This window comes from Anolis sagrei, chromosome 1 (genome assembly GCF_037176765.1).
Source record: "Anolis sagrei isolate rAnoSag1 chromosome 1, rAnoSag1.mat, whole genome shotgun sequence".
NCBI classification, from domain to species: Eukaryota; Metazoa; Chordata; class Lepidosauria; order Squamata; family Dactyloidae; genus Anolis; species Anolis sagrei.
This window is the reverse complement of record NC_090021.1, coordinates 168,117,792-168,188,496: the sequence shown is the minus strand read 5'-3', so window position 1 is coordinate 168,188,496 and position 70,705 is coordinate 168,117,792. Positions and strand designations below refer to the sequence as shown.

Below are 70,705 nucleotides of genomic sequence, written 5' to 3'. Positions count from 1 at the left end.
TCTCCTGACGTTTTGCCTGCATCTATGGCAAGCATCCTCAGAGGTAGTGAGGTCTGTTGGAACTAGGAAATGGGTTTATATATCTGTGGAATGACCAGGGTGGGACAAAGGACTCTTGTCTGTTGGAGCTAGGTGTGAATGTTTCAACTGACCACCTTGATTAGCATTTGAGGATGCTTGCCATAGATGCAGGCGAAATGTCAGGAGAGAATGCCTCTAGAACATGGCCATATAGTCCGAAAAAACCTACAATAAGTAGGTTATTTATTGTTTTCTACAAGAAAGGCTGGAATCCAAAGTTTTTATGTTTTATGCTTCTAAACATTAATGTCACCCTTCCTACCAAGCTGTCCTTTATGCTACAAATGCCATTTCAGATAGCTTTGCAGCAGCAACTTGAAGAATGACAGGCAATGAGCTGGTATTCCAACTTGGTAAATCTGCTGAGTTAATTTTTAATAAGATGTCCCCATTACTTCAACTTTTTTCGAATTTGCAAAAATGTTGTGATATGGGAACCCCGGCATCAAATTTCCAGTGTCTGAGGGGGAAACTGATAGTTCCAAGTTTTGACACTGCAATATTATATTTGCATTTTCAAATGGTAAAGAAAAGGGACTGGAAATTTAGTATCTGTTACATTGCAATAAGGGAAGCCAGCCTTCTCTACTCTGATTAGTTATTTTGCTTCTGACACAACTCCTATAAGTCTATCTAGAGTTGACATTTGATAGAAACATGTTTTCCTGAAAAAAGCCAGAAACAAGAGAGAGAACGAGTTGTTTTATGTACTATTCATATTCTGTTCAAAACATACCAAACAGCTGCACAGTTCCGATACTGTCGACCTATATTTGCCATATCACTGCCTCATGTCATGTGGCGGCAAAAAAAACCAATGGGATTTTGACCTACATAAATAGGAGTCAAGTGCCTAGATCCAGGGAAGTCATGCTACCCATCTATGCTGCCTTGGTAAGACCACAGCTGAAATATTGTGTCCAATTCTGGCCACAACAATTCAAGAGAGATATTGACAAGCTGAAATGTGTCTGGGGGGGGGGGGGGGGTGACTAAAATTATCAAAGGTTTGGAGAACAAGTCCTATGAGGAGCAGATAAAAGAGCTGGGCACGTTTAGCCTGCAGAAGAGAAGGCTGAGAGGAGACTTGATGAGGGCCATGTATAAATATATGAGGGGAAGTCATAGGGAGGAGGGAGCAAGCTTGTTTTCTGCTGCCCTGGAGGCTAGGGCATGGAACAATGGCTTCAAACGACAAGAAAGGAGATTCCACGTGACCATGAGGAAGAACTTCCTAACTATGAGAGCTGTTCAGCAGTGGAACTCTCTGCCCTTGAGTGTGGTGGAGGCTCCTTAGGAGTCTTTTAAACAGAGGCTGGATGCCCATCTGTTGGGGTGCTTTAAATGTGATTTTCCTTCTTCTTGGCAGGGGGTTGGACTGGATAGCCCACTAGGTCTCTTCCAACTCTGATTCTATTATTTATGTAACAATGGTTGGTTGCTAACTGCAGTTAAGTTGTCTTCAAACTTCTCAGCATGTCCATTGAACATCCAGTCACCAACAATCTTACTCAGGTCTCCTTGAGTATCCCCTGTAAGTATCTCTTTTCCTACTGTTTAATCTTCCCAAAGATCATTGTCTTTAATAGTTAATCATATCTTCTCGTGATATCGCAAGAGTATCACAGTTTGATTATCTTGGCTTCAAAGGAGAGTTTATGTTTGATTTGACTTTTTATTTGCAATTCCAGGTTCTGTCTCCTTTTGCTTTTTATGTGTCCCTTAGAGCAGGGGTCCCCAAACTACGGCCCGCGGGCCACTTCCGGCCCGCCAAGGGCCCTTATCCGGCCCGCGGAGGAGGAGCGCCCCCCTCCCCCTCACAGTGCCCCTCTGTTGGCTGGCTCAAGCTATCAGTCAGGCCCAATGGGCAGTGTGAGCCAGCCAAGGGCAGCTGCTCTGTATGGCCTACTTGCGCATAAAGCACCTCGCGAGATGCTTTACTCGCAAGTAGGCCGCGCGGGGCTGCTCCTCCCTTGGCAGGCTCATGCTATCCGTCAGGCCCGATGGGCAGCGTGAGCCAGCCAAGGGAGGCTGCCCCGGCGCTCCATGCAGTCATGCCGGCCACATGACCTTGGAGGTGTCTACGGACAAAGCCGGCTCTTCAACTTAGCAATTCAGATGAGCACCACACCCCAGAGTCAGACACGACTGGACTTCATGTCAGAGGAAAACCTTTAACCAGGAAAATTGTGGAAGATCCAGGGTGGGAGAAAGAACTTTTGTCTGTTGGAGGTAGGTATGAATGTTTCAATTGGCCACCTTGATTACCATTTCATAGCCTGACGGTTTTTAGGGAGAATCCTTTGTTGAGAGGTGATTAGTTGGCCCTGATTGTTTCTTGTCTGGAGTTCCCCTGTGTTTGAGTGTTGTTCTTTATTTACAGTTATAATTTTAGAGTTTTTTTTAATACTGGTAGCCAGATTTTGTTCAGACTAGAAATAGGAAGATTTCCCATTCTCTGCTCCTGGAATTACTGCCTAAAGAGGGCTAGAAAGAACCCCCTCTAAGGGCCCTTCCACACAGCAAAATAAGATATGTGCAATGTGCATAGGAATTTCTTTATTGATTTTTAAAAAAAAAAACTATAGTCTGGCCCTCCATTGGTCTGAGGGACAGTAAACTGGCCCCCGGTTTAAAAAGTTTGAGGACCCCTGCCTTAGAGCCTAGATTTTGATCTGTCACTTGGGGTGCATCTACACTGGAGAATTAATGCAGTTTGATATTAGTTGAATTGCCATGGCTCAATGCTATGGAATCATTGGAGTTGTAGTTTTATAAAGCTTTCCTGTCCAAAGAGTGCTGATGACTCATCAAACTACAAATCGCAGTATTCCATAGCATTAAGCCAGAGCAATTAAAGCCAGATGTCAAATAACATTAATTCCACAATGCAAATGAACCCATAATGGGGGTTTTCTTTCTTAATATATGAAAGTGGCTCTATACATTATAATGAAGTGTTTCCTCCACCTTCCTAATAACACAACCATTTAATCTTTTCTCAGTGTAGAAAATGGATGCTTCCCTTCTGTTCTCCGTTTCCATTATGAGAATTCTTCTGATCCATGCTATAATTCTGAACAAAGCCCTCCTTCAATACAAATTGCATATAGAAGTCACGTGCACAGGGATTACAATGAATCCCATCTGTAGTTCGTGTGTGTGTCTATGTGTGTGTGTGTATGTTGAGAAATAGAAAAAGTTATAAAACAGCATTTTTTTATTTCATCATTATACCTATATATAAAGTATGTAGGCCTAAGAGTAGGGCCATTTCTACCAATCTACAATTAAGACCTACAACATTGGAATGAATATGTTGGCAATAAGGTAGCTAGACCTTGGGCAGTAACTTTTAAACTGTACAAAGTAAACCATTAGAATATGTAGTATTAGGAGAGCAGAACTCCATAAGCCTAGAAGGAATTCCATGCATCAAGTTTAGAAAATGCTTTAGATTCAGTTCAGTCTCTAAGATAAGGGCTTCTAACAATTCTGCAGAAACTTTCTTGGGAAAAACTCTCATTGAACTAATTGGGAATTCTGCCATTGAATATTTACGGGAAGATTTTTTTTAGATGTCTGCTGAGAAATAAGTCCCAATGAGTTCAATGGGAGAATCTACAGAAGATAAAATACCTTTATTCCTAACCATTTGGTCATGGTAATCTATGAAAAATATGTTCTGACAGTGGATACCATATTTCAAAAGGATTAATTTTGTAAATGTATGTGTAGGTATATATATAAAAAAATGTGAGTGCATGACAATCATGCAGGCAACATTCCCCATGCTTTAAAGCACATGTGTCAAATGCAAGGCCTGTGGGCTGAATCCTGCCAGCCATGTCATTTTATGTAGAAAGGCTTTCAACGTCATGTATACATGTATACATGTATACAGTCTTATAATCACAAATGGCCCTTTGAAGGCAACCAGAGGCTGATGTGGTCCTTGGTGAAAATGAGTTTGAAACCCCTGCTCTAAAGCAACCTATATGATTGCACTTTTCCTTTTTATAAGCAAATCCAGCCTTTCCTCCACTTTTGCAGATTTCATTATTTGATTAATATCTCTAGGTCCTCCAGGGCAGTTTTGTGGTCAGCTTCTGGTTGCATCATTTAAAGCATTGGAATTTTTTCTGGTGGATTTTTTAGTTCAACTTTTTCTGGAAAATTCTCACCACTTGATAGTAAGCATGTTTATCAACAAGAATGAACAAGGTTTTATTTCAGGTGATTATGTACAATGGAAATATCTTAAGATCTCATAGCCAAAATGGATAGGAAACTACTGGGTTTCAGGCTTGTCTCCCATAGTCGTTCACTCTTGCCATGGCTCCTCCCTTCACTAGCTCTAGCACTGTCCACACACGATACTATTTTCAACATGTTTTCTTTCAAAAACTGTTAACTCAAGGGAGCTACAAATCAAAACATATATAAATAAAACACAATGCAATTAATCTATAGAATAAAACCATTTAAAACACATACCGTACATTTGCACAGCTGTGACCTGGCAACAACAAGCCATGCTTTGAGTGGACTATTGGACTATTTCACTACATGCTATGCATACAATCAGTTCTTGCAACAAGCTAGAATTCTAAAAAATGCTGGTTTGTGGATCAGCTAATGTTTTGGTACATGCCTGATGATTTAATTAAGTAGGGAAGCAAATAGCTAAACCACAAAGGAATAGTCTGTGACTTATTTACATGCTTCAGCTACATGTAAGAATGAGTGGCTGGGTAACATTCACCAAGATGATGCTTTTGCTGGATAAGCCAGAGTAACTCCATAACACTGGCTTATCATGATGTGTAAATACAGCAGGCACCGAGCATCAAATAAACAATGTTGCCCAGTTATTGTTGTTTTTGTCATTATTTGTACCTAGCCAGGAGCTTGAACAGGAATTTCTTCCAGGAAGTAACAGAGCCATTATATTATTGTATTGTTAAAGGCTTTCATGGCTGGAATCACTGGGTTGTTGTAGTTTTTTTCAGCCTATATGGCCATGTTCTAGAGGCATTCTCTCCTGACGTTTTGCCTGCATCTATGGCAAGCATCCTCAGAGGTTGTGGGGTCTGTTGCCATAGATGCAGGCCAAATGTTGGGACAGAATGCCTCTAGAACATAGCCATATAGCCTGAAAAAAATCCTACAGCAACCCATTATACGTATTATTATTGCTTCCAATAAGCAATGATCCATCTCTGAGAGGCAGAGCTTACAGGTATTTCTTATCCAAAAAACTAAAATCCCAAATGCTCCGAAATCGGGTACATTGGTGGCTGAAATAATGACACCTTTGCTTTCTGATGATTCAACTGACACAAAGTTTGTATCATACACAAACACAATGGAGATAAAACTACCTTCTGTTTATTAACATATATATAAGGTGCATATGAAACATAAATGAATCCCATTTTTAGACTTGAGTCCCATCTCCAAGATACTTCATTATGTATAGGCAAATATTCCAAAATCTTGGGGGGGGGGGGAGGGTATTTATTTATTATTTATTTATTTACCTTACTTATATACCGCTGTTCTCAGCCCAAAGGCGACTCACAGCGGTTCACAACAAATACGAACAGCAAAAATTCAGTGCTACAGTATAAAAACAGTTAACAACCTAACACATTACACAATTAATAAACAGTTACTACAATACCCATTCACTACCCATTCAATACCCAAAATCCAAAGTATTCCTTGTCTCAAGCATTTTAACCTGTATTTTCTAATTTTATTTGCATCTGAGCTCCTGCATTTGTATAGAACAAACCTTTAAAAACAAAACCACACTGCATAAAAATACATTGTATTTTTCTTCTCCTGTCCCCTTTGTATATTATCAAATAAAGTAGTCAAGTACAAGCTATCCCGGTAATTTTACTCCCGCATCTCTATTGGTTGCTAATTATTCTCTAGCTTCAATTCTCTGGCATTGGTTTTAGTCTTTATACATTAAATGGTCTTCGGTCTGGCAATCTTAATGCTCACCTCATTAAAAAGGTACCTGACTGGTTGTGATGTTCAACAGGAGAGACCATCCTGCAGCTACATCACTTTTGCAGAGGCTTGTCTACAAACTCTCAACTCTATTTCTTCTGGATTTATGCCTCATACCCACTTTCCTTACAGTGAGGAATGTCGGTCAAGACACAGATTTTCATTGTTTTACTAGTTTTTAACATTGTCTTTCTTGTTTTTTAACACTGGTTTTGCTGTTATTGTTGCTTAGTACCCTGGTGGGATCCGGAAAAGCAGGGGATGGATGGATGGATGGATGGATGGATGGATATATATATCAGATTTAAAATAAAAGGTGGTGCAAGGCTAAAAAAAATACATAGAAAAGGATGAAGGGTAAGAGGCAACAACATTTTGTATGTGTGTGAGAGAATGAGTGAAAGAGGTACAGTGGTATGGTGATGATAATAAGCAATGATTACTATACTACATTTTTTTATAAAAAGAGCGCAGGGTATTTCAGCCCTGGGTGAACAGTGTGTGGTCCCCAAATATTGAAGATTCCTCAGTCATGCTGTTTCTCTAAATTATCTAAATTCTATGACTGTGGATATGACATTTGAATATGATCCCAAAAAGGGATATACTGTGCTCAGCAAGTTCCAGCAAGAACACGTGACTTCATTCACACAGAAAACTTTTACTCACTTCTAGGAATGACAGATAGGACTGCAGTTCAGTCTGTTTCCAGCATCAATATAACAGATAAAGCATTCAGTGGCTAGTGGATTGCTCCTACTACAATCCAAGAATCGCCAACATTTCATTTTGCAGACCACTTTTTACTTCCCCTGGTGGAAATATGAGTGTGTTTGGATTCATACAACAGCCACAGATTAGTACAAATGGAGTGCTGACTTCTGCCTGGCTCTAGCTAAGAGCCAGAGAAGCTTAGTGGTATTTACTGTATTTATTTACTGTATTTATTTATACCCCGTCCTTCTCACCACGAAGGGGACTCAGAGCGGCTAACAAATTTTGTCTAAAATTCAATGCCACATCATATACACCATAATAAACATACCATAACAAATTATAAACAGTTAAGGAACATATAAATAGCACCAGGAGAGCTCCAGCACCACACTAATGGAGGCTGGGTAAGTTCTTTCATTTTTAAAAGGGATTTTGGGGGGGAGTCGGTTGGGGAGGGGGTTATAGCCCTCTCATGTTTCCTGAGTCAGATTCAGCCTGAAAAACAAGACAGTTGTATGAATGACCCCTTCAGATGTCCCAGGACTTCTGGTTGGCCAGTCCAGATAGCGGCCATAGTGGGTTTGCCCCACGCTTTCCAAGAAGGCACAGAACAAACCCAAGGTTTTTCCTGCTTTGTGGCAAATTCATTCATTTTTCTGTGGGATGTCATCTGAATACCCCACTTTAAAACACGGGAGCTCCCACTTTTAAAGAGCTGTCTGTTTGCATCCTGTGATAAACAATGCTTGCAGTGCTTCCTGTTCCCAAAACACTGTCTGAACGTGACCCTCTTTTTTTCAAACAAAGCATGGGTCAACATAGGCGCCTTCTACATTGCCATATATAATCAAGATACTCCAGTCTCTGGATAATGTTAGTCTACACTGCCATATAATCCGGTTCACTGTGGATAATCTGGATTTTATATGGCAGTCTAGAAGGGATCTTTCTTACTTTCAGATGGGCCAGAAAGAGTCAGCCTTACCAAGGTCATCTGATCCATTTTGTGAAATAAGAGCTTACCTTGAAATTGTCAGAAGTTCTGAAGGGGGTGACGAAAGTAAATGGAGTTGACCATATGGCAGATATCTCGCAGTGGAACATTCCTCATGAAGGAGGTCGAAGCAACCACAGCCCTGGTGGAATGGGCTTTGATGTGTTGAGGCAGGACCTGACCCTCAATTTTGTAGGCTAGTTGAATGGCTGACACAATCCAAGAGGGTAGCCATGGTTGAGAATCAGGGAAGCCACTAGCATCCTTCCTATATTTCAGGAAGAGTCCGGGTAATTTCCTGAACTCCGCCATCCTATGAATTTAAACTGCAAGAGCCTGCCTCACATCTAAGAGATGGAGGGGGCACTCCAGAGGCGTGTCAGGATTTGGAAAAAAGGTTGGTAAAATTATGTCCTGAGACATATGGAACTAAGATGCCACTTTGGGCAGGAAGGCAATATCTGTATGCAGCACTACTTTGTCCTTATGGAACAGAAGGTATGATGCGTCGACTTGAAGAGCACACAACTCACTGGCCCTTCTAGCTGAAGCAAGTGTCACCAAAAAAGCCATCTTCCAAAAGATTTAAGATCTTATCCACTGATGCCATAGGCTCAAGATGAGTGTGACTCAGTGCCTTGAGAAGGAGATCAAGGCATCAAGCTGACAGTTATGGAGTCACAGGAGGGTGAAAGTTCTTACATCTCAGTTGAGTCAAAGACTTTTTGGTAATCAACGTAACTAAGACAAAGCAGAACTCTATGTTCTTGCATATATACACGAAGGTTATCTGGAAAGTAAGGTTACAAGATTTTTTTAAAATACCAAGAATGAATATATTTTAATAAAACTTACATGGATTGTAGCATACGTATTACATTATTTTTCCACATAATCATCATTCAGTTCAATACATTATGTCATCTGTAGGATGTGTCATAGAAGTTTCCCTCCACCTTTTTCAGCCAGTTCATCACTTCAATTTTCACCTCGTCGTTGTTGAAAAAGTGTTTTCCATCAAAGTGTTTCTTCAATTTAGTCACTGGGTACAAGAACAGGATAGCACTGAATATCCGTCGTGAGAGGGGTGACTTAAAAAATCCTAACAAAACGAAGTCAACAACTCTTGTGTTGCATGAGCAGTGAGCACACTGTCACGAAGGAGACAGAATCCTGCTGCCAGCATCCCACTACGTTTGTTTTGGATGGCTCTGCAAAATTTCTTCATGGTCTCACAATATATTCCGTACCCATTTTGTCACATGCTGTCTTGACATTACATCATCTCCATAAAATGAAATGATTTTGCCATGAATTGCAGCGGCGTTCATGCACTTAGCATTAAGGCAGCGTATTAGAATCATATACTCATTGAGTTGGGAGAGACCTCGAGGGCCATCCGGGCCAATCCCCTGCCAAGAAGCAGGAAAATCGCATTTAAAGCACCCCCGACAGATGGCCATCCAGCCTCTGTTTAAAAGCCTCCAAAGAAGGAGCCTCCACCACACTCAGGGGCAGAGAGTTCCACTGCTGAATGGCTCTCACAGTCAGGAAGTTCTTATTTATTTATTTATTTGTTTGTTTATTTAAAACACTGATATTCTGCCCTTCTCACCCCGAAGGGGACTCAGAGCGGAGCACAACATATACATGGCAAACATTCAGTGCCCGGATACAATACATAAACATTAAAAACATTTATCTAAATATTAAAATACACCATTTAAAATAGCACAGTTTAAAACTGTCCTAGTCATCCGCATCAAATCCAATTGGCCCTGTCATCTTTCCCACTGTTGCTTCATTGCCCTGTCCCGAAAGCTTGGTCCCACAGCCAAGTTTTTACCATCCTTCTAAAGGACAGGAGAGAGGGGGCCGACCTGATCTCACCAGGAAGGGAGTTCCATAGCCGGGGAGCAATCACCGAGAAGGCCCTGTCTCTCGTCCCCACCAATTGCGCCTGTGACAATGGTGGGACAGAAAGCAGGGCCTCCCCAGGGGATCTTAATCTCCGCAATGGTAGAGGGAGATGCGTTTGGACAGGTAATTTGGGATGGGGCCGTTTAGGGCTTTAAAGGCCAAAGCCAGTACTTTGAATTGTGCCCGGTAGCAAACTGGCAGCCAGTGGAGCTGGCGTAACATGGGAGTTGTATGTTCCCTGTATGCCGCCCCAGTTATTAACCTGGCTGCCTCTCGTTCGACTATTTGAAGCTTCCAAGCAGTCTTCAAAGGCAATCCCATGTAGAGTGCGTTGCAGTAGTCTATTCTAGATGTAATCAGAGTGTGGACCACTGTGGCCAAGTCTGACTTCCCAAGGTACGGGTGCAGCTGGCGCACGTTTTAATTGTGCGAACGCTCCCCTGGCCACCACTGCAACCTGGGATTCCAGTTTTTCCTCCTGTTCAGGTGGAATCTCCATTCTTGTAGTTTGAAGCCATTGTTCCATTGCGTCTTAGTCTCTATTACAATGCACTTGGCGGGAAACGGAATGAGGACACCCATCTCTAACCTTCACAACACCAGTGGATGAGCTACTGACGGTTGGCACTGCTCATTCGCTTCCTGCTACATGGCAGTGATTCCAACTTCCCCTGAGAAAATTCCCGCTGAGAGCTGTATAAGTTTGTAACCTTATTTTCCAGATAACCCTCATATATATATATATATATATATATATATATATATATATGAAGGTTATCTGGAAAATAAGGTTAGAAAGTATACAGCTATATATAGAGAGAGAGAGGACAACTTATTCAAGCCCTCTGCACCTGAACTTCAAAGGATAGTTTTTTGAGGGGAGTCCAAGCATTGCTTCCCCTCTTCCTTCTTCCCTCAGGCCCATTTCAATACAAGTAGGAAGCCCTCCTGAGCCTAGCCCTGCTTCCTTCCTTGTGCCTCATCAGTGTCCTCCTCCTCCTCCTCCTGCTCCTCTCCCTCCAAGATGGTAGGGAAGTTGTCTTTCCCTGGCCCTCCTCTCTGGCAGGCGCTGCTATGTCCTCTCGGTGCCTGTAGTGGTGCTGTGGGAGGCGGCGGGCAGGCGGGCGGCGGCGGCGGCTCAGCCTCTCTGCTCTCCTTCTTCTCCTTCTCCTCCGCGCGCGGCCCCAGCCAGCCCTGCCTTCTTGGCTGCCGAATGCACACATTCAGGGATCCCCTCCATAATCACCTTCCCGCCCAGCACTTTGTAGTTCTCCAAGAGGAAGGCGCGCGCCTCCTCGGAAGCCTCCAAGCCGGGCTCCTCTTCTCCCCTTCCTCCTCCTCCTGCTCCTCAGAGCCAGCGCTGCAGCGACTCCCGCCGCCTCTCCTCCGCACTGAAGCCCATTCCCGGGGAGGAGGAAGCTCTACTCCGCCAGCCCAGCAGAGGGAAAGGAAGGGGGAGAGGAGAGAGAGCAGAGTGGGGGGAAAAAAGCAGCCGGAAAGGTAAGCCAGGCCCGACCTCCATCCCCGGACTCGCGTAGAGCGGCGGGCGGGGCCTCGGGGGCAGGGCGGGCCGCACGGCAGCCTACGCGAGGCCGGGGATTCCGAGCCGCGCACTAGGCCTCGACGATCTGAAAGCGGGGTTTGGGTCCTGTGGAGACGGGGGGACTTATTTCTTGTAAAACGGGGGAGTGGAGGGGAAAGAGCGCCCAGGCCGGGCTCTATATCGACGGAGCGGGAAGCAGGCCTCTTGGGCTGAGCACGGGCCTGGCGCTTCCCGCCCCCCGGCCTTTTCTCCGGGCTCCGTCCCGCCTTGGGGGTCCGAAATGGGGCCCTCCGCCGCCCAAGGAAGAGGAGGGACGGGAGAAGAGGCTCCGGGACGGGCCGGCAGGGCCTAGAAGGGGAGAGGGAAAGCCGAATATATACATATATGTGTGTTAATAGAAATGTTTCATTGTATTCAAAATTGTGAACAGTTTCCCCCCATATTCGTGGGGGAGGGGGCACCTCGGCTTGGGGAGTGCACTTGGCATATATAATATGTGTGTGTATTATATACAGTATATTATATATAATATATACAGATATATGTATTATATATATATGTATTATGTATAACTATATGTATATACATAAATTGTATTATATGTATATATATAAATTATATACTATATAATATATGTATTATATGTATTTATATTATACTATATATATTATACTATATATAATATAGTATAATATGTATATATATTATAGTATAATATATATATATTATAATATATATATTATAGTATAATATATATATATTTGTGTATAATATATATATATAACAATTATACTATATTATAGTATTATATATATATATATATATATATATATATATATATATATATATAATACTATATATGTGCATATACATACACACACACACACACACATATATTTATATATACACGTGTGTGTGTAGCCTTGCCCCCTCCCCTACACACACACACTTTTTCATCCTTCCCCTCATCTTTCACATTAGTGGCTCGGCATAGGACTTGGCCTAAAATAAGTTTCTCCCTAAACTGTAAATGGGGAAGGGGGGATAGGGTCCCCCTCTGCTTCCTCGGCCTCCTCTCCTTCAGCCCTTTCCTTCCTCAAACACCACGAAGGGAATGTGGCTTTCAACTTCTTAACTTGCAAACTTTTCAAGATGATGCCCTTCATGTTATAGAGTTAACCTAATATTATAGAGTTAACCAAATGTTATAGAGTTAGCCTTGAGTTGCCTGTTGTTGTTGTCGTCATCATCATCATCATTATAACCCAGGTGGGTTTTCAGGATATTTAGGCAGGTTAGGATTGCAAGGTGCCAGCCACCTCTCCTCGGACCTTGTGCCCTTCTGTGTCCCTTTTTGCCTGACTGCTCCGTTTTCCCACTTTCACCATTTCTAGGTGCTGTCACTTGGTGTTTAAGCCATACTGACATGCTGGTTTTAGGCATTTGCTTTGGTAAATGAGGTATATTGCAAAAGAAAGGATGGTTTCTTTGGTTATTATAATTATATTTGTTTATACCCTGCTTTATCTCCCCTGTGGGGCTCAAAGTGGATGAACATAAAAGCATCAGCATAAGAATTAAAAATATACAAATATATGAGCATTAGAACAGGATTAAATATAACCAGTATCTTTTAAAAATTGCAGTTAAAATCCATTAAAACAAATTCAAAGTTAAAAATCACAGCACCCTCTTAATTGATTTTAAACACTTCTCATTGAATCTGCAAAAAGAAATAATTATCCCCAACCTTGAACTACAATTGTCAACTGTCAGTATGCGCTGGCCCATAAAGAAAGAAAGAATATTAAAAACCATGCATAGCATACGTTGAGCATCCCTTATCCAAAACCCAAAATATTCCAAAATTGTTCACCTTGGTGGCTGAGATACTGACACCTTTGCTTTCTGATGGCTCACTGTACACAAACTTTGTTTCATGCACGGATTTTTAAAAAGTGTATAAAATTATTCAGGCTATTTGTGTAAATGAATTTGTTATTTAGACTCAGATCCCACCTCCAAAATATATTTCATTTTCTATAGGAAAGTATTCCAAAGTCTGAAATAGTCCTGAGCATTTCAGATAAGGGATACTCCACTTGTCTTGTGTTTCGGTGATTATTTTATTAGACGAGCAGTCAGTATTTGTGTGTAAACCCCCAGGAGTAAGTTGTCATAGATTCTGCAAACAAATAAATGAAAAAGATACATTAGGATGGATCTACACAGCTATATAATGCAGTTTGAACTGCATTGAGCTGCATTCTATGGGTCTATACCAGGGATCCTCAAACTTTTTAAACAGAGGGCCAGGTCACAGTCCCTCAGACTGTTGGAGGGCCGGATTATAATTAAAAAAAACATGAATGAGTTCCTATACACACTGCACATAACTTATTTGTAGTGCATTTTTTTAAAGAAACAATACAATAATTAAAATGCAGAACAATTTTAACAAATATAAACTTATTAGTGTTTCAATGGGAAGTGTGGCCCTGCTTTTGTCTGATGAGTTTGGATTGTTGTTGTTGCTGTCTGCTTTCAAGTCATTTCAGACTTAGGTTGACCCTGAGTTAGGGCCGGGTAAATGACCTTGGAGGGCTGTATTCGGCCCTCGGCCCTTAGTTTGAGGACCCCTGGTCTATACAGACATGGACAAACTTCGGCTCTCCAAGTGTTTTGGACTTCACCTTGTACAATTCCTAATTGTGGGAGTTGAAGTCCAAAACACCTGAAGAGCTGATGTTTGCTCATGCCTGGTCTATACTGACCATATAATGCCGTTCAAAGTGCATTATATTGCAGTGTAGATTCAGCATTAGTTTCAACACTGAACCTGTTTTTTCCTTGGACAGATCGGTGGTATTATGTAGACTCAATGAAGTCCTTGAAACTGCATTGTATCAACTCATGGACAGGGAAGAACCAGATCGCTGGACATTTTTAAGAAAGGTTGCTTAAGTTCTAGCGGTCAAAATGTGTTCATGAACTTCCCCCTTGAGGTAAACTTTTGGCTACGGTTCAAAGAACAGGGGGTGAGTCCTGTGAAACCTTTTAAGCCACATGTCAGACAGTTTCTTAAACAGAAGTTGGGACCTGCTGTTCATCGCAAAAGAAACTCTAAGGCCTGGATGTACTCAGAGCAGATCTTTTGAATGCAAGCTCATTTGGAGATGCAGGTCTCAGATGTATGAGAGGAACTTTTGTAAGATGGTCAGTGAATGACCTATATGGTCCAATTCATATGACTATTTTTGTCCTGTCAGAGACCTGGAATTCAAGGGTGTTTGTGCATTGCATTTATACAACCATTCCTTGTGAGGATAATTCAGAGATATAATTCACACTCATATCCATTCTTAAATCTATGCATGGCGTTTCATTGAAGCAGTGGTGGGGATCACTCTTGCCCAAGAACTCCCAGCATGCCTCAGCATTGGCTATGCTGGTTAGACCTGCTGGGATTTGCAGTCCAAGAACACATGGGGAGCTGTTTTTCCCTCACTCCTGCATTCAAGCCAGTTTGGTTATAGTTGAGTAAATCGAGGCTAAGGCCTAATCTTAATTTTGTAATGTTTCAGATAGGTGTTCTTGTGTGGTAAACAAAGAAGTCAACTCTGTGTTTTAATATGTACTATTTATGTAGTGCCATTGCTTTGCATGGTATTTACCAGAATACTAAAGTAGAGGATTCCTGCTACCAGAAACTTGCCATTTCTGAAATATTTCAGTATTCAGTAGCTTGCTATGTTACAATAATTGAATAAAGCACAGAAATTCCCTTATTGGGAACCTGGTTCTGTTAAATTATGTGAGCTGTATTTAAATCAGCATATTAGAATATGCCCCCACCTCCAAATTAATAGTGGAATGTTCTGAACAACCTCCAGTAAGGATGTACTTGCTGTTTCTTTCTTGAATATAAACACATCCTAGGATTAATGTTATATTTTCTTTCAAATATTATTCCAGTTATGGAACAGTGAATTTTGAACAGGACTTCTGCTCCAGGTTAGGAAAATTGCTTTCAGTCAAGATGTATCAGTAAACTTTTTATCCAGCAGACCAGTCAGCAACCTTAATGGGCTGACATATTGGTATTTAGGCCAGTCTATAGTTCTATGGTCTTGCTTTCTGGAATGGTGAGAAGGGAATAGGAATGCTGAGAGGGAAGTATTTATAAAATCAGGTACAGCCCCTTTTGATTCAAGTAGTGATGTAAATTGTGGTATTTTCACCAGTACTGAAATATTCAGAATCTTGCAGCGATTTGTGAAACTATATTGTTCAGTGGCAGTTCTGAACACAATCTCACTTTGCCAGAATCCTCGATCTTGCATGTTTAAGGCTATGAACAAAATATTACTATCAAAACACTGATATCTAGGGACACTGCTCTTTATAGAACATTGGGGTGCAGACTAGTGTCCTCAGTGACAGGACTAGCACTTTGCTGGCCTCCATAGGACTTCTCTGCTAGCTCAACTTACTTTATTAGAATTGACTCTGTTCTGTCACAAATACTATAAAATTAATTTCCTTAACTTGATATTCTCTAAACATGTTATAAACTCCAGGGATTCTTGAATGAGACCAATTATCTTGATCTGTTGCAGTCTGGTTTTAGTCTGGTTTTAAACCTGGTTACGAAACAGAGGCAGCTTTGGTTGCCTTGGTGGATGACCTTCGCAGAGAGCTTGACAGGTCCCTGTTGGTTCTCTTGGATCTCTCAGTGGTTTTCGATGCCATTGACCATGGTATTCTTCTGGGCTGGCTCTCTGGGATAGGTCTTGGGGGCACTGCATTGCAGTGGCTCCACTCCTCTACCTGGAGGGTTGGGCCCATATAGTGGTGCAAGAGGATGCCTGCTCGTACCCCTGGCCTTTGGCCTCTGGTGTCCCACAAGGCTCAGTTTTATCCCCTATGCTTTTTAACATCCACATGAAACTGCTCGGTGAGGTCATCTGGAGTTTTGGAATTTGGTGTCATCTGTACGCAAATGATACACAAATCTACTACTCTTTCCCACCTCAAGTCAAGGAAACCTCCTGAGTCCTGAACCAGTGTCTGACAGCTGTGACGAGCTGGAAAAGGCTAACAAATTGAAGCTTAGTTCAGACAAGACAGAGGTCCTCCTGGTTAGTCATGAAGCTAATCAGGGTATAGGGTGGCAACCTGTGATTGATGGGGTCACACTCCCCCCTGACACAGGTCTGAAGTTTGGGGGTCCTCCTGGACTCAGCGCTGATGCTTGAAGCTCAGGTGTCAGCAGTGGCCAGGAGGGCATTCGCACAGTTAAAATTTGTTGCCAGCTGCAACCGTACCTTGAAAAGCCTGACTGGGTCACGGTGGTCCATGCCTTAGTTATATCTTGTGTGGATTATTGCAATGTACTCTTTGTGGTGCTGTCTTTGAAGATGGTCTGGAAGCTCCAGTTAGTACAAAGATCTGCAGCTAGACTGCTTAGAGGGGCGGGTTGTAGGAAACATACAACCCCCGTCTTATAGCAGCTTCATCTGCTTCCGGGCCTAATTCAAAATGCAAGCCCTATATGGCTTGGGTCCTTCCTATTTACATGACTGCATAACTCCCTATGAACCTGTTCAGACCTTAAGCTCTACTGGGGAGGCCCTCCTCTTGAACCCATCTTCCTGACAAATGAGGTTGGTGGGGACGAGGGAGAGGGCCTTCTCAATAGTGACCCCCTGACTCTGTTATGTTCTCCCCAAGGAAATAAGACAAGCATCCACTTTGTTTATTTTAAGAAGGAGATAAAAACATGGCTATTTAAGCAAGCCTTTGAGAATGGTTAGATTGTATCTATTGGACAGGATTTGAATGACCATGAGACTGTAATCGTAACTGCTGAATAGTTCAATAATAAGAATGACTGGTTTAAACAGTGATATATGACTAGATTGCTTTAAAGGGAAAATAGTTTTTAATTGTTATTTATTAATACCTATTCTATTTTAAATTGTGTTAAGTTGATAACTGTTTATTGTTTATTATTTTTGCTATACTATTTTTGTATCAGTTATTTGTTGTAAGCTGCTCCCAGTCCCTTCAGGGAGAAGGGGCGGGGTGTAAATAACAATAATAATAATAATAATTATTATAGTACAATGTCAGTCATTCAAAGCTATCACAGACAACCGCTGAGAGTAAAGTTATACTCCAATAAATGTAGTGGGTACCACATGGGGAAAGTTGTGGTACACACTAAATGTGCTAGATGTAACAGTTGCCTTTAGTATTTGTAAACCTGAGTTACTTATTGGGAAGAGGGGAGTATGGCTCTTTAAATATTGTTGGACTGCAGGTCCCAACAGCCCTATCTTTATATAGCCAGTGATAAGGAATCATGGGAGTTGAAGTCCAACACCTAAAGGGCCACATATTTCCCATCCTTATGTTATATGGTAGAATATTATCAAGAAAATTCCTACTCTATAGAATTCAGCATTTCCACATACAACCTACAGAGCCACCTTCCATTAGCATCTGTCCAAATGGAGAGAAGAAATGTAGCAGTGATCAACATCTAATCAAGAATCCAGGGAGCCAGGAAATGTTGAAAATCTCCCTTACTGCGGCTGAATCTGGCTCTCAACTTGATGTCTTCCACTGGGGAAAGTTGTGGCTGTAAATGGTAATTATTCTTCCAAATCAAGGAGAACTACAATTTACACATTAGAGGCAATTTAAAACTGAAGATTTTGTTCTGGAAAGAAGTAAGCAAGCCGAATAATCTAAAACAAAGAGTACCATTTCAATTTGGGGAGGGGGAGGAATTCCCAAAACAGGGATATCTAACAGCTATCAATGAGGTAGCATATGCCTTTTTTTGGTTCTGAATATTTTGGTTCCACCAGCCTACCCTGTCTGCATATTCTAAAACTATATCAGTTATAGAAAGACAGAATGGGGGCAGTTTTGTCACATTTAGCTTCTGTAGATTTTTTTTAAAGTGGCTTGAAGTGTTCAAATATAGAATTACAGATGATAATGAGAAAAATGCTGCTGGGACTAAATTAACATCTTTCTGATATGTGGGAGTTAGTACCGAGAGCAAGATGATATGAGTCACTTTCACTCTGATGTTAAATATATGTGGAAACCTCCTATTAGTTTCAGTGGAAATGACTTTCATATTGGGGCTACATTCCTGTTCACACATCTGGGAACAAACCCCAGCAACCACTCAGGGATTAATGTAAGAAACCTGAGGTGAACTTGCATTGGGTTGTGTCATAAATGTACATAAGATCCAGTCATGATCTGAAGATCATAGGAGTAACCATGTTCCCAGTGTTCATGCATGGTTGCACTTAGGCTTTGTCCATCAACTTCACTGGTATCTGCTCCTATGTGTTTCACTTTGTAAACCAACAAACCAGGAAATGGCTGTTCATATAAATGATCTGCTGTTGAACAATCTGAAATAAAAATGTCAGAGCCGTGCACTATTTTTGTCTAATTCCATCATATTTCCATAGCACAGGGTGGCTTTATGAAGAGAAGAAAGTCTTCTGCTTGTAGGCTCTGCTTGTAATGAGGAATGCTAGCATTCTTGATGATCTGGAGAGCTTCTGAAAGAGGATTGAAACAGGAATGGTAGAAACAGGGCTAGTGGACTCCCTATCCTCACAATCTTTGCCCTGTTGAAGTCTTAGACCATTTTATAGGGTTAATGGAATGGGAAGAGCAATGGGTTCACGCTGCAACTCCTAGCAGCTAATCTTGCTAAAACACAAATGATTAAGATCTATCAGTCTGATGTGATTTCAACACTAATCCTTAGAATTTGAGGTATAAGAGATTTTTGCCATGGTGACTTTAGCACCGCAAAATCGCTAGGTCTATTTTATTTATGTCTTGCCTTTCTTCTCAACATACCACAGACAGATTATACATAAATCAAAATAAGGTGCATGGTTGTTGCTGGCAGTGGCATCACTAGAGCTGCTGCCACCAAAAGTGGCAAATCATGGTGTCACTTCCATGGACTTTCTCCTTTACAAGACACTACAGAATCTTTAGTAATGTTTTTGTACAAATATAACTTGTAAATAATAATTCCCATGCATCACATCATATAATAACACAATCAGCAACTTTTAAAAAAACCAACATAATGAAAACAGGTCTTATTGGTGTGATTCGAGTGACACACTGGTTACGGAAAAGGAACGAAATCGTACCAAAGGCAGATTGACATGATATCAAAGCTCTGGTTGGAGTATGTATGCATTAGAAGATTCATAAAGTAAATAGACATTGAGTTTTAACCTTTAGTTTTAGCAATACATGTACTGTATTGCTACAGTACATGTAATCTGGATTTATGAAAAAAGTGGTTATATCTAACTACAATTTTTTAAATTAAAAATATTTAATTTATGCTGAAACATGCATCAATTTGTTTTATACAGAGTCATTTGTATGTCACCCCCTCTGAAGCTGTTATCTCATGCAATTCACAATTTAAACTCTCTTCACTTCACTGATTGAGCATCCCTTATCTAAAATATTTGAGGGCAGAACTTTCTGGGATTTCAGATCCACCCCTCCTTAAATGTTGGTATATTTGAATACATATAATGAGGTATCTTGGAGATGGGACCCAAACCTAAACATAACATTCACAACATTTTGTTTCATTTGCATCTCATACCTATAGCTTGAAAGTAATTTTATACACAATATTTATAACTTTGTGCATTTTAATAAGGTTTTTATACATTGGGGAGGCATCCCTTGATGAGAATTCCAAAATATGAAATACCTCAAAATTGTCCTCATAGGTGGCTGAGATAGTGACATCTTTGCTTTTTGGTGGTTCAGTATTTAGAAGCCCCTCCAAAGCCACAAATTGGAGTATCTGCGGATTCAGCTATTACATTGGGGTTAACTTAGCTAGGATTTCTACCTCAAAGTGATGTGCTAATATGGCTATTGTTACATATAATGAGTCTTGACAAAGCAACTTTGGTGACTAAGCAATTGGTCCCATAAAATGGGATTTGTTGTTGACTTACAGATCCTAGAACGTACAGTGGTGGATCATTGGATCAGACAGCCTGTGAGTCAATGGTAGAGGTGGAAAAGGAAAAGGGAGATACATTTTTGGAAGTAAATTTATAAAGTTTAAGCCTGTTACAGTGAATGGATCATACGGATCTTTTATTGCATAGCATCTCCCTTTATTTTGTTTTTCTCTTGTTTGTTAATTTATTCATTTCTTTGCCACTGTGTATTTAGAGGGCAGTTAGAAGCAGAAGAAGAGATAAAGATGAGAAGAGTGGAATAAACAATAGGGATAGGTCTATGATACACTTTGCCATTGATTTCATATGATTGAAAACTATATATTGTTAATGGCAACAACAGCGCAAATCTGTCATGGAACTTTGTTCTAAAGAATAGCAAATAGACAAGGAATAAAAGCCTTAAATCAAATGGAGTGGTCGGTCCTTCTGGTCTTCAGGTGCAAGAACAGGGTTCAAGAACACTCTGCATGTGTTTTAAAAAAACCTCTGATAAGCCCTTTGTATGACAAAGCAAAAGCAAGAGAACCTAGCTAGCCTGTGTCAATATGAGTAGGAGCAGGTTTGATCCTTCATAAGCAGGTTCACCAGGGCTAGGTTAATGTAGTTCCCATTTCAATTATTTTTGCAGGGACATTGCATTATGAGAGACACTGTCATTGATCTCTATAGAAATAAATAAAACATTTCAGGAACAAAGTTGTAGCAAAAGAGAAATACTTGCTACCCTCTTTGTCACTGCTTGGTTTCATACTCCAAGATGGGTTTGCCATTCCATTTTGAAGTTAGCTCTAGAGTTTTGGGAGAGGACCAGACGTCACTTCCTGCAAACAAGGAATCTGATTGAGGTTGTGGAATGCAAGGTGTTTTAAAAAACATTTGTGTGTGTGTGTGTGTGTGTGAGTGTGTGTGTGTGTAACACACACATACACACAAACTCTCCCACCTATTTTCCCCATAAATCTTTAAAGTTTTTTTTTTTAAAAAACTAGATAAAAAAGCAACTAAAATTGATTTATCACCTCTTTACTTAAGGGCATGTGGTCAAAATACTATTACCATACTGCTAACTTCTCTTACCAACTTCTCTCTTTCTGTCTTATGGAATACAAGGTTTGAGAGGGCAGCATATGTTTCTGGCAGCACTATATTTGAGGGAACAAAAATAAGAGTAAGGCTTTTAAAAAAACAGGCCAGGTATCTTATCCATTGCTCACCAATAGTAAGAGCTTCCTATTATTCTTTCCACTTCTTTTCTCTACCCCACATGACAAGTCTTTTACATGGTTGCAGTATTTATTGTTACATCAAACTGGGGGAAATTCTTGTAAATATACTGACCCCCAATTATCATTTTTCACTATGTATCTTGCTAAGCTGTGTATTTTAATAAACTTAGATGTATGTTTATAAAACAACCCACATGACTGATGAACTACTTGACCAAGTTTTGCTGTTTCTTTGGTTGGAAGGTGAGGGACAGAATGATTGACAGGGACAGGAAAAATTAGGAGATAAATTGTGTCTGTGACTTTAAAACTATTTCTAAAGAAGAGTTTGAAAATGCATTTTTGTAATTGATTTATCATTTTAAATATTGTATGTGTCATGCATCTCCTTGGCAGCCCTGGAAGGATGAAAAGCAATAACTAAATTGTTGTTGTTGTTGTTGTGTGCCTTCAATAAATTTCTGACATGCAGTGGGAGTTTTCTGGAGCTTAGAGTGTGTGACTTGCCCAAAGTCACCCAGTAGGCTTCCTTGGCTGAACATTGAATTAAAACCTAATCAACAAAACCATAGTCAAGGCTGAAACCACAACACCATAATAGATTGGATATCGGTGGGCTATTGGAAAATTGGACAATAGTGTGTGCACTAGCGTTGTACTGTCAGCTGGTACTTCATGGAAAACTGGGGAGGGCCCATAATGCCTATGGCAATGCTACAGTTATAGCACATCCATTGCTGCCCTAATGGTGCTAGCTAGACCAAACCAATCTAGAATGAATTTCCCCATAAGGTGGCTTGAGGACTTCTGGAAGTTTTGAAACACACCTGGACTACTCTCCTATTATAGGTCCCTGACTACCATGGTAGAAAGTTACAGCTGTTTCCAGAAAATTGTCTCCTACTACCCACAAACAATTCTTCTCACAAAGGCCACATGGCAAAATGTGTAGGATCCATATATACTTCTTGGACAGAGGGAAAAGGGGAGCAGGAGAAGAGGAAGAAGCTACTCTTCTTTCAATCTTTTTTTCCATCTCAGCTTTCAGGCTTCTTCTGAGGGCATTCTGGCCAGGTAGACTTTGGTCTTTGATCTCAACCTCCTAACCAACATTCATCTCAAATTGCCATCTCCTTCCCACTCCCTCTGGCTTCCCAGCAACTGTGTGGCCAAGGGCTGCATGTGTCCCAGTTGCTTGGAAACACTATAATGGTGTATCCATCGTGGATTTAGCTTCAGTTCATGCTTGCACAATCATTTTAACAGTTTCTAGTTTGTGCCCTGATAACTGTGTTATCTGCTCAAGCGTAGAGGTTGACAGCTTCTTGTCGCAACTTTCCAGGCTCTGCTCAAAAGTATCATGCTTTGTGGTTAATTATTTTAAACTAATAGGATAGGTTTCCCTACTTTCCCTGAATGTGATATAATGACGAAAGGCTCAGGTAGAAGATACTCATGAAATAGGAGCATATTGTGGGATGTTTTCATTATGTTTTTTGCAACTTGGTAAACTTTGGTGAAAATGTGAATGGATTAGGCAGTGGACAGTGAATAGATAAGGAAGAAAATGGTTCAGCAAGCAAGTGTTGGCACAAAAAAGTGTTTGAGGTGTTCATCAGTTTGTGGCTATACTTTTAAATGTCTTATGCACAATTGATCAGTACATTTCCAAGGAAACTCAATTAGCCATGGGTTCTTCTTTATAAATAAGATTATTTGGATACAACACATTGGTTTTATTATCCCAGACTATGCGGTTTGGCATCTAGACTCCACTTTGTCTTCTTTTGTTCAGTTGTAATGAAGGATATATGAGTCCTGTATCAATATGTCAGAAATTATAGTTGGTAGAATAAAGGCTAGGTATCTCCTATCATACTTATTGCCAGTCTGCTCCATATTATTCCCTGTGAAAATAGCTTTTAATGAAAACGAAGAGGAATATAATATGGTGGTGTGCTGTGGGGGGGGGGGGGAGGGGGGGAGTTGGGTGGATCACTTGTGACTTTCCAGTGTTGTGCATGCTTAAGCCTTTAGCCTCTTGAGTAGCATTCATAGAGCTTATTGATCAAACAGATCTGACACTATTACATTGAATAAAAGACATGAGTTTGTCCTTTCCTATGGAATTACATAGTGGGATTCACCAGAACATACTGTCTTGGAAGGATGCCTAAACCTGTTGAAAATATATTCTGTGTAATTTTTTAGGCTACCATTCCAGGTAATAATGAATCTGGGATGATCAAATGGGTTGAGCGGATGTCTATAACCAGTGCAATTTTTCTCACATGATTTCATTGACAGTTTTTCTCCCTGTGGTATTTTTCTTAGACAATCTGCTTCATCTTGATCCATCATCATTCCAGGATAGTAGTGTCTCTGAGGCTCTCTGATAACTTTGACATGGTACAGAAGATTTAAAATTAGGTAATTGGTCCTCTTCATATAGGTTAGAACTACCTGTTTCATTATTTCTTTGGTTTTGAAACTTACCTTTAATTTTCTTCTGGCTTGTATGTATTCTTCTTTCAGCTGATGTTCACAAGGAAAAGAATCACGTGATGTATGAAGGCAAACACATACACTTTTCTGAGGTTGACAATAAACCGTTGTGCTCGTACAGCCCCAAACTGTGCAAGCAAAGACGACTTAACGGCTACGCCTTCTGTATCAGGCACGTTTTGGAGGATAAAACTGCCCCCTTCAAGCAATGTGAATATGTGGCCAAGTACAATAGCCAACGTTGCACCAACCCCATCCCCAAGTCTGAGGACCGTAGGTAAGTCAGGTTGCTACAATAAAAAGAAAAGTCGTATCTCTGTGGTGTTCCATGTTAAATGAAACTGTCTGGCCAGTGTTTTAAATTCAAGATCATCTAAACTCCCCATGTGTTGTGCTGTGAGCTTCCAAGAGGAAACATAATATCATTCAAAACATAAAGAAAGAATGTGAATCTGTTAATCTCACTGAAATGAAAAGTAGTCCAACATCCACAAGGTCTGATTCTGCTCCTCATCAGGGCCTGGAGATCTTGGCTGTGCTAGTAAAACCCAGGCCTTGGAGTGTTGTGCCAACATGTTAAGCCTTCAGTGTATTGCCCCCACAAGTGGACTGCGCGTCTACTGTCCAATGATCAGATTAAGTATGGGGTGCAGGGATGGGAAGGATATTATGTTGGCATATATTCTTTACCCTCACAGTAATGGTGTGAAGTAGGTTAGATAACTGAGATTTACCCAAGGACATTTAGTGAACTTCATGTCAGAATGAGGATTTGGGTTGAGGTCTCACCTAAAGCACTAGATCCCATCCAATCTTGGAAAATAAACAGAGTCAACTCTGCTTAGTACTTGGATGGGAGGCTGCCAACAAATATCAGGTGTTGTAGACTATATTTCAGAGGAAGTGACTGGCATAAGCTACCCTCTGACATTCATAGTATTGCTGTAAGTTATTGGCAACTTGAAGGCACATATACACAACTCCCTGTCCCTATTCTGACATTTTCAGGGTTAGAATTGTTTGCACCAAACTAAAAATATCTTGTCCTATTTGCTGTTCAGCTTAGTTATACTGAAAGAGAAAAAACATGTTTGTTCTTTGCCAAATTATTTTCTATGGCTAGGACTATTGAATAAGATAAGCACTGTAATGTCCATACTTTCACTAATTTACTATTATAAGATTGGAATGTTAGGGAAGCAAATTTTCCACAGAAATGTGTTTTAAAATTTTGTTTAGATAAAAAATTTTTTGGGAATTAATTATAATAGCCCCCATGTGTGCCCTTTAAATGCAGCCTGTAATTATGCAACTCTTCTGATGTGTATGTTAAATTGGAACAATCTCATATATCTGACTGTAATATAACTCATGTAAAATGTTCGCCGTGATTCAAATTAGTTTTATTTTGGCAGGTTCATAATTGGCCATGAGATGCTTAAAATTCCTTTGTTGAACCTTCTCACAAATGCTGTTTTTCTCAGCTGAGCCATTGGCATAAAGGGTGGCTGGAAAATATAATTTTGCTTGTTTTTCTTTTGAAAGGTACTGCAACAGTCATCTACAAGTTCTTGGCTTTTTACCGAAAAAGGAGAGGAAGAAAAAGAATGATCCGATAGAGGAGGTAAAAGTCCGGCACCAGATGGATTCCATGGCCTTCAGCTTGACGGTCCCTCCGCTGGCCTTGAAGATGCCCAATGGCCTGGATGGGCTGTCCCTCTCTCCACCAGGAGCACGGCTTCCTCTCCACTACCTGGAAGCAGAGTTGGAAGACCCCTTCGCTTTCAACGAGGAAGACGACGACCTCAAGAAAGGGACGACGGTGAAGAAAAAGCTGCAGAGCAAATTAGCCCAAAACCGACAGCGCCAGAGGGAAACAGAGATCCTGAAAGTTCACCAAGAGCACTTTAGCCCCCTTCCTGCACCTTTGCAGCAGCAGCAGCCGCCTCAACCGCCGCCGCCGCCTCAGCCGCCTCAACAGCACTCCCATCTCTCACCTTTACCAACTTCTTTAAAGCCAGCAGGGCTACCGCAGGGCTTAGTCTGCAAGTCACCTCAACCTCAGAACACCAGCCTACCAATGCAGGGAGTGGCGCCCACCACACACACTATAGCACAAGCCAGGCAGTTGTCCAACAAGAGACCTCTGCCTCTCCCGCACCCCGCCAAGGCTCCTGCTCCAGACTCGCCCCAGCCTGACAGGATCCTCATGAAAGCCACAGCCTTCTCTCCCCACTCATTGTGTATGAGCCGGCTACAGAGACTGGTGAAACTGTGCACTCAGAAACAGCAGCTGGATGCTGATCTGTTTCCACATTTAGGTAAGTGGAGGACTCACATCTGCTTCATTGGGCTTTCTTCATGGGAAAGTGTTGGGTAGCTGCAAGCATATGTAATTTGTGCACCTCCCAGAGCATGCTTTTTCTATGGAACAGCGAGATAGTAGTTCATACTCAAGTATTCTGCATATTTAATATATTAAAATCCTTCTAAAATTCGGCTTAGTACTAGTCAAACATTTCATGTTTTGATTACCATTTTACAAAATATGAGGGACTGTTACTGTGAATACTGAGTTATTTAAGCATTGGACTACAAGTCTGGATGCCAGGTTTGAATCCTGTTCAGCTGTAAAAATACACTGGGTGACCATGGGTAGGTCACACAGTCTCAGCCCCAGGAAACCCTGTGATGTGATCGTTTAGGGATGCCATAAGTCAAAAGTTGATAGCACACAACAACAACAAGCTTCAAAAGCAGTTTATCTCTTAGGGGTTTCATATATGAGTTATAGATATGCATGTGATTATATAGTTCACAATGGCAGAAAGTGTAGTAGCAAGAATAGAGAGTAAATAGAGAAATGCTTTTAGATGAATCTGCCATCAAGAGATGGACAAGTGGCATGTGCTGTATTTTCCTTTGGTTAACTTTGAAAGTATCCCTCCTTGGAATATTTAGTTATTCCATCTCTTATAGTGACCAGTCATAAACATAGAGTGTGTTTCTAAGTTTCAGGCAACCAGCAGCTATTGACTGGACAAATCAGTATTTTTAAGCCCAACCTCAAAGGTTCTCAACATAGTTCCAAGGTGAAAAGCAGGAGTCTGAGACATTTTCTTTACTGAAGTGTAGAAGGTGCAGGTGCTTACCTACAAAGCCCTAAATGGTCTGGGACCCGCCTATCTGCGTGACCACATCTCCGTATATGAACCCACACGATCTCTCCGATCATCTGGAGAGGCCCTGCTTACGATCCCACCTGCGTTGCAGGCGCGTTTGGTGGGGACGAGGGACAGGGCCTTCTCTGTGGTGGCCCCCAACTCTGGAACTCTCTCCACAAGGACAACAGACAAGCCCCAACGTTGGCAGTCTTTAGGAAGAGCTTGAAGACGTGGCTGTTCCAGTGTGCCTTCCCAGAATAGGAAACTCCTAGCATCATGTCCCAAATGCACTTTATTAGAGATTTAAGATTGTCTGAACACCGCACCTATCTCCAAAAACCTATCCATTTCACCTGTCGTGTCCAGCACTTTTTAAATTTTATTCATTTCATTTGGCCCAGCCTTAGTTTTTAAATGCGTCGTGGTGTTACTGTCTAATGCTTATTGTTATTGTTTTAATGTTTATTGCTTTGCTTTATGAGTTTATTTATTGTTGTATTTGTTATGCTGTTGTTTTATTGATGTGTTGGGCCTTGGCCTCTTGTAAGCCACACCGAGTCCTTCAGAAGATGTTAGCGGGGTATAAATAAAGCTAATAAATAATAATAAATAATAAATAAAATACCCCCCCCCCCTTTCTGTGCACAAAAGCCAAATGGCTAAGGGACTAAATCTCTCCTCAAAAGTAGGGATGCATCCTTGTTGGAAAGCAAGAATGTCGTTTTCTCCAGTTTTCTCCAACACATTTCTGTTTCCTCTTAGTATTTGCCACCTGAGGTTTTTCTCTGCATATTTGAGCCAGTCTTTATTGTGAATATTACTTACCTTCGTCTGCTGATTTAGGGATGGGTATATCTGAACGAATGCATTAGATGTGTTCCTAGGCATTAGTTCTTTAACAAAAAAAAATTAGGACCAGAGGAAGAAATAACATGGAATGAATAAGGTTGATATTATTATCATGGCCATCATGATCACCACCACCACCACCACTACTACTATCACTATCATCCCACTTTCCCCTCAAAATTGAAATTCAAAGAGGGTAATTGGGATAGCAGCTAGGATAGGTCCCTATACCACAAAAATGGGAGAAGTTTAACCTGTTTTGGCAGATGTTTTATGCAAAACTAATAATACAGACATTTGAAATGAAGCAACCTAGTTAGATAAGCCTTACATAAGAAAACAGAAAGATTTCGAGGCCACTTGAAATCTTCCTCCAAAATGCTTCCAGAGATTTTTTTCTTCCACCAGCTTTCATGTAATTTCCATTTTGGTGGCTACACCTAAGACAGGTATACTTTTTAAAGAATGGTTCCGGAACTGATTAGGTAGGCTTATCTCTTGCCCTCTTTTCTCTCCATTTTGCTTTTTTGCATGGGCAGTAAGAGATTCTGGAGATAGCTGCTGTTTATCCTGCCAGTTGCAAGAAGGCATATACAGTTACAGAAGGATTAGCTAGAGTAATATTCTATTATTTGTTATTATTTATTATTATTACATTATTCATATATTAATTAACTGATCTTTTAACTGATTTTACTTTAATAGAGGTTGTTTTGCCCCATTTATATTCATGTTGATGTATTTTATTTTATGTATTATGTATTTTATGTATGGCATCTTTGTGTGCTATTTTGTAAGCCGCCCCGAGTCCCTAAGGGAGATGGTGGCGGGGTATAAATAAAGATGATGATGATGATGATGATGATGATGATGATTATTATTATTATTATTATTTGCCAGCTTATGCTTTATTGTATTGTACACTGCAGACTTGCTGTCACAACCCAATACTGAAAGTCTCGAGTTTCTCCAGCCAGATAAAGACCAAGGAGGGAAAATTAGGCTTGGCTTATATAAGAAAACTGCATCAAAAGGAGCCTTGTCAGAAACTTTGTTAACTGAAATATGCCTTCATATTAGACAGTTACAGCCCCAGCTTCACTCACCTCACAGTCATATGGCATGATGGAGACAATTTGAGATTACATTTTTGGAGACTTCATGTTACTGTAGGACATCTCCTTTCTTTATGTTGAATACATTGACTTATAATGGAGTTCTGGTTCATAATGAGGCATTCTTTGTGTTACCTGATAATACATTTTGAGTAACCATTGATTTTTTATATCAGAAAGAGCAAGTGTGTATGTGTGTTGTTCATTGCCACAAGAAATCCAGGGATATTTAGGGCTGTCCAGGAATGTCAATTTTATTTTAAATTTTCCAGGGTTGGACTGGTCTGAAGACAGTGGAGAAGAATTTGAAGAACTGGAGCAAAACTCGCCATACCATGTTGCATGGTCTATCCGGGAAGCCCTCAGATATGAAAGGAATGAGTAAGTATATGAATAGAAACAGTAGAAGTGTGTAATTAAAATGGTAGGGAAACTTGTTTACCTTCTCTTGCCTTTGGGGATGAACATATTTTTATAGATTTAGAGAACAACGAGGACTAAGAAATTCAGGATAGTCTTGATTATGTAACGCAGACGTATTAGACTTTATATTCACTAATGAAATATGTGTTTTTATGCCGTAAAAGTATACAATTTAACTTAAATATTTTATTGGAACCATAAGAACAATTATTATAACTTGGTTTCTTTAATAGACATTCACATATATGTAGTTTCTCATTGCTGTTTTGTCTGTTGAACTATTCTTTTCAATAAAAATATTTCCCCTTTTTTCTTTCAATATGATGTTTGCACAGTAAATAGCAAATAAAAAATAGTTGAATGTAAAGAAGTATTTAAACCAAGGATTTTATTGTTAAGAAAAATGTGAACGGGTTACTTGTCAAACAAACATTTAAATAAGATATACTGTATATAATGCAGAAACTGAACAAAACATGATTTGTGATCTTCTTAGTTGTCATCTTTCATAGTGATTCTGACCTGTTTCAAAACCAAAAGCATTGTTTTATGGTCCAGTTGTATGTTCATCATTGTAATGTATTGTAGTATGTGTTGTTTTAGTAAGCCATTGCATCACTGCAGCATTTAGCCTTGAAACTCCTCACTTCCAGTAGTCATTAAATGTTGCGTAAAAATAAGAAGACATAGCTAGAAAGAGAATCTTTACCTGGAGTTGACCTTTTAGTTCCTTTTAAGACTCGTGGATCAGAAAGATGATGGATTGATTTGAAATCACGTGGAAGGAAGTTATAATTGAAGGGGTCCATGTGGATTTATTAAATTTCTGTATATTCAGTCTGCTTAGGAATTTCCAGGGTGCTGATTAATAGTTAAATGTTTTAGACTTGTGTCTTAAAACCCTGTGAACACAGAGCTTATAACAACAACGACTACTACCACTTTGTTTTTCTATCCCGCCACCATCTCTCCAAAGGAACTCGGAACGGTTTACATGTGGACCAAGACCAACAAAAATAGAATAAAATATAACGCTATTAAAATACATTGTATTTCAATAATTAAAACAATAAAATCGAGCAGCAGACATTTCTGAAAAACGTAAGAACAATAATAACCATCAACCATTAGCCAAGAACAGCCTATTGGATTAGCTGGTGGAAGGCATTTTCTCCAGTTCTACCTGCACCTTTCTGTTATTTCTGGAAATTTGTTGAAAAGGTTCGGAAGATGGGAAGTGGCATTGAAGTTTTTCTAAATTTTGCTCTTTGGAACCAACTGTAGTTAGAAGGATCCTATCCTGAGAGAAATGTGGGGTATAAATTCAATAAATAATACTTCTTGATGGTTCCCAAATTGTCTGTTAGAGAAAAGGCAATTCAAAACCCAACCTAAAAGTTACCACGAGGTCACTAGAATACCTCAAAAAACAATTAACTGAACAGAGTAAAAGCAACAATATAATCAGATAGTGAAAAATCTCCATGTTATAAAAAGGCGGTGTGTGTGTATGATGAAGTGGGTAGTCAGAGTCTCTGCCTGATTCCAGAAAGACACAGGTGTAGGCAGCAGGTGGTTATCTCTGGACCATTTAATAAATAAAGGCTATCCAAAATAAATGCAGACATTCCATCAGCTCCCAGGACCCATATTATATAGAAGTGATTTTAGTTGTGCTTGTTTTGTGCATACAAAATTTGAATGCCAACTACTCATTTTCTCTCTCCCTATCAACAGGCCAGATGATGATGATGATGATGATGATGATGATGATGATGATACCAGTGGCAGGAGTTCCCGCATTTCCCAACTTTGCACTTACTTTCAGCAGAAGTACAAGCACCTCTGCCGCCTGGAGCGGGCAGAATCTCGTCAAAGGAAATGCCAACATACATTCCGGAAAGCATTGCTGCGGGCAGCCAACAGGGAGCCAGAGTGTGCTGGGCAGCTGATACGGGAACTTCGAAGGGCTTCTTGTAGCCGGAACAGGTGAGGGCCTACCTGCACTAGTGCAGCAACTAGAGATGGCGACTGAAAGCAACTGCATATATGTATTTATTTATATATACACACAAAAATATATACATACATACACACACATACATGTATGTATACATATACAGACATTTAAGCATGTGTAGACATACAATGTGTGTGTGTATATAATATATGCAAATCAGTCCGTCAATCATTTATTGAATTTGACTGAAAGCTATTACAGATCCTGTAAAACCTAGTGAAAGAATACATACATACATACATACATATATATATGTACATGAGCATACCTGTAAAAAGTGAATGAAAATGCTACATGGTCTATAACATCTTTTGAATAACTAGAATGAATAATTATAGCAGCATCCACATACTACAGTTAGTTGAAATGATTAGTGTACAGTATATATAGTATATGCATATGCCCCTGGTGGCACAGCTGGTTAAACCGCTGAGCTGCTGAAGTTGCTGATCGAAAGGTTTGTTTAATTTCATTTTCTGTTGTGTCTTTGATTGTTGTTTTAGAGTTATAATGGTTTTATTTCGTGTACTACTACCCCGCCCTGTTGTTGATTTGATATGTGATGTTTTATACATGTAAGGCTTTGAATTTTGCCATTGATTATGTTATGAACCCCTTTGGGTGAAAAAAGTGGTATATAAATGCACTAAATTAATTAAATAAGTAATGATATTGATGCTCCCTAAGAGATACATTAGCATGAGCAGGATCATCTCTATCAAGGTGACCAAGGTGGTTTTTCTATCAAACCTCGATTTGAAACTATGTTGAATTCAATGTATAATTGTACATATCTAAATTATTTATGGCAGCATTGGTGACAGCTCTTTGGGGATTCCCCTCAGAGGAGGACTGAGAGAGTAGAAAGAGTTGGTGCTTCTTTTAGGTTCTCCCAGGACAGACTTAATATTTCACTATTGTACTGAGAGTTAATACCGTACCTTACGTTTTACCAAAAAAGGAGCCCTTCCCTTCTCAGAGTAGATTGACATGAGACCTTTTTGAATGCCTGGGCAAGAAAATGGCAGAGATGGCCAGGGCTAGCTGACCTCCGTAGAGGTGATGGGCCTTTCCTCTCTTCACAGAATGAACTTCAACTTTTCCATAGATCCTATTGAAACCCATCATTTTGACTCCAAAACCTGCCCCAGAGAGAACGCGAGAGGGAGAGTCACCTTGTGAACAAATATAGATGTGGCATTTTAAATTAGAAATGATGTTATGGATTGGTTATTTTTTTCATGTATTGGTTTTATATGCTCTTTTAATTGAGATTATGTGTTTTAACTGGTATTGTGGGTTTTGAATTGATGATGTTTCCTGTTTCAATCTAAAAAGAGAGGTAGTAAGAAACAAATACTGTAATTAACTTAAAAATATGGATACCAACGGTCTGGAGTTTTGTTTATACACTTGGTTCTGTACGGGCCTTCAAACGTTTTTGCTAATTGTTTGATTCCACAGTACATAAATTGATGGAGGACAGGGTTAGGGTGGAAAAGGTACAGTTTCCATGTTCATTGTGCTATACTTGCTTGTACTATATGCTAAATGGTAATGACTGGATATTGATATCAATGCCATGACATTATTTGCATCAGAAGATTCAGCTAGACAAGAATTATTGACCTCCTGAAATGTCAAGTTGAAACTTATCTTCCCGATACCTTTTTGTTTTCAGCACAAGCCAGGTGAAGCAGAGGGATACATCGGTGTGTCGTGGAACCACAAAGGGCGAAGCATGCACCAACAAGGCTCTTCCATTCACAAAACATTGTTTCCAACGTATCCTTTTCACTGCACTCTTCATAATCAGAACTGTTACAGTTGCCTTATTTTATTTGAAATTATTGCCACAGGATGCCTGCTGATTTCTCAAAATCTAGTTTATCGATTCCTTTGTCATATTGTGCAGCAAAAACCAGAGTTTAGTAGTAAGAATATGTTAGGAGGTGCGGTGCAGGAACTATTTAGAACTGGATATTTAAATCTACTTACAGTTCCATTTTTAGGGTCTAATCTGAATTCTGTGATTAAACACTACAACAGTATGAACTGTCTAAGAGACCCACTGCAAAGCAATAGAACAAACTTAGTCATACATATTCCGTTATTGATTATATATCAAAGCATTCAGATAACATTTCTTGTGGCGAGGTTGACTGGTTTGATTTCCGCAGAGAATCTGAATGATCTCATCATTTAAATTGCTTTCATGGTTTCAATAGGTTGTGCAGTCACAAAGAATGTGAGGTGGCGAAGTGACTTAAAACGAGTGAAAGATGTCCAACCCTGTAGTATCAGTAGAAGAGAAAGAATGAAAATCCTTACATTAGAAACCTTTAGAAATGAAGAGTCTGAGCATTAGTATATGGAATTGTAACAGCAAAGTCGATAAAAAAGAAAAGATTCAAAAATTCAACAAGTTTGGAATTTTAATGGGTTCTCTTGCATTCCTTCACTTTATAATTTCACTTACAGTACCGTAAGTCTCTTTCAGGTTTTTTTCCCCCTCTTCCACTTCTTAATAATGAATGTTGCCTCAATTTTACAAATACTTCAAGCATTGAAGGAGTTATGAAAATTATGAAAGGAACAATGGAGGCAAGGATGCCTAAGTATAGAGGGGGACTTTGCAGATGAGATGATTAGTTCAGAATGGCTGCTAGCCCATCATAGGAAGGGTAGGAGTTATAATGTGAGATAAACTAAAGATCGTCAAGTTTATATATCTTTTCTAAGCCAAAGAACTTCACATTCAAAATTCAGTTTATTGACTCCCCTGTGCATCTTCTTTCAGGAAGTCAGGGAGAATAGTGCAATTTTTATGTCTTCCCATATGTGGATGACAGAAATCCTCTTTTTAATATTTTAGTATGGATTATCATTAGTTGAGAAAGCAAACTATTGATTGCATTGCCGCCCAAATGACACTATTGATTACGAATCTCCAGGAAACAGGCTAATGAACTCATTAGCAAAATAGCTTCTTCCATAAACCTTCTCAATAAATTATAAAACATTAGCAGTTCTGGTTCATGTAATTTTTTAAATTTTGTTTTTTTGCTTAAACTGTTGACTTTGCATCTTCCCGAGCTTGAACTGCAAATGATACTTTAAGCAAATGATTGAAAGCTACAGTAGATTGACTGGTTGAAAACAGCTGAATTGGGGAAAGATAGAAATAAGGATTATACTTTTATTTTCTGAAAAATAGAGCAGACTGTTTTCTCCTTCCCAAAATGTCATGTTTTTCCTGACACTGACATATATAGATATCCTCTTGAACCGGTCACAGCAGCTTTTCTCAAGCTGCACAGCCAAGTTTGCCGATGGACAGCAATGCTCTGTGCCAGTTTTTGACATTACACATCAGACACCCCTATGTGAAGAACACGCCAAAAAGATGGTATGATTATGTGTTGGAATATTTGAAAATTGTGTAAAATAGCAACAGTATTTTCAGCAAAAAATATGGTAACTAGAGTTACCATATCTTCCTTCAGAGGACTCTAATTTGGGGCTTGAGTGCCTCTATGTTGCATCTGTCAATAATAATAGAGTCATATATTAAAGTTTGCTTTTAAAAATGGAACTATAAACTTACAGGATTTTCAAAACTTCAGAATTCATTGTGCAGTTTTATATCTCATTTCCAGAGGTGTTTGCCATTTGCGTTGGCCAGTGAAACACATCTAACATTTTTCCCGTCTTTCATTCTGCTAAGCACAAGAGCCATGTGTCTCAGTACTCATAATAAAAACCGAGGGTTTGATTTGTCTAATTCTGAAACAATATTTGTATTGCCTTTGAGCAGCTTCTTACTTAATAGCTCGAATTTCAATTTTTTGCTTCTGAACAAGCTTCAAGAAGAGTCCTTTTAATGGTCCCTGTGCTTTTGTTATTTTGCACCGACATTTGCAGTTCCCTTTGGAAAAGCATTGACTTTCAACTGATATTGGAAGTGCTGCATAGACTTTACAACAGAAAAAATGTAATTTGATCATTTCTAACCTTAGTGTTGAAAATCATTACTTCTGATTCAGTGACATCTTACACTAGTGCAACTGAATTTAGAACAGTTTGGCTTGAATGTGCTTTTGAGTCTCTTATTTCCTAACATTTTTGCAAGAAAGAACACAACTTATTAAGTTTCAGAGTAGATTCTGGTCATACATTCTTCTCTGAGGACCCCTTCTACATTGCCAGATAATCCAAGTTATTGAAGCAGAAAATCCACATTATCTTATTTGGATTATCTTAGTCTACACTGCCATATAATCCAAAACAGATTGTGTGGATTTTATACAGCTGTGCAGGAGGGGCCCAATTTTCATGTCACAGTAACATTTTGGAATGGTATGACAAACGACAAGGACTTACTACACTGCGTAACAAAATTTTAAAACATTTTCTGTTCCTGGTTTGAAAATGTTATTCCCGTTTAATTGTGCGGTACTTGCCGTATATACTTGAGTATAAGCCGACCTGAATATTAGCCGAGGCACCTAATTTTATCACAAAAAACTGGGGAAACCTATTGTCTTGAGTATAAGCCAAGGGAAATGCATCCACTATGGGTCAATTTCAAAATAAAAATAGATACCAATAAAATTAAAATTAATTGAAGCATCAATAGGTTAAATGTTTTTGAATATTTACATAAAACTGTAATTTAAGATAAGACTGTCCAACTCTTATTAAACCATTATGCTAACCTACTTCAATGTAAATATACTTATTATTAAAATAATAAATATAATAAAAATAATAGAGTGAAATAATGAAAATGCAATAAAACAGTAATAATAGAGTAAAATAATAAATGTAGTAATAATAGGGTAAAATACTGTAAATGTAATAATAATAATAATAATAATAATAATAATAAATAGATTAAAATAATAAATGTAATAATAATAGAGAAAAATAATAAATAGAATAATAGAGCAAAATAATGTAAATATAATAATAATAATAGAGTAAAATAATAAATGTAATAAAATAATACTAATAACAGAATAAAAGAATAAATAACCTTGACTCAAGTATAAGCTGAGGGGAGCTTTTTCAGCCAAAAAAGGAGGCTGAAAAACTAGGCTTATACTCGAGTATATATAGTACTTTGAAAGTAGTTGTTGTACTCCAGAATCTTGGTTTTTGTGATTGCTATAAACTATGTTGAATGGGTTAAGAACACTATAGCAAAATGTGCTGCAGGACGTTTCACAAAAACAAAGTTTTTGCATTTTAGTCAACTTTTTTTTTCATTTTTTAATGATAGACCAATTAGGAAATAAAAGACATGTATAGCCTAGGAACAAAAATAGTGTTGCATAGTGTTATTCTTCATGTATTTTTCCATTCTCATTGTAAAAAGGATAACTTCTTGCGAGGAGACAGTTCCCGTAAAGTTCAGCACCAGCAGCAGAGGAAACCCAGGAAAAAAACAAAGCCACCTGCGCTTACCAAAAAACACAAAAAGAAAAGAAGGCGAGGGCCACGACGTCCCCAAAAGCCTATTCCTCCTGCTGTGCCCCAAGGAAACCTCAGTATGCCCACCAGCGTCTCACTGCCAATGGAGATATCCCATATACGGTGAGTGTTTAGCAGCAATTAATGTTTGTCTTGACCAACTAGCATTGTTCTTTGTCAACCTGCATGAGAAGTGGTTAAACAGTTTCAGCATTTTGCAGGTTCTTACTTGATAGTGTGTATTGTTGAACACAATGGGATTTACTTCTGAACAAAGACTGGAGTAAGCTGAATTTTTAACTTCCACACAATGATGAGCTAAAAAAAACAAAACAAAACAAAACAAAGAGCTGAATGGTTGTAGGCAGTCTTCCCATCCTCTTGCAGAGAGGAATTTTCCCTCCATCTTAGCATCATACTGGTAATTATTGCATGGCAGAATTAAATCATGTTATAAGAGAGCTTGAAAGAGCGAGCACATGTGCATATTGGTGTGCACGTGTATCCATCTCACAATAGACCAGTGCTGCGTAAGTAGGCATGATATCAAAGAGAAGGGGGTGACTGGCTTCCCTGTGTTCTTAGGAGCCCTTCCACACCGGAGCTGAGTACAGATGAACTGCCCGATGACATCGCCAATGAAATCACAGACATTCCACATGACCTCGAACTGAATCAGGAGGATTTCTCGGATGTCCTGCCGCGGCTGCCTGATGACTTGCAAGACTTTGACTTCTTTGAAGGTGCCTTTTCTTTCTTTTCTTACATGAAAAGGAGTGCTTACAGCAAAAAGATGAACAGCAGTTCAAAATCAGTCATAAGATAATATTGTGAGCAGAGAAGATGTAACTTTATATTATTTAAATTTTAATTGAAATGATTTATAAAAAAATAATCAATGTGAGGATGAAAAAATGGTGGCTGGGAATCCAGTGTCACAGTTAGTAATCAGGCAATGATGGGCTAATTTGTTTTCAAAGAAGTAGCTATGTTAGTCGCCTGCAATATAAAAAGAAGAAAGAAAAGAAGGAAAAAATGGGAGTAGGATAGTATGTAGTAGGATCCAAAATCCTATTTTTTTCTACTTCCTGTTACATCCTTACCTACTCCCACAGCTGTATAAATGTGATTTCTATCTGCATATCACTTGGCACTGCATCCAAACAAGTGGGTTTATGCTATGAATTCCCATGCTATAATGAAAACCCATTAATAATAATAAAAAAGTTGAGTGTTGGGAATACAAAAAGGTTTGCAAAATGATGTTAAAAGACTTTGTAATGAAAATTAATTGTGCATTGACAATCATTAGAAAATTATTATTAGGAAGGACAAGGCCATGCTTTATTTATTTATTTATTTATTATTTGAACTTACATGCCGCCACTCCTCTGGGGCTCGGAGCAGCTTACAAGAACAGGCTAAAATCAAACACAATTTAAAACAATTTAAAAACAATCAGAGATCAAAGGCCTGTCGAAATAGATATGTCTTCCATGCCCTGCGGAAAGCTGATAAATCCCGCAAGGCACGGACTTCAGGTGGCAGAGTATTCCAGAGTGATGGTGCCATTACTGTGAAGGCTCTGTGTCTGGTTGCTGTTAGACACAAGGTCTTGACACTGGGAATTCCCAATAGATTTTGGTCCACAGAACGGAGGGATCTCTGGGGTTGGTAGGGGGTGAGGTGGTTCCTCAGGTACATCGGCCCCAGACCATGCAAGGCCTTAAAGGTGAGTACCATCACTTTGAAAGTGATCCGGTGCTCAATTGGTAACCAATGCAGCTGCAGTAAGATTGGTGTTATGTGGCATCTCATCGGAGTTCCCACAAGAAGCCGAGCAGCTGCGTTTTGCACCAACTTGAGCTTCCGGATCACCGACAGAGGAAGGCCAATGTAGAGGGTGTTACAGTAGTCCAGTCTTGAGATGACCGTAGCCTGGATCACCGTAGCTAGGTCGTCCCTGGACAGATAGGGGGCCAGCCGTCTAGCCTGCTGCAGATGAAAAAAGGCGGTTCTGCTAGTGGCGGTGACCTGGGCCTCCATCGTCAGCAGAGGGTCCAAAAGGATTCCCAGACTCTTTACCAATGATGATGGGCATAGCGCCTCGCCATCCAGGGTAGGCAGCTGGATATCCCCACTGCCCGGTTGACCCAGCCATAGGATCTCCATCTTTGCTGGATTCACCCTCAACCTGCTGGCACGCAACCATCCAGTAACGGCCTCGAGGCACTGATGGATACAATCGGGTACAGAGTCCGGTCGGCCTTCCATCTTCAGCACCAGCTGAGTGTCAACAGCGTACTGGTAACATTCAAGCCCAGTGCTTCCTGTGGTATGACTAAAAGATTCAGAAATATTTGTTGAAGTTATTTTGTGGCCTCAAAATATCACTTCTTGTGATATTATCTTGGTATCTGAAGGACAGCTTTTGGTAATCTCCATCCCAGTTATTCTCTGCTTTTGCAATGCAAAAAATGACAGGGTCTTTTCAACTGTGGCCCCAAGGAAGAAACATCCTTGGAATTCTCTACTTGGAGAGACTTTCCTATTCTTCACTGTCTTGCTGGTTTAGTGCCAAGTGAAGCCTTTTTTTCCATTTTTTGTAGATCTCTTAATTCAATGTAACTTTAACACTTCTTCATGTGTTTTATCTAGTTGTTGTGATGTGTTTTATTAAAATAATGTTTGGAGCATTATTGAAGAATGTGACAGAGCCATATTAAATGAATATCTAAAATTCAGTGAGAGAAGTCATGTAAGATGCTGGACAGAGCAGAAAACAATGTTATGTTTTCAAAAACTATTCATACTTAGCAGCTAGAGCTAAAGTCTGTTTGAAAATCTTCTCCATTACATTATGTAACACAATTTTTGTTCCTGGGTATAAATGTAATATCCTAATTGGTTCTATCATAAAAACATGGAAAAGTTTATTAAAGTGAAAAACGCTTTATTTTTGTGGGACATTCTGCAGTAAATTTTGCTATAGCTTTTCAATGAACACCTCATAGAGTCTCAACCAATTCAACATAGTTTGTGGCAGCCACAAAAACGAGATATCTGCAGTATAACAACTACTTTCAAAGTATATACTACACAATTAAACAGAAATAATACTTTCAAACCAGGAACACATTTTTGTTTCCAAATTTTGTTACATAGTGTTATTAAATGCATGTAGGTCCTTGGTGTTAAATGTATATCTGAACTATACGAATCAATTGACTTTTCATACATATGCATATGTACATTCAATACAGGTAAAAACGGAGATCTCCTCCCCACTACCGAAGAGGCAGAGGAGCTGGAGCGAGCCCTGCAGGCTGTAACTTCTCTCGAGTGCCTGAGTACCATGGGGGTGCTCACGCAGACGGATGGTGTGCCGGTCCAGGAGCTCTCGGAGCGAGGGATAGGGGTATTTTCCACAGGTGCTGAAACTTCAGGAATTCCATCCTTGAGCCGGGAAGTCAATGCAGACCTAGGCGAGTTGCTGAACGGACGTATCGTACATGATGACAATTTCTCCAGCCTGGACCTGGATGAGAGCTTGCTTCGTTCTGCTACTTTATCCAACCCCCCCACGCCCCTGGCAGGGCAAATTCAGGGGCAGTTCTCTGCCTCCGCCAACGTTGGCCTTACTTCTGCCACTCTGATAAGCCAGAGTGGGCTCGGGGAGAGAGCCTTCCCAGGACAATTCCCAGGACTTCACGATGGCAGCCATGCCTCTCAGAGGCCACTCCCTGCCCAGCTGCTCAGCAAGGCAGATGACCTAATCACCTCACAACAGCAATACAGCAGTGACCATTCACACTCCTCACCCCACGGAAGCCATTATGACAGCGAACACGTACCATCACCCTACAGCGACCACATAACGTCCCCTCATGCCTCCTATTCTGGTGATAACCTGGCAGCTACGTTTTCCACAGAGATGCCCATCATAGCACAACATTTGCTCCCATCGCAACTGGAGGTGCCGCTCGGTGGAGTGGTAAACCCCAGAACTCACTGGGGGAGCCTCCCGGTCAGCCTCGGCGACCCTTCTCCGTTCAACAACCTGCTTGGTGCAGATGGACACCTCCTCTCTACTTCCCTCTCCACGCCGCCTACCACGTCGCACTCAGAGACCACACAGCCTGCCTTCGCCACTGTGACCCCCAACAGCTCCAGCGTGCTTCCGGGGTTGCCACAGACCAGTTTCAGCGGCATGGGTACGGCATCGTCTGAACTCATGGCCTCCACATCCCCCAAGCAACAACTCCCACAGTTCAGTGCCGCCTTTGGCCATCAGTTAAGCTCCCACAGTGGCATTCCCAAGGACTTGCAGCCCAGCCACAGTTCCATAGCTCCTCCAACGGGCTTCACAGTAACCGGTGCCACAGCTACCAGTACCAATAATGCATCTACTCCCTTCACCACCTCCAGTTGAGCTTGTCTGTTGCTCTGAATTTCAGACAGTTGTGTTCCCTTCTATCCCATCTCACCCTATCCATCTTCTTCTCTTCCTGGTTTTTGTTACCACCTTTTTAAAAGACAGTTGGGTTTTTTATTTCAAACAACAAGAGTGAGCAAGATGTCCCAATTTAGGACAGACCAGGCTTTTCTTGTCGCTAAGCTCTGCTCTGACGATCTTATGTGCTGTTTATGTAATGGTGCTCATTTACTCCTGGCAGGTTTGCTGTATATTCCCAGTTAATACCCCAGTTAGGAAACACAGCACAGATACAGGATGTCACTGATCTTAGGCCAAGAAATGAGAAGATGGATGTAGTTGACCTTAGAACCAGAATGAGAAGATACCTCAAATAAAACTAATGCAAGTTCCTAAGGTTATGATCAAGCTTTCAGTCCCATTGGTATCTGAGGAGGAAGTGGAAAGCCGTTATATTTTTAGAGGTGCAAATGGGGTGAGAGGTAAATCAACTCTTTTTTGTATGGTAATTGGTAATTTGGTAATTGGGCAACATAGAATTAAGCCAAGGCTATGGTTCGCTTGTTAACTCTTGACCTTCTCTTTAAGTGTAGGGGTGTGTGTGATTCTGTGTGTGTGTGTGTATTTGATGGGTAAATGACAGTTCTTTTCTTTCCTGAATAGAAGAAGTTCCTTCTCAAAACTAGTGATTCTTTCTCCTGAAAGCTAATTTGTTTTCTGAAATTGGGTTTATTAAATAAAAGGAAGCTTAAAATCAACATAACATGCCAGATTGTGTTTGTTGGTCCAGAGTAACCCAGGTGGCCACTGGAAAGCTTTTATGTACCGGAATAAACTATAATGATATAGTTGTTCAGATGAAGTCTAAATATTCACTGCAGCTGATCAATTGTTAGTAAGCTGGCTTTTGCCAATAAAGTACTGCGTGAATTTCTCCCATGGGAATAAATTCTTGAATGAAACTGGCAGAAATATTATGAACTCCCTTTTCGATCCAAATCAGTTTAGATAAGAATTTCTGAGTGTTTTTATCAAGTTGTTGCTTTATGCTTCTGAAGATCCCTAAAGCAGGGAGAAACTTTGTGGTGTTCCATAATATTTTTAAAATATTAAATATTTTTAAAAACCACATAAGCTGCTGAAAGGTTTTTATTCTTCTATGTCTTATTGTTCAAGATTTTTTTTAAAAAAAACCTCCGTTTTTGTTTTTGTCACATTATGAAAAGCTGCAACAATCAAATTTTAAGGATGGGTATTACGAAGGCTAATACCTTTGAGACATATTCTTAAACAATCTTCAGTTTTCTCCTCCTTCCCTCTGTCTCTGAAAGTGGCCTTGTGCTTGTGGTGACTTTAATTCTCCCAAAAATATTTTGTAGCTTATGAAATTTGTTTTCTCCTGGAATCAAGTTCAACATGGTGGAACTAATCTTTGCTATTTGGATTTTATTTCACTTGTTTTCCCTCTCATGGGCAAGGAAAGAATTGTCATCTACTCACAAGAGGAGGTGTCATTATGTTTCATGGCAACAGGCTCAAACTGTACATAACTTCCTATAAATTTCCAATATGTTAAAAAGATATGAAGAGAAGACACACTCTGGTAAACAATTTAAAGTAGTTTGAGATTGGGAACAAGAGAAAGCTCAGATTTTTCGTTGTGACTGAAGCTGTTATTTTCTACTGTAGCTTTTGTATTCCATTTACAATGGTGCTTATATGAAAAAATGTAACAGAGATCCCTCTGATTTTAAAACTTTTTTGGAGAGCAGAGATTCCAGGTAGTGCCCATTGATATCCCACTGATTAGAGCTATTGCTTTCTTTAAGAAAGCTGTGCTGCTGCTGCTTCTTCTTGAAAGGATCAGGGACTGAGAGCTAGCTCTTGCAAAACGTATGTAGCTGGAAACATTCTCTGCTTTGCACTTTGTGACTTCTTACCCCAGCTGAAACCCAACTGTATAACAAACATCTTAAGTGCAGGGAAAAGTCATATTTGGAATATTTTAAGCCACAGGAAAAAAACGAGATAAAGCTCCTTACATCTTCCTTATCTGTTTAAGTGCACAGTGTTTGGGCTCCATTCAGCAGGGCGCAATCTCTCCCTGCTGAACCCACATGATCAAATTTGTATTTGTGCGGATCATTTTGGTTTTGCTCTGGTCCTGTCTGTCTCTTTGGTCTGTAAAATTTGAATGGATAACAATGAAAGGTTCTCACAAGATAGTGAATTGGTTCAGCAAATTGCAAGCTCAGTTTTGGTCATTTATTGTGATTGTTGTTTGCCCTGACTTTATCCTGGTACCTAAAAATGCAACAGAATGACTGGGACCTTTTAAACACTACTGTATCCTGTGCACATGAAAGGGATGCCCAGTTGTCTCCTTTTGTGCACCCTCCTCCAAACATTGAAATCTTCCACAAATAGCTATGGGACCCTCCAGGTTGGTGCGTCCAGAGGGAAGTTGGTAGAGAATGAAAACTCGCCAGTTGCAATTTTGCCACTGACAACACTTCTGCTGTTTCTCAGTTTTGTTCCCAGCCTAGCTTTAAACACCAAACAAGAATAGCCCTCTTGACATTCAGTTTGAAGCCTTGCCTACCTAACACGACTGGTTCTATTTGATTGTGATGCTAAGCAGTAGTTATTACAACAGGAGTGGACCTTTCTATTTTTCTCTTTGCCTGGAGTATGTGTCATATTGCTGCTCACATCACAGCTGCAAGGAGAAGTTTTTTTTTTGACTAATCACAGTTTGTTGTGTCACTCAAACTGAAGGAAACCGGTTAATCTTAACTCTAGAACACAACTTGACTTTGGGTTTAGGAAGCAAGTAAGTCTCAACAGCGCATAGATTAACCAAAGGTTTGATGACCTATAAGTTGTAGTTAATCAAAAATAGGCTGGAGATGAGTGGAAGTACAAAGACATGTGGCAATAACACGTGGTTTCAGCAGTGGGAAAGTATGCATATTCTTTATATGTTCAGGCAGGAGAAAAACTATATTTTAGACTGCACGCGAGCTAGTTTGAAGAGAAGAAATAAAATCCATTTTAATCTCAGTTTTTCTATAGAAATGTCAGTATTTTATTAAAATCTGACATGCAGCAGACCCCCTTTCTCTGTTGCATTCAGCTTACTTTGGCTGCTCCTGTAGATGCTTCTCCTTTTTCAAAATATTCACAGGTAAACAGGAGTCCTAGTATTGTCGAAGGCTTTCATGGCCAGAGTCACTGGGTTGTTATAGGTTTTTTGGGCCATGTTCTAGAGGAATTATCTCCTGACGTTTCACCTGCATCTATGGCAAGCATCCTCAGAGGATCTCACTACCTCTGAGGATGCTTGCCATAGATGCAGGCGAAACATCAGGAGAGAATGCTTCTAGAACATGGTCATATAGCCCAAAAAAACCCGGGAGTCCTAAGGCTACAAATTTACATTAATCAGTATTTAGGTCCTCAACATCACAATATAGTCTGTGGTTTTCAAGGCACCCTGGAAATTTTGAATCACAGTTTTAATTTGTTTTCATTTCTTGTTCTTGTGAGTTATTGCTTCTATTGTGGAATTGGTGGTAACATCTAACTGTACAGAAGTAAGTTACAGTAATGCAGAATCTCATGTTTTCCCCTATGTGGTTAAGGTTATGTGTGAGAGGGTAATCTCCCCCAAAAGACATTTCCCTGAGCCAGTGAGGGCAAGCATTATATTATTTCAATATGCTTAATAAAAGAGCCTGAAAATAACACCTTCTTTAAAGTATGATGCTCATTTGAGGTCGCCAATATTTTATTCCAGGATTTTAAACTCTCGATTCACAATAAATATTCTGTCTCAGAAGCAAATGCAAACGGCATAGTTTAAAGATGCATAACTGGTTGTGTAGAACTTTATGTTTAAATAGCCCCTAAAATATGATATCCACAAAAGAGTGACATCTTTATTGGCTAGCCAAAATGCAGAAAGCACATCATGCAAGCTTCACATTGTTCTTCATCAGGTGAAGATGTTAAAATTATTCAGGAGAAAAACTACAAGTGTGTTTTGAGTTACAGGCCTACCTTCTATCAGGTGTTTCTCTGTTTTCAATTAAGATGTTTTGAAGGATATCATTGCAGGCCCAAACTATTTCCCTTCTTGATCTTGAAGACCAGTAAGAGACAGGTGATAAAATTTGAGCTCAATTAGCAGCAGAAAAGATTCAGCTGCCCCTGTCCTATGCAAAGTTAACTGCTCTAGGACTGGCCCCTGTCTGCATTGAAATATTCAGTATTTCCATTCAGTACCATCTTAATCGACCACAGAGTAACACCTGAGAAGGTAGGCCTGTTCTTCAAATATCTTCACCTTTTTCCTCCTATATATATATATTAGTATTTTTGCCTGTTTGAGAAGCCAGTGAAGCATTGAAAGCTTACATGATGCATTTTATGCAGTTTGGTTGGTTAATAAAAGTATTACTCTTGGATTTTGTTGTATTTGGCCAACATGGCTTCTCCTTAATATGTTTTCTGGATTTGAAAATATTAAAATATAGTAGAAACAGTGGTTCTTCCCACTTATGTCCAACTTTAGGAGTGAAAAATGAATATCTGGTTGTTGTGACTTATTCTCCTTGTAAATGCATTCCTCTATGAATCCTGACTGTCATTGTTGTCACTGTTGTTGTTTTGGTTGTCAACATCTTAGCTTTTTGTTCGATTCCAAATTAATGGTGTGTAGAAGATGTGGGTATGCACATACACACAGTAGAAAGGATACAGGACCAGGACTCCTTTTCATTGCCACTGGAGGGCAGCATTTGAAAAGTTTTCCCCATCTTTTCTCATTGAAGAGTCAGAGGATGAATAAAAATGCATTTTGGTTTTTTCTGGAATTTGAGAATGCTAGGAAAGCTAAGGGCCCTTCCACACAGCCCTATATCCCAGAATATCAAGGCAGAAAATCTTACAGTATCTGCTTTGAACTGGGTTATCTGAGTCCACACTCAGATAATGTGGGATTTTTTGCCTTGATATTCAGGGATATAGGGTTGTGTGTAAGGGCCCCAAGACCGAAGGAAAAAGATATGAGAAAATAATTCAGTGTAACTCATCTTCAAATCCTAACAACACAATTCCATTGTAGACATATAACCACACAATAATACATGAGCTGAGTTGAGTACATTGAATTGGTTGACTGTTCCTCCCTCTCTCACACCCCAAGTCATAAAGCACCCAGATCTGTGTTGTCAGAAATGTAGTGATCACTTTGACTGAAGATGGTCTGGCTGAGCCTGAGATTACTGAAATAGCCTTCTGATTAAGTGGATCCAGTCTATAGAGAAGTGCAGTTGGCTTACACTGTATGTGGAGTGATTATTTCCGTTGAGGAAATGGGGCTGATTCTACCGTTTTTTCTCCAAATGGTGATAGTAATCACTGTCCAATTTGGGGCACATCTCAGGGATTCCTTGTTGAAATAAGAGCCGTTAAAAGTAGTTTTAAAGACGTCATTTACAAAATGTGAGCGCTGGAAAGAGAATGCTTTGCTTGGTTTTTGCCTCCTCTAAAGGAGCGAACGTGTCAGCCTCCGTACATGTGTATTTCTCTTTCGGAAACCGCTCAAGCGCAACATATAGAGTCTTTTTCCTCCCATCATGTTTAGCTTTAAGCTTTTATTTAACAACGCCTTTCCCGTTTCTGCCCTGCCTACAACCCTCGGGTTTGGAAGACTTATTGTAGATTTTTAAGAGAAAATGTATATTAATTTATGCTATTAACTTCACCTCATAAATTATGTTTTATACTAAAAAAAACCTATTGAGTGTAATGAATTATGTTGCATATGTGTTTTAACAGTTATGAAATTATACACATTTTTAAGAAGTCATCTCCCCACCCTATGTAGCACCTTTTTACACTGGATCTTTGCCGTGTCAAGGGGTACAGTTAATGCTTTGCTACCTTGCAGATATAAATATATAAATAAAAAAGTATAAAACAGATAAGATGAAAATGGTATCTTGTACTGACAAAACATAACGTCGTTTGACCCATGTGTTCCTCCTCCGAGGACTGTTGTTTTTCTGCAATAATTTAATCTGTGCTTTGTAGTTACGATGGTTAGATGTTTTTAGTTACAGGGTAAATAGATCATATTTGAAGTCCAAATGCAACGGCTGGAAATGGGTAACCAAGGTCATAAGACTTCTCCCCACCACAAATATGTACGTTTCCAGTTTGCTATACAGGTTGGATGTTCATATGACAAAATGTTGAATCTAGGGATCCACAGTGTCTTAATTGGGAATTTTCTCCCCTCCTGTCCTCACAAAGGAACTTTCCCACTGTGACTTAAGAATAGAACTTAGGAATCTTGTGTGCATGTATATATAAGATATATACACACAAACAAACACACTCACAAAAATATGCATTGGGCGAAATCTGTATGTGTGATATATGAATGTGTATATTGTATGTAGGTTATTGGGGGGTTGTAAAGAGAAAAGTAGCCGAGGGGTGATAGGATGTATTGTGGAAAATGTGGTCACTTAGTTGGGACTCATTTTGTGCTCACTGTTGTATAAATAATCAAACTACATATAGTTTTCTACTACGAAGCTAACACTCTGATACTATGTTTGCTTGATTGTTTTTTTTTAATTTCTTGATTGCACTGAGCCCTTTTAAATCACAGAAAATTCCATGTATTTAAGACAACATTAAAAAATAAATAGATAAATGGGGTCTTACCTAAAGAGGATTTAAAGTGGGATACTTGCATTTGATGAGAGTTGCAGCCATGCAACTCCGCTATACAACTTTAGGGTACTAGAGTTTTCTGCTTCCAGTTTTGAAATCTTGCTGCCAGGCTATGAAACTTTGTGCTAAGTGGCTTTCTGTCCATGCAGTTGATGTTTCATTTCAAAGCTTTACACCAGGAATTGTTTGGCCATCCAGAAAACATTAGACTGCACGTCTGGCAGCCATAACCAGTGATAGGGAAAACATATTTTGACAGTAAAGGCTTGTTCAGGTTTCTCTTCTCCATGAAAAGCTGATAACCTTCTAAAACCTAACTTTCATATCATGATTTAAAGGATATTCTTGACAGTTCACCATAGTTAATGGCCAGGTTAGCACATCATGTAAAATCATTATTTAGCATTGTGTGGGCAAGCCAACTTCCCTCCTGTATGCACACCTTTCCAGGCTGAATTCACTGAACATGTCACTGATCGGGTTTGAAGCCAAGATATGATTGATTGGAGTAAGCTAGGATCATGAACACTAACTACCATTTGGCTGGCATTGGACATAATGACAAACTGCAGTTAGTTAAAAAAATGACTAAAAATTGTGGTGGTGCCTCAAGCTTGGGCATGAAACAGTAAATGATGGTTGGCAGTATGTATATGAGGACTGCTGCTGCCCTATGTGACAAATTGCTTCACTGCAGTAAAAAGGAGAAAAGGAGAATTTTGCTACAAGCAGTAATCAGGTTGCAGGGAAGGAATCTTGGCTTGCTCCCAGTTTTGCTAATTTCAGTTGGCAGAAAGATAATACTATGTATGTACTGGAAAATAAATGTATGAGAAGGCCCTGAACATCCTTACTTGTTTCTTTTCCCAACTGGATAAAGAAGACTGCAGTATCCAAACTGGAAACATCTATGCCTTGAATTAAGCATCTGCTTCTGCTATGGAAATCATTCATTTAAATTAAAACATCTCCATTCATCCAAATTAATTATTGTTGCACACATTTACATCATAGGGCTTTTTATGACAGCTTTCATTGCAAACCAGACATCATTTTTTTTTCTTAGAGCTGATTTTCCCTAATTCCTGTTTTTATTTCAGTTATTTTATGAAAATCATACTCCTTGTACATATGCATGTAGCGAGAAGGGGGGTTGTGGGTTGCTTATGGTCTTTGCTTCCTATTAGTTGACAAACAGGGGAAGTACCAGAGCAAATTTATTTATGGGAAAGAGTAGATTCCTTTTGTGTATACTTGTACAGAGAGTTGTATATCAGGTGTGGCAGCACTTCGCTGAATGTGGAATTGCCCTTCCCATGTACAAAAGAATATGAACGTACGACTTCTAATTCTGTAGATGTGTGCATATTTGTGCCCATATGTTACGTATACATGTGGCACACACAGACAAAATATACATTGCGATGGGCGTGTGTGTGTTGGATCAAGATCTATGTATAAGAAGCTGAAACTGTAGTTCCATTTGAGAGTCTTGGGTAACTTAAAATGTTTTGATTGCCACTACTTTTGTTAGCATGGAATTCTTTTAATGTGTTTGCTTTGTTGCTAATGTAAAAGCCCTATGAGATCTCTTCAACATCTCTCCAGTTAAGCCCCCCTTACATAATTTCAGTCCCTCTGTTTGTCTAGCAGAATGCATCCCTCTCAGCGCTTCATCTTCTACCTGCATCTCTCCTAGTCCTTAGCAAGAGAGGAGTTCTCATTCAGTACAGTCAGAATTGAGCTAAGATTTGCTGCTCATGTGCTGCTTATTTAGATTCCACCAAGCAATCGTATGCCAAAGCATAATCTGAAATAATGCTTGTCTCTTTGCTTCCCATATGATGATGCAAACATGTTGAGAATCTCCTTGGTTTCCTCAGAATATGTGTGGAGCCTTTTTGGATACTCCTACATTCCCAATTCTTTGCTAAAAATATTGTTTGGGGTTAGACATTGCGGAAAGACCTCCTTGTATAGAGGTGTGATGAAATCTTACAGCTGATATTTAATATGGCTTAATTAATATTATTAAATAACTGTGCCCATGTCTTTTTTTAAAGTAATCTGGTCACTTAAAATAGTATTTATATTCTGCTTCAGTTGAACGCCCCTTTCCATGACACATAATTGATTTCAATGTATGGAATGGTTGACCACAAAACAAAGTCATCACTGTTGTCCTGCTGCTTGGCTCTCTTCTTTTGATATGTACGGCAAGGGATGTGTGAGGAAAGAAAACATATTGATCTCTTTTCAGTTGTCTTCAATGTGCAGTGCTTTGCTGTTCAGATATTTGTTATTCAGCATTGAGTTTTCAGTCTTTTTCTTTTTTCTTTGGTCATTTGAGTCACCCTAACATTGGATTTATAGAACTTCTAATAAAAGATCTCATCTGTCCACTTAATATACACATCCCACCAAAATTTGCAACCACTTCACATCATTTTATTTAGTCTTTGTCCCATCTGTTAATAATATGAGCCCTCTTTAAAAAAAACCTGAGATTAGTTTAGCCCGCAACAGGAATTATAATACTCTTAGTGTCCATGCACAACCCAAGAGGTGATATTGTAGGACGAAATGTTTCTGTATATGTATGTGTATATACATGACACACTATTTCAGGGCATAAATATATATTTATACGTGTATGCAATATATTCCCCCCCCCCCCATCCCACTCTGCATTCCTAAATATATGAGAGAGAATATATCCTTTATGTAAATTTTGGTTGACTTTTGACATTTTAGCGAAACGCTGTCCCTTCTGGAGTACTTAAGCTGCGTTTTGCAGTTCTGTGTCATAAATGAAAGAAAGAAAAAAATATTTATAATTCTCAAAAGCCATTTGAAATAGTCTTTTAACAAGATAGGAGGTTAGTTTATTATATTCTACCCTGTGTCAATAGGGAAGGTGCCTGTTTCTTAAGTGTGGATCTTGTTGATTGTAATGACTGCCTTTTCTTTTTAATCCAGTTTTTTAAAAATAGTAACTATTTGCATTCTGCTGTAAAGAAAAATCAGTTTTCCTCCAAGTTTCTCTACAATCAGCATGCTTCCATCACTGTTTACTTCACGCTTTCAAGAGCATTGGGGAGCTTAACAATATATTTCTGTGGGGGAAACGTTTCCTCGTTGTCCTGCCGCAATTAACAAGGGTTCAAGGTGTTTTAGGGTGTTTTTCCAAAAAAATGCCTGGAGATGAGTATTTACTCAGGAAGTTCTTCACTGGGAACTACTGTATTCGAAAGAATTTGTTGGTCTGTTTTCTACATCGCATTATCCTGTAGACCTGTAAATCTTTTTTCTAGGTCTAAACAAAAAGTGGAGGGGCTTATTTAAGAACATGTTTAAAGCATTGGTAGTTTGAGCAGGTTTTTCTTAAAGAAATAGTTTTCATTCAAATAAAACTAGAAAGGAGGAAATCTGCAAATGGTTAAACGTTGGCCAGAAAAGTATAGAAAACGACATTCTCTGTCTTTCCTCCTTCTCTCTCCCTCTCCTTCTCTCTCTCCCTCTCTCTTGCAATCTTTCTCAGGGCTATCCAAGAGAAAAAAGTTGGTCTTTGTGTCATTTTAAAACTAGCTTCATTACAATTTTATGTAACATAGATTCATGGCCACTGTTTTTTGCAATCAGGAGAACATCCAGTGGGAAAACCATGGTGAGGCAGAAGTGCATTGTGGGAAGTACAGCTTGCTAATGTTAGCAACACATGTCCTTTAAGGTAACAGCACGCTAGTAAGGATTATCAATCTGCATTTATGTGTTGTTCCTATTCGAGCACACTGGTGTCTCTGTTTGTTGTGTTCTTTGCATACGTTGAATTAAAAGCTAAGAAAATGGTAACAGTTTTCAGCATAAGTAAAAGCCTAAAGGGAATATGCAAACAATGCTAGCATGCATCAATATCTAAGAGCAAAAGTAATTCTTATCTCAAGACTAGCGTGGATAGGGACAATCAAGAGCAACTATCCCTGAGAATGCTAGCATGAATAAAATCCATATTTCAACACATTTCCTGCTGGGAAGTTTCAAAGCGGCATTCCAGAGTGTAAGTCGCGGGGCTGGCGTTTGTACTCTCTCTTTGAATTGGAAGACTCACAGGTTCCTCATACTTCTCAATGAATGTACTGTACTACCATTTTAAAAACAAATGAAACTATAAACTTGGTCTTCTTTGGTTATCTGGTCTTTGTTTAATTGATTTAAGGGTTTTTTGTATACAGAAGTTTACATTTTTATGTATATTCTTGTGTAAAAAAGCGGATGTAATATGTGTATAAAAACACTGTATGTATTATCTGTATATAGTGTGAGAAAATGATTTTTTTCCTTTCTTTTGGATGTATTAATAAATCTTGCTGTGAAGTAATCTCGTTTTAATTTATTAAAGTGACATTTTTATCTGACGGTCTTATTTGCTGCAATGTCGAGGGCCAGTTGGGTTGCTTTGTGTCGCAGGTGTGCACATCGGAAAGTAGCAAGTTTCACACAAATTATGCCTATGTGGTCTCTGAATTAGGATCTTGTACAAATTTTAAATTGAAGATGATTCAGATCTGGTATTTTGTCATGCTCTTGGCATTGTAAATGAGGAGGACAGATTCAGGTGAAGTCACACATTGAGGGGAATGTGTACTCTCTTTGATTCCAAAACATGATTTCCTTATGCATCAATCTATACCCACATTTAACCTGCTCATTCCCAATCACAAACACACTCAACTGAAGATAAGCAGTTGAGGACAATTCTACGCAATGGAAAACATGTCTTTCACAACTTGAGGGAGCACCTTTGCCAAAAATATGTCTTGATTAGCAAAAAGACAACTCAATTTTAGCATTTTGGGACTTACTTCCATTTCTAAGATCTTGTGTGGTTTCAGTAGCCCTTTTCCACCACAAATGTTAGGATTCATCAAAACATATCAAGACACAAGATGAACTTTGTCAGAACAATCAAAAAAGTTTCTGACCTTTCCTAGTGACAACATTGCTTTGGAAAAGGAGCTGCTACTCCCAAATATTCATCCAGACTCTGGAAGTTAACAAGTCCATTTAAATTGGAATCATGAGCTGCAGCATAAGAAGCACCCTTCCATGAAGGCTCAGGAAGGCATCACTGGAATATTGGGAATCTTCTAGTCTCTCAACAAAAACAGTGACATACCTTCCAACTGTCAGAATTTTGGAGAATTCCAGTTAGTCCCTAGAATTCTCCAACCTCTGCAGATGCTTTTAAAATGCCTGTTTTTTTAAATAATAGTAATAATAATAATAATAATAATAATAATAATAATAATATGCCTATGTGGTCTCTGAATCAGGATCCCTAATTCCTCTCCCCCTTTCACTTTTCAGATGCATTTGTTTGCTGCTAAATTAGTTCAATGTGGAAATATTTCAAAAGATAAGGGGCGGCACCTCATCCTTCCCAATAGGTTCAGGCAAAAGCTAACTACTGCATCTTCTAGCATGTGTGTTTGTCTGCCATCTTGACCTCATTGATTTTGCTTGATCTCATGTGTCCTTGTTTTCATTCGTGAAGTATTGGAGAGTATGCAATGAACCATCAAGGTCATTGAAGATATACGATAACATGTATTGTACTGGATCAGGCTAAAGGCCAGTCTTGACCATTCTGATCACACAGTAGCCAATAGGGCATGGATACTCATTACATATTTATGTCTTCAGCTTTCTTCTGGTACAGGGATTCTAGGTGGCTAACAATAGATATGTGGGTGGGTCAAAAAGTTTTGTCTCCTGCATCAAAAAGGTTATGAATCAACATATTACAGCAGAAGTTGCTACAAATCATAGCCTAAATTATCCGCTATGCAAAACTACAATTCAACATAGTCACCATTAATTTGTACATAATTGTGCCATTGCTTAACCCAGGCATCAAAACCATTTTGGAAAAATTCAGGGGTTTGCTTCATGACCCATGATTTTAAAACTGTTTTAACATTATTCAAGCCATTGAATCTGAAACCACGTAGCTTGTCTTTCAAAGATCTAAAAAGGTCCACGACGCACACTTTAGAAACAGCAAAATACCTGGAACCCACTGTCAGGACGCAGTTTCCAGGGCCTTGGTTTTGGCGCAAGGAACCAGGGTTCTGACGTAGGACACTGATAAGTCACCTGCAGCTGCTGACCCTGAAAGAAAACTGCCAGCGGTTTGGCGGGTGAATTACGTGGGGTTTTGTGCTTGGGGGGAAACATTTTTGAATAAGGGGGAGGGTATATAAGGAGCTACCCGCTGGCACCAGGCAGTCTTGGCTTTTTGCATGTCTATGTTTCCAGCAGTAAAGTTTCTCCTTGATACCAGAGCGTGGTCCTGTGTTTTCATTGGGAGCAGCCGCTGTGAGCTGACACCCACTGTATGGCCTTGTGTCATGTGATGGGCTCCATACACATTCTTAAATGTGTAGAAACACTGACTTTATTGAGTGTGATGAAATCCGAAATATTAAAGTGTATTAAAACACCATGTCCACCTCAAGCAAAGTATAAAGATGCATACTGCCTCTGGTACAAAATGTGATATTCTCAATAGTAGCCATTGATGTCTCTCTATATATGTATCTAATTGTTTATTTCATCTGGTAGCAATGACTTTCACATTTAACTGTTGTCTGTGACGTACTTTTATCTTCCTTGACTGTCCCACCATTCAGCTTCAGAGAAGGACCATGGGTTCTTAGTATGCCATGAAATGTCATCATAAATGTGCCAGAAGATACAAAACCCCTCTGTATTTTGCAGCAAGCTCCCACTCTGGTACACTATAGGATGAAGCAGACCTTTGTTTTTTCCAAACATCTGTCATCACCCAGGTGTGCAGAATATTTACTCTTTCTTGAAAAGGGATATATGAGGAACTGTATTTGAAATTTGCCTGTGATCACACCCCTTTCTTCCATTCGGATCATGTCTTATTTCAGCGTGCCCAACAGTGACAAAAGCACATACTTAGGTGTAATAATGGCATATGGAATTCCATCTGCTTTCTAATGAGTTTTATATTCATCTGAAGTTTTGCCAAGATCCTTAAAGATGGAATGGTGTGCTATGTTTATAGAATGCTGTGCTTATAGAGCAGATCTACTTCATCTAGTTTTCTTTTAACCCCTAGTAAGCCTAGCAGTGATACAGGATTCTGCAAGGCGTTTGTAAGTCCCAAGCTGGTATTAGCTGCAGCATGCCTGTTTAATAGTACCACTGTCACTACTGAATCTTAGAGTCCTTCCAGACAGGCCCTATATCCCAGGATCGGATCCTAAGTTTTCTGTTTATTCCACATTTTCTGGCAGTGGGACTCATATGATTCAGGTTAAAGCAGAAAACCTGGTACCAGATCCTGAGATAAAAGACCTACGTGAAAGGGCCCCCAATCTCTGATCCCCAGCCACCAGTGGGGCATTCAACATGTTTTCGCATAGTATGTAGGGTGGTGGTTTTTTTTCCTGCTGAGCTGATTATTATTTTGTTCCCCATCAGGAACGAACATATTGCAGTATACTGACCATTTTTTAAAATCTTTGTTGTACAAGTTGAGCATCCCTTATCTGGAATTCACAAATCTGAAATAGTCCAAACTCTAGCACTATATGTGTAGCTGAGACCGTGGCACCTTTTTCTTTCTGATGGTTCATGGTATGCAAACTTTGCTTCATGCATCAAGTCAATAAAAAAAACAAAACCTCCAGACTATATACATGAAACATAAATGGATGTTGTGTTTAGACTTGGGTATCTCATTATATAAGTAAAGGCTTTCTCCTGACATTAAGTCCAGTAGTGTCTGACTCTGGGGTGTGGTACTTCTCTACATTTCTAAGCCAAAGAGCTGGCGTTGTCCGTAGACACTTCCAAGGTCATGTGGCTGACATGACTGCATGGAGCTCCATTATCTTCTTGCCAGAGCAGTACCTATTGATCTATTCACACTGCTAGGTTGGCAGAAGCTGGGGCTGACAGCAGAAGCTCACGTCGCTCCCCGGATTCGAACCTGCGACCTTTCGGTCAACAAGCTCAGCACTTTAACGCTTTAACCCACTGCGCCACCGGGGGCTCCATCTCATAATATATACATGTATTACATATGCATATACATCTGGGCTAAGAGGGGCGGTATATAAATATAGTAAATAATAAATAAATAAATGTATTCCAAAATCTGAAAAATAAATCCAAAACACATGAATTTCCTGGGCATTCCAGATAAGAGATACCTAACTTGTATTATTTTTCTGACTAAGATGAAAGCATAAACATTGCATTTATTAATTTCATCTTTTATCTTTTATAGACTACATATTCAGCTGGAGTTATTTATTATTTCTCTTTTGCTGAGATGAATGTAGTAGGAACAACTCACTGTCCTTGTCATAAGAAAACTCATCTTTCTGTTTTTATGGCTTTGTATCTGCCATCTTCTCAGGGCCTGAATATCTTAAGAACACTAGATCCTGTGATCCTGTCTAATCCTGGAAGCTAAGTAGGATTGGGCCTGGTTAAGACCTGTACAGAAGACCACTAATGAAAACCAAGTGCTATAGATAGTATTTCAGAGGAAGTAACTGACAAAACCACATCTGAGTATTCCTTGCTTAACAAAAACCTATGGGATTACCATATGTCAACAGATGACTTGGATGCACACACCCATATCTGCCATCTTAAGTCTGGTATATCTTTAATTAGGTTTGAGAATAATTTTAATTTCTTACGCTGCTTGACCAAGGTGGGATTGATAAAGTTGTGCAATGGCTGCATACAACAACCCACTGAAATTGCCTGGAGGGGAGTTTATCCTAACAAAGACTGGCTGTGTGATAGAGTCCAATGAAGTCTTCCTTGACACTGCCATTCTCATAGGATTTGGCAAATGAAGTGTAGCAAGTTGTGTTCAAAATAAAACAAACCCTTGCTCACAGTTCAGAGAGTTCTTGATTGTGGAAGTTAAAGTGAGTCTGATACTAAAGCACATTTTTCTTCTGCATGCAATGGCCTGGAAAGTCTCCTATGGTTTAACTACACTGTGCTGCTCTGCTCTTTGAGAAATGGTCTTCACATCAGCATTTCAGCAGCTTGATCCCTCATGAGAAAGATTAGAGTAAGCTTCTGGTTTTGCCTGTGAGTGGGAGGCTTCCTTGACTGAAGGTGCCTCTAGTCTACACTGTAGAATTACTGTAGTTTGACAACACGTTAACTGTCATGGCTCCATGTTATTGAATCCTGAGATTTGTCATTTGAGCAAGCACCAGTACTCATTGGCAGAAAAGACCTTGTAAGATCTAGTAAGCACTGGGACTTTGGCGCAGTTGGCTGGGAGTCATCTGCATTAAGATCACTACTGACCAAAAGGTGATGAGTTCGAAGCTAGCCCGGGTAGGAGTGAGCTTCCGACCAAATTTGTGTAGTTTGTTGTTGACCTTTGCAGCCTGAAAGACAGTTGTATCTGTCAAGTAGGAAATTTAGGTACCACTTATGTGGGGAGGCTAATTTAACTAATTTACAAGGCCATAGAGATCAGCGAGCATGTGGGGAATGAGTAAGTACTTCATCAGTGTTGCAGATGGATGATGAAGTGACAGCTCCCCTGGTGGCCAGAAAAAGTTGGAGAGTTAAATAGCCTCTGACTTTCTATCTATATGTGTTGTGTGTCTTTGGCATTGAATGTTTGCCATCTATATGTACATTGTAATCCGCCCTGAGTCCCCTGCGGGGTGAGAAGGGTGGAATGTAAATACTGTAAATAAAGAAATAAAATAAAAAATAAATATTAAAGAAACAAATCCCACAGCTCCATAGGATTGAGCCATGGCAATTAAAGTCATGTCAAACTGCATTGACTCTACAGTATAGATGCACCCTTAGTTGAAAAGCTTAAGAAAGCACACTACATCATTGTAGTTAGAAAATAAAGGAAATCTGACAAAATTAGTGCCTATTAACACACACACACACACACCCAGCAGCAACAAAAACGGCACGCACTTGTAGTGCATGCTGACAAAACCACATGATTCGAATTGTAATTGGATAATAATGATAACTCTGACTGGAGTACATGTGCATTAGAAGGTTCAAAAAGTAAATTAGCATAGCGCTTCGACCTTGTATTGAAAACAGTACATATGAAAAATGTGTTTGGGGTTATGTCTAACTACATGGAAATACAGAATGCATTTCTGCTGAACGCCTGCTGAAAATTGTATAGACTGTCCAACGGTGTCCCCTTGTGTTGCCCGTTCCCTTGAAGAAATGTCGCTGCTGCAAGAAGAGAGAAATGGGGCACCCATTTGCCTTGCTGTGCTAGGACTGCCATTGATATCGAGTGTGACCCCCACCCCACCCCACCCCACCCCCATTGGAATTCAACCTCACACTGTCAAAGAGGAGCAGTTTTGTTAATTTAGTATAGACTAAGGGGTTCCCTTCCCCCATGTCTCCTGCATGACAATTGGGATGTATCTATTTCTCCTCTCTGTTTCTCCTCTCATTCTGATTAGTTGTGTAAAATTAATTAATTGATTATTAAGAAATGCAGTTATTTCTTATTAATGAAATTTAACCTTTTGTGATTTTTAAGATTGGACTTTGCAACTTTGCCTGCCTAAGCTTTTAATCATTTACAGCCACATTACGGCACTTCATACTCTGCTTGCAAATGAGTTGATTCTCAACTTTAAGTATCCTGTTTGATTTTTGGATGCTCTGCTATATATTAGGGTAGTTTTCCCTAACACCCTCCTGGTCAAATTATTACTGAAATTTCAGTAGAGAGCCATGGTAGGGAGAGCCGTGGGAAGTGGGAGCCCAGAGCTCCGCAGGAATCAACTTTTATTTATTTTATATTTATTTATTTATATCAATTTTACCCTGCCCATATCAGCCCAAAGGTGACTCAGGGCGGAACGGAGATACAGAGGAGCCCAGCAGAAGCTACCAGAGCCCTGGATACTTCTCACAACAATCTTTCCCCTTTGATTATTAGTTTTATTACATAGTAACCCTTCAATAAATGTGCACCATGGTGCGTTAGACTCATTCACTGAGGACTCATGACTCAGTAATCTTTGCAATAGAACTTATGGGACCTGTTGGCTCCTCTTTGTTCGTCCCTAGGCTGAGACATGCTAATCCTCTCAGATCACTTTGCATTCCTTTGTCCAGATGGTCAGCCTGCCCTATGTCAGCCATTGGAAACCTGGAATCTGCGGGAATGCTCTGATTGGCTGACAGGCACTGCCATCCCGCCTTCCAGTGGGAATCCTCCCCAGCTGGCTGTGACATCAACAGAACTTCGCCAATCAGTGCAAAGCTGGTTCCAGCCGGGGTGTGCATGGGAAAAATTAAGAATTTCTGTGTATAAAGACGTCTGTTTTTGCTATGCCAAGTATTTCAGCTTCCTTTAGCGGCTTACAGCGAGCTGTCATCCTTTCCAGCTGAATTGAAATAAAATACCTGGGTGGCTTTCTTCTTCAACTGGTGAGATCTCTTGATTGGGGAAAATTGGGTTATAGCTTCTAGGTCTCACCAAACACAGATCCACAGACAGCCCACTGCCAGTATCTTTTTTTATTTATCTATTTTATTAAAGCTTTTTTTTTTAGTACATTAAAAAAAGGGGGAACATTTCTGGTGTATAGGAAAGGATAGTATGGGGTTGATAGTTGGTAGGGGGTGGGGTAGTGATTGTGTACGGGAAGAATAGGAGGGATGGGATATGAGGGTCAAGGTTTTCGATCTTCCATTTAATTCTGTAGGAAGGTATTCTTCTTGGTTAATGTTTCTTTCTTTGAGTTTCGTTACCCAATTGTCTCAGGGATATTTTTTTAAAAAATCTATTTGTTCATCTATTTATTTATTTAAATTCACTTTTTCCTGTAGGTACTCTCAGTAATTTCGAATCTGTTTTACTTGTTTTTTTTCCTGATCTTTTAGTAGTTGTGTCCGTGAGTCCATATTCATATATTCAGCTATTTTAATAAACCAGTCCTATATTGTGGGAAATTCTTTCTCTCTCCATTTCTGCTCTATTATTGTTCATGCCGCAGATGTCAAATAAAATAGAATTTTGTCTTTTTTTTCCATTTCAAAGTCTATTATGTTCAATAGATAATACTTGGGCTTCAGGTCAAATTGTGTGTGTTTGTGAATTGTTTTCCAATACTTTTTGATTATTTTGCAGCCCCACCATATATGATAGTAGGATCCGATTTCCTTCCCACATTTCCAGCATTGATTATCATATCATTTTTGAAGTATTTTGCTAACTATTGTGGGGTAAGGTGCCAATGGTAGAACATTTTATACCAGTTTTCTATTATATTGATGGATTTTGTGTACCTTAGCTTTTTCTTCCATATTTGTTCCCAATCTTTTAGCAATATTGAGTGCCCTGTATCTATTAACCATTTGATCATATTCCCTTTGATCAGATCCTTCTCCGTGTCCCATTCTAATAGTTTCTTGTACAGAATTCTTATTAGCTAGTATCGATTCACCGCCTAATGGGTCTTGGCATCCATGCTCCGGGATTTCTCTATGCACGGTCCGAATCTCACTATCTGCAACTGTCTCAAATTGCTCTATTTCAATATTACTTATTTTCTGTCAATCAGAGTGCAAGGAGAAATGAGACTAGCCAAAATGGTGGTGGCAACCGAATTCTTTTGTGAATTCCTCTCCAGCATGTTTTACAAATGGGACTCAAATGCTCAATGTGGTGATATAAAGTCTCAGTAAGTAGAAGAGGGATATAATTAGGGAGGAAATTGGACATTGTCCACCAAAGAAAAATTCTCCCCCCCCCCCAATTAAATTTTCATTCAGCCCCCATATTCCTTGCACTGCCATAAATGAGACATTTGGTTTAGCATTTACAAATACAAGTTAGGCATCCAAAGAAAAAAGAAGCAGCAAAGAGAATGTGAACTCAGCAAATATTGGAGTTCCAAGTCTGAATGTTTTTCAGTGTCTCGCTCTCTGCAATTTTTAGTTTTAGGAAGTTTTAATAGGGGAAGAATTCTTTTTTTTCCCTCCCCTTCTCCAGCTATACTAGGATTCTGAGAAGAGAAAGGCGAAAGAAAAAGAGGTAGGCAACATTGTGCATGTATTTGACCTGAAGGGAGCTACTAAATAAGTGATAAAAGTTAGGATTACAGCAATAAACACATTAGAGTGGAAAGGCTGAGTATCCATGTCACATAGAGAATTTCAGATATATGAGGAAATGATGCTCACTCTTTCTTGCCCACATACACCTCCAATGTCCTCTGATGCTGAGCTGCAAGTCTCTTACTTGAAGATGGGCCATGATCTATATAAATAAAATTGTAATGTTCATTTGTGGGATTAACATAACTCAAAAACTACTGGACGAATTGACACCAAATGTGGACACAATACATATATCAGACCAACGAGTGACCATCACTCATAAAACACTGAGAAACACAGCAGAAGAGACTTAAAAAGTCAAAAAATAAAAAATACATTACAACGTATGAGCAAAACTACCATATATTCTGATGTATAAGACTATTTTATAACCCAACAAAATCTTCTCAAAGGTCAGGGGTCGTCTTATACGCGGGAGTCATCTTATACACAGGAGTAGTCTTATACACGGGAGTCATCTTATACACTGGAGTAGCCTTATGCATGGGAGTTGTCTTATATGCAGGAGTAGTCTTATACACCAGGAGTCATCTTATAGAGCGGATGCTGAAACTTCCAATCCAGATTGGAAATTCTGTGGTGACTGGATATTGTGGGGGGAGCTCAAAAATGGCAGTGGCCGCGTCCCTGCCATATCCAGAGACTGTATGAAAGCATTAAGGGTGACGCTGTACAAGTACGGTAGAAGAAAATCCATTCACCAGGATCCGTGGACTTAATGCGGTCCCGATTGTGAGGTGAAGGGGCGCCTCACTGGGAAGGTGTAAGTGAAGGGCGGAGAAGGCTGCAGGCGTCAGGGGCGCCCGGGGTATAGAAAAGAGATAGAGTGGCTCTGGGCCCAGAAAAACACAACTCTTTTACCTGTCTGGCCCATCCTTGTATCCTATTACCATACTTCTTCCTCTGCCTCTCGGATCTTGCTCCTGAAGACTGCAGGTGCGCATGTGTGAGATCTGAGAGGCAGAGAAGGAGGTACAGTAATAGGAAAATCACCATATTGAAATCAAATCTGATGCTTTTAAATTTTTTATTTGGTGTGCATTGGAAGAGGGGAGTCTTATATGGCGAGTATATCCCAAACTCTATATTTTAACTGGAAAAGTTGGGGTCATCTTATATGCCCAGTTGTCTTATATGCCGGAATATACGGTACATATATATATATATATATATATATATATATATATATATATACACGCAAACACATATACACAAATATATACACACGCAAAACACATATACTGAGACTGGGCCACAGCAGTGCAAGGCAGGGGACGGCTAGTAAGATATAAAAACTAGCACTCACCAGAAGCCGGTGAACATGGATTTATGAGGACTACTTCAACAATGCCTTTATATATATTCAGTCATATACCATGGAGTATATGACTGAAACTGTGGCTTTGGTGTACAAACAGTTGGTGTGAAAAGATGAGAAAGATTTATTATTGAATGAGAAGGAAAGAACTACATCATAACATTTGAATAAAATACAAGGAGCTGAAATGTGCCTTTAGACTGGGGCGTGATAGGAATTCTGCCAATAATAATAATGATTTTGCCAGCATGTGCTCAACACATTATTGAATTCAAGAGTTAAGATACATCAGGATTCAAGAATTTAAAAGGTACTCCATGTAAGAGAGAAACACTAACAGAGCGGTCTGAAGTCCTGCCAGCAGTCCTGCCAGCTGGCTAAAAGCAAAGAAAAAGATAACAGGAAGCAAACTCCATACAGCTGAGAAACAAAGCCAAGGCAGGGTTGTCAAATTTAGCTTTTATGTAGGAGCAACCATATAAGGAATCCTGGGCTGGGTACCAATCAGCCTTGATGCGTCTCTAGAACAGAGCGGGAATGAGGTGGGCAAACGTGATTTACAGATAGTATGAATAAACGTCATGGAAAACAATAGAAGCAGAGAAAAGGAAGCAGATGAGGGCAGAAAATAGTACATGTGATCCACCCACTCAAGCAGTCAAGACAGAAGAATCTGCTTGCAGATGCATTTCTAGTGGGTAAAATTGCTATATTTACCATAGAATGCCACTGTAACAGATAAAGTTATCAGTGCTAACAATATTATCAGTGCTAACATTTTACTCTCTCTACCTGTTGCTGTTGTTGCAGCTGCTGCTGTTACCGTTGTTTGTCTTCAATTTGTTTCCAATTTATGGCAACCCTAAAGCGAACCTATCACAAAGTTTTCTTAACAAGATTTGTTCAGAAGTGGTTTCTCTGAGGACCCTACAAATGTAGTAAATCCCACAAGTACCGTATATACTTGAATATAAGCCACTTTTTTTCAGCCTTTTTTTAGGCTGAAAAAGCCCCCCTCGGCTTATACTCAAGTCAAGGTTATTTAACATTTTACTCTGATATTATTATTATTACATTTACTAGCTGTACCCTCCACGTGTTGCTGTGGCCAACCTTCCCACCCTCTTTCTCCCCTCCTTTCTTTCTCCCCTTCCTTCCTTTACTCTTTCCTTCCTTCCTTTCCTTCTTTCTTTCATTCATTATCTCCTCCCTTCCTTCCTCTTCCTTCCCCCCCCCTTTTCCACTTTCCCTTTCTCTCTGTTCTTCCTTCTCTACCTATTCTTGGACTGCAACTCCCAGTAGTTCTCCTGATCTATATATCTGTCTGTCTGTCTGTCTGTCTGTCTACCTACCTACCTACCTACCTACCTACCTATCTATTTATCTATCTCTAGCTAATCTATCTATCTGGAGGATTGCTGAGAGTTGCAGTCCAGGAATAGGAAATTGGAAATATACAGCGATTGGGGTGCTTGCTAAAAAATCCAAGGAGAAGAAAGCTTGCATCTTGGAAGCAGTGCATTTGGATCATCCTCCTCTCCTAAAGGGCCTGGTCTAGGGGATGCTGGGAACTGTAGTCTGGAAGCGAGTGTAGATATGCTATTGTGTGTTTTGTTTGCAAGAGGAAGTCATTTTGCGCATGCGCTGTAGCATCTTTTGGGGGGTTTCTTTGCTTTAAAAGACCCTTCTGCTGTGTTTTTCAGTGTTTTTATGAGTGATGGTCACTTGTTGGCCTAATATGTGTATTGTGTCCAAATTTTGTGTCAATTCATCCAGTGGTTTTTGAGTTATGTTAATTCCACAAACGAACATTACATTTTTATTATAGATTATTTTACTCTATTTATTATTATTATTATTACATTTCCATTATTTCACTCTATTATTATTATTATTATTATTATTATTATTATTATTATTTACTCTATTCCTGTTATTATTACATTTCCATTTATTTACTCTATTATTACTACATTTATTATTTTGCTTTCTTTATTATTATTGGAAGGATACATAAGCACATTTATATTGAAGAGGGTTAGAATAATGATTTAATCAGAGTTGGACAGTCTTATCTTAAATTACAGTTTTATGTAAATATTCAAAAACATTGAACCTACTGATGCCTCAATTAATATAATGTTATTGGTATCTATTTTTATTTTGAAATTTACCAGTAGCTGCTGCATCTCCCACCCTCGGATTATATGCGAGACAATACGTTTTCCCAGTTTTTTGTGGTAAAATTAGGTGCCTCGAGTTATATTCGGGTAAGCTTATACTTGAGTATATATGGCAACCAGGATAAAAGTGGGGGTGGCTAAACAACATTTGAAGAAGTGCAGGCAGAATCGGGTTAACAACTGCAAAGCAAGTGTTTAAAAGATGTGCTGAAAACATGATTCCACCCTCAATATGCACACCTTCACACGACTGTGTATCCCTGCAGTCATGGAAAACACATTACTTCTTTCCCATCCCCCTGTGTTGACTACTCCAGCTCAAAACAGCTGATTAGGCTGTCAAAAGATGGAGCCATGGACACACAGGTGGCTCAAGGGAAGCACAATTGGAAAACAATTAGAACTCTCTTCAACCATTCCTTCCTTTTATTTTTAATTTTTTAAAATTGATTTTAATTATTTAAAAAAAATCGAATTACAAGAGAAAAGGGGGAATATTTAATATTTCTTATAATAGTAAACGAAGCTTGAATTAACAGTTGGGGAAAGAGAGAGATAAGAAATCTCCTTGTGTACATTTGGATCTCCACATGAGGTCCAGCGCATCTCAGATTTTTTTAAAAAAATCCACTGGAGGTGCCCTGTCCATCCTCCATCTGTTTCAAATGAAGGTGTGAGGACAGCAGGAGACCATTTCCCAGGACTGACAGGTCTGTGTATAGATTTGCTGTCAGGTCCGGGGATTTTTTGCCCCAGTTTTAAAACCCATATTTTGACACTGTCTGGAATCGCCCTGAGGCTGATAGTGAGTTTTCATAGCCAGGAGGAGAGCTGAATATTGGTCCCCGGAGTCATAGTCAACCACACCTTGTTGGCTATGCCAAATTTATGCAATTGTGCTACAGTATTTCAGAGAAAAGAACTGGCAAAATAATCTTTGTGGATTTCTTGCCCAAGAAAATCCTATGAAATTTATGGGGTCACCATAAGCCAACAGGCAACTGCAAGACACACAGTACTGTAGTGTGGATCTATTGATGTGTCCCAAATAGCACAAATGTCTGCAAGTGATTGTTTCCTCAACAGATGCACTATTTCCTCAACAGATAAAACATGAGCTCTGATGTCTCAATGTTGTGTAAGGAATATTTCTTACCGCTACAATGTAATGCCCATTCAATACTACCATATCATTTTTGATATGTGTTCCTATTGATGCAGCCTACAATTGCATTGGCGTTTTAAGCTGCCGCACTACACTACTGATGCATACTCAGCTTTTGATCTACTAAGAGTAAAAGAAGAGAAAGCAGGTGGATGACCCACTTTTTTCAGCAAGGGAACACTGAAAATTCACCATAGTCATCCCTGCGCTTTTGCTGACTTGATAAAATGTTTTATTTAAGAATCTCTACATCCTCTAGAATCATTGAATCCTAGAGTTGGAAGAGACCTCATGGGCCATCCAGTCCAACCCCCTGCCAAGAAGCAGGAAAATTGCATTCAAAGCACCCCTGACAGATGGCCATCCAGCCTCTGTTTAAAAGCCTCCAAAGAAGGAGCCTCCACCACACTCCAGGGCAGAGAGTTCCACTGTTAAACGGCTCTCACAGTCAGGATGTTCTTCTTAATGTTCAGATGGAATCTCCTTTCCTGTAGTTTGAAGCCATTGTTCCGCATCCTAGTCTCCAGGGAAGCAGAAAACAAGCTTGCTCCTTCCTCCCTATGACTTCCTCTCAGATATTTACACATGGCTATCATGTCTCCTCTCAGCCTTCTCTTCTTCAGGCTAAACATGCCCAGCTCTTTAAGCCGCTCCTCATAGGGCTTGTTCTCCAGATCCTTGATCATTTTAGTCGCCCTCCTCTGGACACTTTCCAGCTTGTCAATATCTTTCTTCAATTGTGGTGCCCAGAATTGGACACAAATACAGCTCTATGGCCAACTTTTGCTTGACAAAAGTTGAACATGGCTGGAGGACCTAGAGATTCCCAAGACTTCATCACATTAAAGCTTGGATCCACTTCAAATCCAGTTTCTGCCTCCTGCAGAATTTTGGGGATTGTAGTTTAGGGAGGGATCTTCAAACTGCTCAGTCAGGTACTAAACTACAAACCCCAGAATTTTTCAGGAGGCAGAAAGCGGATTCAAAGTGGATCCATTCTCTGGCGTGATGAGGTTGCCAGAGAGGTGTTCTTCTAGGGAAATAAATAATGTGGGTTTTATTTTTTAAAATCATGTTTTTTCCACCTTCATAGGATGGAGGGCTGATTGTATTTATCAAGGTGCAGCTGCAGTCTTGAAACATCAGCAGCCTTGTGGAGTGAGTTGGGCAGAGGATAATATTTTGGCCAAAGCCACTGCGAAACCAGGAGATTGTGATGGGGAGGAGGGAGAGAGAAGTCCTGCAATGAAGAGTTTCAAATGAGATCTTCACACTGCAGCAAAGCTGGCAGCCTGAGAAGGAAAATGGTGCTTTCAGCTGTCACCTCTTGAATAGGCGTGCTAATGCTGTTTCTGTTATTTAAGTGCTCTAGCCTGTAATCATCCCATTTCTTGCCAGACGGGAAGTGTCTCCTGTTTTATTAATATTATTGCTGAATTTGTGGTTTTTGAAATGATGCTGAACTGACATCCTTGGGCCCTGCCGGGCCTTTATTAAATAAATAGAACAGATTTATTATAGCCCATAGACGGGGCTGTTGGTATGCTGTACGCATAGATGCAGGCGAGTGGGTGGAAACACAATTCCTAATTCTGCACAGATGAAACTCAAATTTTGTGCTCAAAACGAAATGGTGCCAATGCATTTTTTCCACGTAAATATCATATCACTGGTGAACCTTACATAGGAAGTCTGACAACATTTAGAAGGTATATCAGGAGTGAAAGAGATTAGCTGCTGGAAGGTGAGGGAAACCATGCCTGCACTTAAGAGGATGTGCTTACAGGGGGTAATAGAGATCAGGACAGATACCTAGGGAGTCCTGGACCTCAGCATTGGTACGGGGATTGTGGCTGCATTATGCAGTGTCAGCTGCATTAAGATCACTCTGAGCAAAAGGTCATGAGTTCGAAGCCAGCCCAGGTTGGAGTGGGTTTCCAACCAATTGTGTGTAGTCTGTTGTTGACCTTTGCAACCCGAAAGACAGTTGCATCTGTCAAGTAGGAAAATTAGGTATCACCTTACAAAGTGTGTGGAGGCTAAATTAACTGATTTATGAGGCCATAAAAAGAAGACTCCAGCAAAGCATTCCAGCGGGGAAGCATGCGGGGAATGCGGAAGTGCTTCATCAGCATCGCAGATGGACGAGGAAAGCGACAGCTCCTCTGGTGGCCAGAAAAAGTTAAATAGCCTCTGTGTATGTCTGTATATGTTTGTATGTCAAAAATTGGCATTGAATGTTTGCCATATATGTGTACACTGTAATCCGCCCTGAGTCCCCTGCGGGGTGAGAAGGGCAAAATATAAAAGCTGTAAATAAATAAATAATAAATAATATAAGTTTTGTTGCTTCTTTCCTAGCAGCCACATTGCTGTAGCATGATTACTATGGAGAAGGGGAGAGAAGCGTCTTTTAAGGAATATAGAAAAATAGAAAACTGAAATAGTGTACAAGATAAAGATGTGGATACTATGAGAGAAGCATGCAAGCAGAGATGCTGAAATGATGGCTAAGATCGTGGGAAACCATGTCAACATATCTTAACCACACCTCCAGGGAGAGAAAAGGTAAGCCCAGATCAAGAATAGCATTACAACCAGCAACAATCCAGGGCCAAACCCCAATACAGGCAGTCCCTAAGTTTTGAACAAGATAGGTTCTGTAGGTTTGTTCTTAAGTTAAATTTGTATGTAAAGTGAAACTTCAGTCATATATATGTGTGTATTTTAGCTTTGGATAGCATAGGGAAGGGTCGACACCCTAGATGCAAAGATTACTGCAGACGCAGATTGCACCCGGGAATTAAAAAACGTTTACTTCTTGGGAGGAGAGCAATGACCAATTTCAATAAAATATTTATTTACATTATTTATATTCCGCCCTTCTCACCCTGCAGGGGACTCAGGGCGGATTACAATGTACACATACATGGCAAACATTCAATGCCATAGACACACAACACATATAGACAGACAGTCAGAGGCTATTTAACATTCCAATTTTCTGGCCACCAGGGGAGCTGTCGCTTCACCGTCCATCTGCGATGCTGATGAAGTACTTTCCGCATTCCCTGCATGCTTTCGCTGGAGATTTTTTATGGCCTCGTAAACTTGTTAAATTAGCCTCCCCACACATAGGTGGTACCTAAATTTCCTACTTGACAGATGCAACTGTCTTTTGGGTTGCAAAGGTCGACAACAAGCTACACAAATTGGCTGGAAGCCCACTCCGACCCAGGCTGGCTTCGAACTCATGACCTTTCAGTGAAGGTAGAGAATCACACTGGCAACACCACTTTTAAATAAAATAAATAAATAAATAAATAAATAAATATAAACACCACTTTCGCAATTGTGTCTAGCGGGAACGAGAAACAGGGACTTTTCTGTGGTGGCCCATCAGCTATGGAACTCTCTCCCACTTGACATCAGGTCTGCCCCCTCCCCCCTGTCCTTCAGGAGGCTGGTGAAATTCTGGCTATGGAAGGAAGCATCCCCAGAGTAATGGCTGAGACCAGCTACAGAACAAAGCTATCGACAACATGAGTTGGACATGATTTTATCTTGGCGATTTGGCTTATTTGTAATTTAAACTATACGTATTTTAACTTGTTGTTATTGTATGATGTTTTTAGACTGTACTGTTAGCATTGAATCCTTGCTGTGAGCTGGTCAGAGTCCCTCTACGGAAGGTAGAGAAGATTGGGATATAAAAGTTCTAAATAAATAAATCTGTCCCCATGCTTCAGTGGGGATGCAACCCACATTGCTTGGACCATAGCCTAGTCCACCAGATCCTGTCTGATCTTGGAAGCTAAGCAGATTAGTATGAGTACCAGGTGCTTTAGGATATATTGTATTTCAATCAAAGAAACTGACTAAACTGCTTTTGGGTATTACTTGCTTTTTGGGTATTATTTGCTTGTCACCATAAGTCAACAGGGCACTTGAAGGCACTTGAATTGGGAGAAAAGAACACCTTTTGCTTTGCCTAGTGCAACTAAGTAGTGGAAACAGGATGCATATGGTGAGAAAAGGGGAAGCAGATTCAGTTCTGCTCTATAGAGGTAGGGATCCAGAACTGACAAAAAACCAGAGGATTTTCTTAAACACTCAAGAACGGCTTTTGTTGTAGTCAAGGCTGGTTGATGTTCCTGAACTATGTAATATTCTTTATTTTGATCAACTATTAGCATTTAGATTTTGCAAGTCAAGCATGATCACAAAAGATAGTATCAAGAATATTGAATGTGTTTACTTTAAAACTACCATTTGCATTTATTGCATCCTGACTTTCTTTAATGTTATTAATGTTATAATTGTGTGCCTTCAAGGATTTTCTGATTCATGGTGACCTGAGCTGAACTTACCATAGGATTTTCTTGGTAATACTTATTCAGAGAGGTCTTACCTTTGCCGTCCTCTTAAAAAGCTTATGCTCAAGCTATCATACTTTGAAAACCATGAAACGGCTTGCCTCAAGGGGAAAGGTAATACATTAAAAGTAGTAGGAAAAAAAGGAAGATTCCATTA

The 70,705-nt window shown here is 39.7% G+C and overlaps 1 protein-coding gene across 3 annotated transcripts; it reads left to right on the top strand.

Annotated features, from left to right (window-relative positions):
• The first annotated feature begins 10,754 nt into the window (after positions 1–10,754).
• On the top strand, positions 10,755–52,678 carry INO80D (INO80 complex subunit D). Of its 3 annotated transcripts, XM_060782853.2 has the most exons (12): positions 10,756–11,239; positions 17,771–17,937; positions 23,899–23,994; positions 24,100–24,346; positions 25,615–26,390; positions 29,470–29,578; positions 31,358–31,609; positions 33,322–33,425; positions 34,916–35,049; positions 37,021–37,238; positions 37,701–37,858; positions 40,379–52,678. In XM_060782853.2, the coding sequence occupies exons 4-12, from the start codon at positions 24,129–24,131 to the stop codon at positions 41,545–41,547; spliced, it is 3,138 nt and encodes a 1,045-aa protein (XP_060638836.2). In that variant the 5' UTR covers positions 10,756–11,239; positions 17,771–17,937; positions 23,899–23,994; positions 24,100–24,128; the 3' UTR covers positions 41,548–52,678. The 3 variants fall into 3 exon arrangements, with proteins under 3 accessions (XP_060638843.2, XP_060638836.2, XP_060638832.2); XM_060782849.2 differs by lacking the exon at positions 17,771–17,937; XM_060782860.2 differs by lacking the exons at positions 17,771–17,937; positions 23,899–23,994 and having other exon boundaries at positions 10,755–11,239.
• The last annotated feature ends 18,027 nt before the right edge of the window (positions 52,679–70,705 follow it).

Excerpts from the sequence above, each read along its gene's own strand:
- INO80D (XM_060782860.2), top strand. The coding sequence starts at position 24,129 with ATGTATGAAGGCAAACACATACACTTTTCTGAGGTTGACAATAAACCG. Across the intron at positions 26,391-29,469 it reads TGATCTGTTTCCACATTTAG|GGTTGGACTGGTCTGAAGAC; the intron begins GTAAGTGGAGGA and ends TAAATTTTCCAG. Across the intron at positions 37,239-37,700 it reads ATGGAGATATCCCATATACG|GAGCCCTTCCACACCGGAGC; the intron begins GTGAGTGTTTAG and ends CTGTGTTCTTAG.